Source organism: Lactuca serriola, chromosome 6, assembly GCF_051521515.1.
Source record: "Lactuca serriola cultivar US96UC23 chromosome 6, Lser_US96UC23_V15, whole genome shotgun sequence".
Taxonomy (NCBI): Eukaryota; Viridiplantae; Streptophyta; class Magnoliopsida; order Asterales; family Asteraceae; genus Lactuca; species Lactuca serriola.
The window spans coordinates 99,959,808-100,031,896 of record NC_136413.1 but is presented as its reverse complement, the minus strand read 5'-3'; the positions used below and the strand labels follow the sequence as shown (position 1 = coordinate 100,031,896).

Here is a 72,089-nt window from a genome sequence, read left to right as displayed (position 1 = left end):
TGGTAAATCGCTTAATAGGACACTATAAAAGTCAGAATATGATGTGTTTGGAACTAAGATATATCTTGTTCAATATCACCTGACTTATGACCACTATAGATGACTTATCATCACATCCTCTTTAAACCTTATAGAGAAAGATGTCACCACATAAATCAAACAGGCGTTTCAACAACACACCACCAACTCCACCACCTCAACAGTATGACCTTGTTGTTTTCCAAGCAGCAGTAACAGCCTTCGTGGCAGCCGCGATGACACAAATCAACACAAGTAGTACTAGTGGGGCCAATAATTCTAACCACGAAGAAAGTCACGGACACCCAAGGGAGTGTTCCTATAAAGACTTCACGAATGCCAAACCCAAATCCTTTGATGGCATCGGAGGTGTCAGTGCTCTAACACGCTAGTTCGAGAACACAGAATCGGTGTTTGCAATCTATGCGTGCCCTGAAACTAGCAAGGTGAAATTTGCAGCATGCACTTTCATGGACAAAGCCCTCTCCTGGTGGAATGGATATGCCAAATCGTTGACTCTCCCAGTAGCCAACGCCATGAACTGGGAAGACATAAAGATCCTGAAGGTAGTAGAATACTGCCCGAGGGGAAAAGTGAAAAAGTTAGAGCAAGAAATTTGGATTCTAACTATAAGGACTCCGACATTGCAGCTTACACTGCCAGATTTCGTGACTTAGCTATTCTATATCCCGGGATGGTCACCCCGGAAAGCAAGAAAGTGGAAAGGTACATCTGGGGACTATTTCCTCAGATCCAAGGAAATGTGATAGCTGCAAACCAACTTACTTTTGATAGTGCCAAACGTCTGGCACAAACACTTGTGGATCATGGAGTCCGCCAAGGCTTCATGATAGCCATTTTCGAGCAACCCAAAGAAGGGGGGAAACAAAAAGAAGTTTTGGAACAAAAGGAAGGGCCAATCGTCACAAGATTCCTCAAAGAAGCAACAAATTGTGGTTGTCCATGCTGCTACTGTTCCTGCTACTATCCCTGTCACTCCAGCACCCCCCAATCGATATGATGGGAATCTTCCAAAGTGTAACAAGTGCAACTTCCATCACACGAGAGTTTGTCAGGAAATGCACTGCAAAAACTGCAATAGGAAGGGGCACATCACCTGTTTCTGTAGGGCACCAGCACAACCAATCACCCAAGTCCCCGACATTGGAGTAAGCCCGGCTTGTTACAAGTGTGGTGAAACTGGACACTTCAAGACAGATTGTCCAAGAGCAAGGAATGCTGGTGGTGATGGAAGTGTTGGATTAATGTCTAAGTCCATAACTATAATTGGTAAGACTTGACCCGACCCGGCATGGTCCATTTGGGTTGCATACCATCATGCACTTGGATAGACTATAATGAGAGAAATAAGACACTTATGGTTATTAATATATTATAAGTTCTATTATATTAATAATAAGAATAATAAGATTATTTAATTAGTATTGATCAAGAATTAATCTAGGATTAATTAAGTGATCAAAAGAAGACTAATTAAATATATGGGTTGATTGTGTAAATCATCCATACTTGTATAAGGGGCTAATGCTCCATGGATAATCAAGTTGGGCTAAAACCCATAGGATGGTCCATGGATGCTCCATGGTGTATTTGTACCCATGGATCATGGAAATGAAAGTCCATGTCAATTAGGGTTTACATGGTGTAACCCTAACTATATAAGCATCTTATTCTTGACCAAAATCGGTGACTAGTATTATTCTAGAGAGGGTTAGCCGATTTCATGAGTTGTAGAATTCTCTCAAGTTATTCTAAGTGTTTTGGTGATTGTGATTCCATTTGAGGTGTCACACTTGGGGCACCAGGCACTCAAGCTTCATGAAGACTTTCTACACCAAAGAGGTATGTATTCTATCTTGCTATAGTTATTGTTTTGTATGCTAGATTAGGATAATACCTTGGATGTTCTTATTTGCATGTATAATAGAGAAAACATAGATCCAAGGTATTTAGGGTTGCATGTACACTTAGGAGTGTTAGAATGCTCAAAACCCAACAGTGGTATTAGAGCCTAGGCTTGTTTTCTTGTTATACCTGCAATAGAAGCTGAAAAAACGAATTTGGTGCTGTCTGATCATCAGACTCGGCGAATCCATCATAGGACTCGGCGAGTCCATGCCTAAAATGTGATCAATTCGATCCAACTCGCCGAGTTTGTTCATGCACTCGACGAGTTGGACCCCCAGACAGCATATTTTCGAGTTTTTTTGGCTAGAAATGGACTAGGAACATTACCCTAAGTTGTTTTTGAACTTATAAACTTGTTTTTGATGTGGTAATGTTCATGCTAATCCATTTTCAAAGATAATTGTCAATAGATTCATGTTTTGTATTAGTTTAAGGTTTAGACTAATTACATGAAAAAGTTTGATTTGAATTATCTTGTTCTTATGAGTTGCTTAGATTAACAGAAAAGTTAATTGAAATAGTTGTTTTCAATCCATTTTAATCTAAGAGTTGAGTATAAAATGTGTTTGTGTAACTTGTCCTCAAGTTACATGAAGAGTCACATTAAAGACTCATAAAATTCATAAAAGTTGGCAATGGTTACAAAATGAAGAGTCTTGTGTCATTGAATAATTTTTTATGACTCCATAACTTGTCCTCAAGTTATGGAAGTTCAGGAGTCACTTTATTAAAGAAAAATATGTAACCATAATTAAATCCATAAGTTATAAAATAAAGAAAAAGTTAGTTCTTTTATTAGTTTAAAGTCTTCCATAACTTGTCCTCAAGTTATGGAACTTGAAGAGTTTTTGGATTAAAACTACTTTAAACACATAAGTTATGGAATTAATTAGTTTTGAATAGTTTCAAAACTTGCCCTCAAGTTTTGGAATTTGAAAAGTTTTCACTTATGAATACTTTAATTCCAAGTTAGCCCTTAGAATTTTAAAAGTTAAAATTCAACCCTTATACTTTATAATATTATAAGTTAATATTATATATATATGTATAAGAGTAAAGTCAGTCTTACCGCTAGTACGCCTCATTCACGAAGCCGGTCTATAAGGTGGGTATAAGGTTGTTGCCTATAAAATGGCAACTTAATGGGTGTCCACTCTCACCCACCGCTTGCTTGACTGGTGGAGGGTCGTTAGCCGAACGGGTTTGACAGGACTTTAATCCTCCCTTCATTAAAAGTATTAATGATAAATACTAAGTAACTAAACTTTTAATAATACCAATCTTAGTTACTTAGGAAAATGTGAATAAGGTGCTAATCCATGAAATTACACTTTGCACTTTGTTTAAGTCGGTTAGTGGAGCGTGTGTGGTTAACCGGCACACTAACTCGTATTTAACAAGGTAGGCAATGGGTAACTTAATGTTTATCATAGTATCGATGGAGCGTGTGTGGTTAACCGGCACATCGATTGAGGGGTAATTTATTAAGGGTACCAAGTGATTTGCATGGTTACTTCACACCTTGTTTTGTGATCCTCAGCATCCCAGTCACAAAACCTGAAGGGCACACTCGAGATTGAAACATGCCTTTGAAAAGTTCAATGAATCTCAAAGATCTAGGAGTTTCAAAACCAATTAAAACCTAATAATACATTTCGTTTATCTTGGTGGAAATTGGTGAATCGTCATTCACCTACCTTCAAATATTTTATAGCTTGGATTACGGCATACCTCTTCTAAGTTATAAAATAGTTTGTTGGGTCCTAGCCTTAATATTTCATATTGGGTGTCATATTAAGGACTTTAAATCAACTATCTTGAATATCTCCCAAAAGATGTCTGGTTTAGACACCTATGATCTTCCCAAATCTCTTGAAACAAGGTTTCCTAGTGAGGATGATGTCCCATGGATATCATACTTCTTTCTCCTCCTCCAACTATTCTCCCTAACCCACATGTTCTCAAAAAAGTTTAAGGTCACTCAAGCCCTATTGGCAAGGCAAGGTCTATATGTGGTCACATCTTGGAGATGTTGTCACATATTGACAAGCCGGGAGAGTTGGGTGTCAAATTCTTGAGAAAGTTGGTGGTTCAATCACTTTCTAAGTCACATAGTGAGTTCCTTTGGGACACCTATGAAACAGACTATGACAAGACCCTTAATGATCTTATCTATTTGCTAAGATCAACTTCCTAAAACTTTATGGACATTGACAATGATGACATTGGATATCTAGTAAAGCTCTCTCTTCCCAGTGGATAGGGATCGGCCATAGTCAACTCGGTTGACCAAATGGTAAAGAGAAAAGCTAAGTCTGTGATAGTCCCTTGTACCATTATCAAAGGGTCCATATGTTTATATTGCCAAAGGAAGGGGCATTGGTTGCGAAGCTGCCAGATTTACCTAAGGATGTTAAAGTCAATAAGTTTGACTCTACTTCAGGTAAAGTCCACTATCTAACTCTATTTAGTTTCTATTCTGAGATTCTTGATACATGATGTGACTGGGTCACATGGTGATGTTTTAAGAATCAAAGAAGAGTGAAGAAATTTAAAGAAAGAATATGCTGAATCTGATCGCATAGATGGATTTCTATCGCATAGTTTGAAAAATCGGATTCTTGAGCTACTTCTTAGGAGTTATGAGATATTGCTTAAGGAATAGATAACAACAAGTTTTCATATGGATTGTAAGGATAAGTTTTTCCGCAAAGTTTTAAAATAAAAGAAAATTTTTTGATTTTATTTATTTTTAAAATATCCTTACAATGGCTTTTGAGGAAAAATTGTTGCTTATATGATTCCATTAAGAGCAAGAGTGGAAATATGAAATTGATTCTTTCATTTGTGGTAATGTCAAAATTTACCAAATAAGGAAAGATTCTCATCACCCAAGTTTCAATTGGACCGGAACTTGGAATCATGCAAGTTGTATAGCATGATGAATATGAACTTTCAAGTGTTGGAAAAATTAAGACTAATTACTTGTTCACATGGATGTGTGAGTCAAGTGAAGGACTAAGGGATCGAGTACACATTCTTGTGCACTGGTCAAGTCCACCACAAAAGATTGATTAAACTATTCGTCATAGTTTACTAAAGCTCAGTAAATATGATTATACTTACAAGCTTAAGTGTAACTCTGAGACATTGGAAATGGTTCCAATGTATGGCAGGGCGAATAAGAAGAATCAAAATGGCAGAAGGATAAAAGTTTCTCAAATCTGAAAAGATGGGAGAGTACTTTAGTATCAGTTTTGTGATCATCTTAATGATTAAGAAACCATAGCACAATTAGTTCTCTAAGGCAATCTTAGTGCATTCTTATGACTAAGAAGAGGAACTTGAATTGTTGAAGTGGTTAAATCAAGAAGATGAGTCATACTTCGTTCCAATACAATTCTTAGAGTCATACTCTAAGATTGTAACTTGAGTGACATGTCTCAAAAGAAGGTTAAAACACTTGTCAAATGTAAGAGTAAAAGTTTTCTACTCTTGTACATTTGAAATTAGTAAGTTGTGATGTTTTGGATAAAACAAAGACCAACTTAGGCCAATTATTTGAAGTGTTTGTCTTGATTAGAATCCGCACTATCTCTTGGATGTTTGACAAGGGAGTCTTATATGTCAAGAGGACAGTGGGAGTCTTAAAGGTCTTGAAAGTCTCAAGAAATAATCAAGAATAAAACCTGAAGTTCTTCACTAGCACACGACTTGAGGTTTATAACCTATCCTGTTGACATATTTGTGCCCATTCCAGTTAAAGTTGGCTTTGCATATGAGTCCTTAGAGTTCTCAGTTTGTTGCATAACAACTTGGAAGCAATGGCAGGCCCTTGAGCTGCCAGGTGGCAAGAAGTTAAGATTGAGTTCAATCCATATGGTTTTGGATTTGTCATTATCTTTGTCTTGTGATTATGGTTTTGACAAATTCATATGGGTAGGAACTCATACACCATATAAATCTAAGTGTCATAAGGTTTCTCTCCGATTCATGAAAATGATGGTGAGGAAACGCTTTCACTAAGTAGATTTTATCTAGATAGCAATTGTGATATTTGCATTCTCAAAGTTGTTAGTGGAGCGCGTGTGGTTAACCGGCACACTAATATGGACTTGTGAGAAGTGGCAAAAAAGGTCTAACCATTATGATTACGGCATACCTCTTCATAATTGTTTAGACTCACAAGTGTGCTATCTAAGGGAAGGTGTATGATTTTGATAAAGTCTTATCAAAACAATCTAGTATCAGAAATCTGAACTTTGGTAAGAAAGTCAATGAAGTATTGATTTCTAGAAGTCCAGCTGATTTCTGGGTACATGTCAAAGCTAGTGGGAGCATAAGTGTTATGCTAATAATCATCATGTTAGTGGGAGCATGATAATTATGATAAGTATTGCAAGTTAGCAATGTTAATTATAGAAAACAAAAGTTTCAATTGGGAAAAAGTTGTTTTGCTATAATTAAGGGAGAGGAAATTATACTTCATCTCAAATCTATATGCTAAGATCGTGAGGTTTTAATCATTTAGTCAAGGATATATATGAATTTCATGTTGGAATGGCTCAACATAAGGAAATTCTGTATATGGGTCCATTATTTGCGTTCTAAAATTCGATTATGATTATGGCATCCCTTTTCATAATCTGAATTATGAGAACTTGGCAAATTGAAATGGACATATTATAGCAAAAGACTGGTTTAGTCTTTATGTGAGACATCATGAATCGTGTCCCATATGCTTCGGATATAGGATCGATTACATGTGCTATATTCATCCGTTCTAAAATTTTCCAAATGCCAGGGGCATTAAGAAGGAAAAAGGTTTAGAACTGGATATGACTAAAAGGATTAAACAATTGTCGAGGACAATCTAAGGTTTACCAAAGATTGGTTACTCAATGACAATTGGAAGTATAGTGATAATTCTGGAAGGACCATATTGACATAATCTGTAAGGAGGCAACTCTTGTTCAGAAGTGATAGTCAAAATGGAATCTGGAAATGTTTCAAAGTTAGAATTTTCAATCTGTGTAAGATTAAGGAAACTTAATGCAAGAAGGATGTTTCCAAGGAGTTGATCTCCTTTGGAATGCTCTGTAATGTTTGTTGTCAAGTCTTTATGACTTTGTGCGTAATCATTACAAGAGGATTAATGCATATAAGTTTAGAATCTAACAGATTTCAGTAAATGGCATGAATTTGGAATTCTTGCATTGGCGGTAAGGATTTGGGAGTGTGAAAAGAGAATCATTGAAGTTATGTTCAATTGATCTAGTTCACAAAGTGAAGATCATAGACAAACATAGTATGCATACTTGGTGTGTGGCATGACTAGTGTTTAAGAAAACATAGTGTACATGCTTGGAGCATGGGACAACTATTGTTTTACATTCAAGAATAAAGTTGATAGCTAAAACAGTATACAATGAATAATGTGTAATCATATGGTGATAAATAAAAGGTGTTTTATTTATGTTCATAGGTTTTGGTACCATATTGGATTCAATTATTATTGTGTTTCATTTTGCATGTTTTGACTTCCCGAATAAACTGGGTTATTCTTCCGGAATGACTAAGTTATTCAAACCATCCACAGTCGGTCATATGTTGGAAGTAGATATGAATTAAGACTGTCATGGGTTGGCTTGTAGAGGTCTAAGGTGTTGGACAAAGGGCTACAACACTCATGAGTGCTCATAAGTTCTGAGTATTGGATTCAACCCGCGCTCATTGGAATCACTTCATGGATTTTATCATGAGTGATCATGAGACGATAATATCTTATATTCTTCAAACCTAGAGATATGAGTTGTTACTATGAGTTGATAGTACATTGATTGCACGAAACCGCATTTGGTAACTCGGTGCTATAAAACGTGCCTTTGTGTATGATTCAACAAGTAGTAGAACAAGCCATATGAGTCGAAGTTTATCCGTTCCTTTTACCTTCGGGATAAAAGCGATATCTGTGGGCCCCTCGATGATTTGATGATGACAAATGGAAGTGCTCGGCTGGGCCAGGACTGATTTGATTTGTTCAATTAGTCAGTCGTCATAAATAAGAAATCGGGAAACAACAAATGGACAGAGAGAATGATTATAATCCATGTCTCAGTCCATATGATATCTAGAATGGAGGAATATATGATCCCTTATCTAATGGACAAGTCATTGACAAAGGTCAGAGTTCATCTACAAGATCAGAGTTCGACAGAAGCTTTTGAGAGCTACGATTGCCGGTTGGTTCCTGAAGTCATACGCAATAATAGTTTTAGACTTATCCAAGTGGGAGACTGTTGGATTAATGTCTAAGTCCATAACTATAATTGGTAAGACTTGACCCGACCCGGCATGGTCCATTTGGGTTGCATACCATCATGCACTTGGATAGACTATAATGAGAGAAATAAGACACTTATGGTTATTAATATATTATAAGTTCTAGTATATTAATAATAAGAATAATAAGATTATTTAATTAGTATTGATCAAGAATTAATCTAGGATTAATTAAGTGATCAAAAGAAGACTAATTAAATATATGGGTTGATTGTGTAAATCATCCATACTTGTATAGTGGGCTAATGCTCCATGGATAATCAAGTTGGGCTAAAACCCATAGGATGGTCCATGGATGCTCCATGGTGTATTTGTACCCATGGATCATGGAAATGAAAGGCCATGTCAATTAGGGTTTACATGGTGTAACCCTAACTATATAAGCATCTTATTCTTGACCAAAATCGGTGACTAGTATTATTCTAGAGAGGGCTAGCCGATTTCATGAGTTGTAGAATTCTCTCAAGTTATTCTAAGTGTTTTGGTGATTGTGATTCCATTTGAGGTGTCACACTTGGGGCACTAGGCACTCAAGCTTCATGAAGACTTTCTACACCAAAGAGGTATGTATTTTATCTTGCTATAGTTATTGTTTTGTATGCTAGATTAGGATAATACCTTGGATGTTCTTATTTGCATGTATAATAGAGAAAACATAGATCCAAGGTATTTAGGGTTGCATGTACACTTAGGAGTGTTAGAATGCTCAAAACCCAACAGGAAGGGTCCTTATGATCGCTGCAGGAGAGACTCTCCCGGAACCACCTGTGAATATCGGTAGGTTTCCTAACATCAATGATTAGGCCTTAAACTTTTACTAAAACTAGTGCCAATTAAAGTTCATCAACCATAGATCCCGAAACGCGACAAATCATAGTTATAAATTGCCCCTTCACCCGAATAAATCACATCATTCATATAGAAACTAAGGATTCTTACAGGTGATCTACGGTGGCTGGTGTAAACATTAGGGTCATATATAATTAAGATTCTACAGACTTAGAATGTGTGATTCTGCCTTACTTCTTGTTCCTTGTTTGGTTGTAGGCTTAGGGCAAGGTCACTCATTCGACTGTCTTTTCAATCTTAATTATATACGACTAATTCACACCAAACGATTATAGAGGGATCTATTAGGGACCATACTACAAAATTTCATCACTATCTATCGAAGCACACGTACTGCTAGTACTCACTAATTATGGTACAAATTATGTGCATTAATAATAACAAGGATAAAAGTGGAAGCATTAAAGACATATACATAGAATACACTATCGTTCTAAACAATCATCCCTTCCAAATCGACTTAACACCTATTACAATAAGAAGTTTCAACGTCGTCATTTGACATGGATTGGTTGGGTCCTCACCATATCATGTTTCATGTGCTACGAAAAGACCATTCGCCTTAACCGGCCGACTAACAAAACCCTTTCAATCTATAACGACAAACCTCATAATCGTCTCTCGCTTCAAAACCCAGAAGTACCCACGCGAGGGGTATTGTGCTTTCCTAACCCATGCAGTAGATGAGAAACAAGAAGCGAAAAACATCGAGGATGTTCCGGAAGTCCGTAACCTTCCCGATGTGTTCCCAGAATATCTTTCGGAAATAGTACCCATATGCCAAGTTGAGTTCGGAATCGACTCGACTCTTGGAACTATTCCAGTAGTCAAATCCCGCATACCACTTAGCACCGACATAAATACAGAAATTGTCCAGCCGATGGAACAATTTAACAAGTAAGGAAATTTATCAGACCAAGCCTCTAACCCCAGAGAGCACCTGTTTGGATCGTAAAAAGGAAAGGCGAAGTATCCATATGACCAATGATTGCCAAAAGCCAAACAAAACCATCATCAAGGGTTAATATCCCCTATCCCAAATTGACGAACCGTTCAAACAACTTCAAGGAACGAGCCAAAGTCGGCATACCACTAGCTCAGAATTTCGTAGGAAGAAATTCCTGAGACAACCTAAGATTTATAAGGCCAAATGCACCATAAGCAATTTTAACCTTAGTGATAATAGTGTTCGTCCTAAAGTCTAGAGACACTACCTTTAGGGCGTCAAGAACACCATTTTCATCGACCATGACCATCCATTCACATCTGCCCCAAAGATCGAGGAGGCGCAAGTTCGAAACCTTAAAACCCTATATGGACGCAAATGCAGGTCACCCCTGAGCTAGACTGAAGTGGGTGACACACAGTTAGCAAGAGGGAAAGTACCCAACAGTAGCATCACAAACCCTAAAATCAGCAAAGAGACAACCGAAAGGATTGCTCAAATTCGAATGAATAAAGGCATCGAGGAACTGTCAAAAGAACTATGCGGATAAACGACGGAAAACCCTTAGATTTCCATGTTAGCGAACGTGTGGGGTTAAAGTCTCGGCCCGGAAGGGGATGACACGCTTGGGAAGTGCGGAAAATTAAATACGAGGTACATTGGACCATTCGGGATCCTCGCCAAGATCGGTCCAGTAACCTATAGACTTCGGTTACCACAAGAACTCAACGGCATACATCCCACATTCCACTTGTCCAACCTTAAGAAGTGTTGGTCCGCCGAAACTCTCGCAGTCCCACTCGACGAAGTCGAGCTAAACGATAACCTACACCCCTAAAGAAGAACATGTGGGGATCATGGAAAAGGAAATCAAAAGGACAAAAAAAAGTCAAAAACAATTACCGAAGGCCCACTGGGATACCAAGCGACGGCCTGAAACTCACCTTGGAGCAGAAAGACCAAATGAAACAGAGATACCCGCCACTTTTCTCCTAGTTGCAAGAGCCGTCCAAGATGCTAATTTCGAGACGAAATTCCCTCTAACGTGGGGATGATGTGACAACTAGAAAATTTTGGGTCAAACAAGGTTTAACAGGTCTTGTGTATAAGTGTACCCACAATGTATATCTTTGTAGCTATAATACAATAGAGCTTGAAAGCCAAAAGGACATCATTTGTGGGATTAAATATAAAGATATGTATATATGAACTTTGAAAACAAGGATGTAGTTAACCTTTAAAAACTAAATCGTTGGAACATAAAATTATGGAATTAAAACATTGTTTTATGATTTATGTCCTAGTACCCCACCAAGCAAGGGATTTCGGTTTGCCTAGGCCGAAATCACCTGTTAGTAGGAACCTACAAAACCAAAAACACACACTAGAATAAACCTAGGACCAAAATCTCCCACCTAGAACCCACTAAGGCCAAAAACACTACCTTGGAGCACCATTTGGACCGAAATCAACACCACCCAAAAAGCCTAGGCCGAAATCTCCTCCCCTAGGCCAAAATCACATGTGATTTCGGCCATGCTAAGGAGTTTCCAAGGAGTTTTCGACCAAATAAAGGGGACATGAAGTGTTGACTTATTGATTTGATGCCTAATTCATTTTCCATGCACAACTCGACAATATCCCAAGCAAACATCCAATGAATAAACATATTATCCAACAAATAACTAGGCATGAGTCCTATCACCTTTCCCTCTTAAAAATCCACAGGAAACACCCAAAATCCACCATTCTTCTATTCTACTTCCTGTTAATCTCTCCTTATTCTCTCAAGAACAAACCTAGGATCTTCCAAGTTCAACATTCCCCAAGCATCATCCTTAGATTTTTTATAACATTATTCTTAAGGAAGTTCATCAACTCCATTCAAGAGTTTAGTCTTGAAATATTCACTTTATCACTTCAAGCAACCCACAAATCCATTCAAGGTAAGTTCATACCCCCCCCCCCCCCCCATATTTTCAAGCTTTTTTTCATGTTTTTAGGGAGGGGGAGGGAATATAAGTAAAACTTAGTTTATCACACAAATATTTACATGTTTTCATCTTTGTGTTGAAGATAAGATATTATTTGCATAACATATGGTTAATACTAATTTTGTATAATCATATGTGATATAAATTAGTTTGAATTGCAAAACTAACAAAACAAACCTAATCTATGTTATAAAAATCATAAGAAAATTTTGATTTGTAAAACTACATGATTTTTGGAAACTTTTACTAAAAGACAGCCTTTCTAGCAAATATGGTTACATTATAGTCATTTACTACTTTGGTGGGTTTCAACCCAAAAATATTATGTTTTGATTTCATATTTTGACGCTAGACAAGATAACAACCTTATATTTATATAATAAAGTATATAAATAATCTCAACAAACACACAAGATAAACTATAATTGGTATAGTTTGGAAGTCACAAACCACACTTTCATTTCAGAAGAACCATATAATTATTAGAAGGTATAATTACTTCATTTTACAAGAAAAAGGAGTCATAGTTCATGTAAATCTGTTGATGCTCTTGTGAGACGCTCCTTCACTGTACCTACCTAGTATACACCTTAAGTTCTGCATTATAACCAGAGTCTCCTTGAGGGAGAGCGAGATAGTTGTGCATAGATCTATACGGGATTGACAACCGTGCACATCAGCTGTTCGCTACAGTTTGACCTGAAAGTCCAGGGTGACAAAAGTCTACCAATTCCGACGCCTGAAGAACGTCGTTCAGGCATATCAGTCGTATTAAGCATGGTTATAATAACTTACATAGGGATTGACAAAACATTTGGTTTACAGGGTAACTTACACTTTATTAGTTTTATAAAAAAGATATAACTACATACGATTGTTCAGTATAACAATACTTATACATTTTTGGTCTTAGGGTTTACGACTACAGTTCACATTTAAGAAAATGTTGGATTTTCTGGAAACATACATTATCATTTTACAAGGAAATATACAAAAGAAATGCATACATCTACAGTTCATATCTAAGAAAATATTGGATTTTCTGGAAACTCACATTATCATTTTACAAGGAAAAGATACAAAGAAAATACCTACGTTTATAGTTCATATTAAAGAAAATATCGGATTTTCTAGAAGTATACAAAATTTCATTTTACACGAAAACGTTACAAATTCTTCTCCCACAAAATGCTTATGAACTCACCTACTAAATTATTGACAATTTTCAAAATCACTTGTATTCGCAGGAAACTAGTAGACATGTATTCAACCCTTCTTGAGGACTAACGTCGTCATTTCCTGTTTTCTACTTTTCAGTTATTTAAATTAACTTTTGAGCAAACAAAGTTTGTAAACAATGTAAACTTAAATTCTTAATGTATGAATATTTGTGTTGCTATGTTTAATTTATATTCAATTGTTATGATATGGTACATGAAATCACTCCATCCGCCCCCAGCCGTTGCCGCCGTTTTGATTTGGGGGTGTGACATCAGCTACATAGGAGGAAATGATGACACAATTGGCACAATTGAATTCAACTTTGGAGAGACATATGGCTGAAACTGTCCAACTCACAGAATATTCGTTGCTAATGCAATATATGAGACACCTCGACCTTGAAGATCAAGAAGCGACTAAACCGGTGAAGCAATCGATTCGCAAAAAAATATAAGCTAAACCGCAAATGAAATTTCGATGTTATGGTTTTTTTTTCTATTTTATTTTTTATTTAATTTTTTAAAACTTTCAATTCATGTTTTTTTAGGCTTTTTAATATAATTTGTAATTTCATGTTATTTTTTATTTTTAGGATTTCTAAAATATAATTTTTAACTTTAGTATGGTTTTTACAAAAGTTCTTATTTTGCATTGAAATTTAAAAAAAAAAGTTTAAAAAAATCTAAAATGTAATTTTTAACTTTAATATGGTTTTTACAAAAGTTGTTATTTTTCATTGAAATAAAAAAAAAAAACAAAAACTCATAGATAAACCATTTACCATATTCTAATCCATATGTGGAAATTATAAAAAATGTAAAAGTTGGTGTGGCGCGACACCTTTTCACCATTGGTAGAAAAGATACCATACCTCTTAACCTTATTTTTTATTAAAATGTTAATTATTAGAAATAAAAGTGTGAAAGACTTGACCATTACTTATAAGCAAACATGAACTACATCCTTAAATATATGAATATAATATCAAATACATATCTTTTATTTTTGTCTAATCGATGACAATAAAACAAGGGGTTGGTTAAAAGACACTTTATTTTATTATGCAGACATCCTAATTTAATTTTATAATATTTTTATTGGTTGAAATTGCATTGTTTTTCGAAAAAGTTGATTATAAAGTAGTTAATTATAGGTTGACTTTTTATAAAGAGGTCAATGGGTTTAATCGTATTCTTAGTTTTGGTCTTTAAGTTTAAAATTTAATAGGTTATATCCCTATGGTTTGTCAAATTGTATCGTAGGTCCTTAGTCCATATAAAAAGACCAAACTATTATTTTTTTCTTTTTTATTTTTCTTTTAAGAATTTATTTATATATATATATATATATATATATATATATATATATATATATATTATTTTTTAACTTTATTTTAATAAAATTAATATATATTATTTATAAAATTATTTTTAATTTTAAATCAATTATCTAAATTATATAAAATTGTATTATTATTATTATTATTATTATTATTTTTATTTTTTCTATTATTATTATTATTATTATTATTATTATTGTTGTTGTTGTTGTTGTTATTGTTGTTGTTGTTGTTATTATTATTATTATTATTATTATTTGATTTATTGGTTTATCTTTGTTTTTGTGATTTAAAAATCTTTTAATACTTTTGACGTTTTATTTAAATATATTTTTTAATGTTGTTTTTTTTTTGACGTTTTTTTTGTTTAAATTATATAATGATTTTTTGTCCTTTTTTTCGAATAAACAAATTTAAATAATAATTTCAACATGAACAAAAATTATCATTCGTTTAGTTAAATGAACGAACATGAACAATGATCTAGTTCATTTATTTATATTTGTGAACATTCGTTTACATTCATTTATTCTCGTTTGTTTAGTTTATTTATATTTATTTATGTTCATTTTTTTATTATATTACCATATTATATGTTCGTTTGTTTTTATATATGTTCAATTGTTTTGCTTATCTTTGTTCGTTTATGTTCGTTCATTTATGTTAGTTTAGTATGTTCACAAACATAAACAAAATAATTTGTTAAACGAGTGAACAAGAACAAAATCATTCGTTTATATGTGAGTGCTTTTTCATTTATTGTCTAAATAATTATATTATTTCGTATAACTATTTTTGTAAAAAAAAAAAAAAGAACAAAGTAAACCCACAAAAACAAAGATGAATAAATAAACAAAAAATTAATAAATAATAATAATAATAATAATAATAATATAATTTTATATAATTTAATAATAATAGTAATAACAATAATAATAATATATATTTATATAATTTAGATAACTGATTTAAAAAAATAAAAATAATTTTATAAATAATCTATATTAATTCTATTAAAATAAAGATAAAAAACAATAATATATATATATATATATATATATATATATATATATATATATATATATATATAATAAATTGTTAAAAGAAAAAGAATATAAAAAGAAAGGGTAATTTGGTCATTTTATATAAACCAATGACCTACAATGTAGTTTTCAAAAACCACAGGATGTAACTTATCAAATTTTAAACTTAAGGATCAAAACTAAGAATTCGACCAAACCACATGACCATTTCTATAATTTATTTTTTATTTTTTATTGTAAAAAAGATATCATTTGACTTGGGACTGTCATATATCTAAACAAAATAATTAAAAATGTTATATATATATATATATATATATATATATATATATATATATATATATATATATATATATATATATATATATATATATATATATGGGTGGTTTTGAGTGAGGGTTAGGATTTGAAAACGAATTAAGATGGTGTTGAATAAGAGAAGTAATTCAGGAGTAGAAGTAGAAGAGGAGGGCCATGGCGGTGGACGAGGATACACAGAAGATGGAACAGTAGACCTCAGAGGAAACCCAGTCCTTCGATCGAAACGTGGTGGCTGGAGGGCTTGTTCCTTTGTCGTTGGTAATCCAAATATTTACTTTTTCCAACCTTTTTGGATCGCCTTTTTATGATTGATAACATTCCTTTAATGTCTAACCCATTTTTATTTTTCTTGTTACTATTAGTACTTCTAATGTAATATCACGAATGTCTTTTTTTGCTATAAATATTTTCAAATCTTTTACCTCCTTTCAGAATTTAAATATCCCGGAGCTCTAATCAACAATACATATTTGATATTTCTCCTGCACATCATCTTTCCATGAGCTATCTTGTTTTTTCAACATCCTCTAACCTAAGGATCAGTAGTCAGTAGTACTCAGATCTGGTTCCACAAAATTACATATTACTATGAAATTAATGCTGGAAAATTCATGGATAATAGTTAACTAGGAGATGTGATTATAGTTAATAATGAAAAAGTTTTGGGTTGGTTGCAGTGTACGAGGTGTTTGAAAGGATGGCATATTACGGAATATCATCGAATCTGGTAATATACCTAACGAAGAAGCTCCGACAAGGGACAGTAACCTCGTCAAACAACGTCACAAACTGGGTGGGTACCATTTGGATGACTCCTATTCTCGGAGCTTACTTTGCTGACGCCGTCCTTGGCCGTTACTGGACTTTCATTATCTGTGCAGCAATATATCTATCAGTAAGTATTTTCATTTTTTAACTATCTCTTATTTTTTTTTATTAAAATATTAATTATTAGAAATAAAAGTGTGAAAGAGTTGACCATTACTTACAGCCGAACATGGACTACATCCCCCGAATCTATGAATATAATATCAAATACTTATCTTTCATTTTTGTCTTTATTGGGTTGATGGATGGCAATAGAATAAGCCCAAAGAAACTGATATTCACTTCAACGTCAATAGTTTTGATGATATTTATATTTTATTGTAAAAAATATATCATTTAACTATATCATTTAACTATATATATATATATATATATATATATATATATATATATATATATATATATATATATATATATATATAAGAGTAGAATCAAATGAGAACACCAAAAAGGTTGAGAACGCGAGAACAAAGTATATTCATTTGTAATTCCATTTATTCATTTGTGGAGAAATGATAAATTTTTACGCCTTTAATTTCAATTGAAGAGAAAAAGTATATTCATATTGATTGCGCGTAAAAAATTATCATTTCTCCACAAATGAATACATGAAATCACAACTGAATGTACCTGTTCTCGCGTTCTCAACCTTTTAGGTATTCTCATTTGATCCTTTCCCTATATATATATATATATATATATATATATATATATATATATATATATATATATATATATATATATATATATATATATATATATATATATATATGTGTGTGTGTGTGTGTGTGTGTGTGTTTTAAAAGTACAAATATTTATTTTTACGTTTTTTAAGTATATACATACCTTTTTAGAAGTATAAATATTTATTTTTAAATTTTTTTTAAGTATAAATATATTTTTAGAAATATCGATACACATTAATATTTCTAAAAATATAAAAATATGTAGTTATACTTCTAAAAACTACATCTATAAAATACGTATTTATAATTCTAAAAACATTTTTTACGTTTTAGATGGTATAACCACACAAAAACACTCACACACACACATATAGTCCCTCCGTTCCAAATTAATTGTCCACTTTTGACTTTTGAAGTCTTTTTTCTTCAATTTTGACCTTAACTATTTTTATTTGTGTTATATATTACTTGATGAAACTTATAACAATAAAAAGACATTTAAAATGCAATCCATTCATATATTTTGCATCAAGTATTATTATCAAAAAGAAAAAATATTTAAGGTTAAAGTTGAAGAATAAATACTACAAAAATCAAATGTGGACAATTAATTTGGGATGGAGGTAGTATATATATATAACGTTTAAAAAGAACGTATATACAATATTTAATTAAACATTTTCTTATATATAAATATAATTTTTCTACATAAATACATATAATATGAAAAAAAATACTTAGGGTAAAAACATAAAAAATTATAAAATTAAAGGTAAAAAAAAAAAAAAAAAAAAAAAAAAAATTGAAGTTAAGAGTTTTTTGTTTTTTTTTTTTTTTTTTTTTTTGCAAAGTTAATATAATGATAACCTGGAAAGCCTATTGTAACTGGTAATAGGTAAAATTGAATATTTTTTGGAAAATATGAGGGCAAAAACGGACACAAAATCCAATTTTAAGCAAAACTGACAAAAACTTTAAAACCTAAGGGTTTTTTTGTCACTTACAGTGGCGGACGCAGGAAATATCTAACAGTAGTGGAATTAAAAAAAATTTGGTCAAATGTAACATAAACCTGGCAAACGGGTTTGTCAGGTCGGGTCGGGTTAGACGGAGACAAGGCGAAACCAAAATCTGTCAAACTTAAACGAACTAAAATAAAAAAAAAACATTTACTAAAAAATAGTTTGAGAAACATTAAACAAACCCAAACTTTAAACCAAGTATTTTAGGTTTGATAAAGTTTATAATTTGAACTTGCAAAAGACAGTCTCGAAAAAAAAAAAAAAAAAAAAACCATCGGCACATATTAACTTTTAATCAAGGCTATCAAGATCAAAATCTTATCTTGAATCGTTTTTCATTTTACAAAATTGTGATCGTAAAATCGAACTAAAATCATAAGATTCTACCTAATAAACAAACTTTCCACAATATATATATATATATATATATATATATATATATATATATATATATATATATATATATATATATATTAAAAGGGATATTTGAAAAATAATCCACAACAACACTACACCAAAAAAGTTACCATTTACTATAATAATATTTAATGTCATCCATTAATTTTTAACTAGTTATAAAAAATAAATAAAAACTTATTTTTATTATAGTCTATTATAATCATATTTATTTGCAGCCATTAATTCCAATACAACCTCCTCACAAAAACGTTTTTATTTTCATCTATACACTGTAAAGCCCATGTAAAAACTACATAGACTCTAAAGCCCATGTGAAAATTAAAATTACTGACCCTAAAAATGCTATTAACCTAGATATTCTTCAACGTTATCTCGGTCTATCTTCCTAAAAGTCAGCCGCAACATGGTCTCGCATACATCAATGATCAAACCACACAAAGCAAATGACCAAGATAAGGCAAACAATTGCAACATCCATTTTACATTTCTTTTTAATATTTTAGTGTTAACAAAAAAAGTACCTTCAAAATTGGTGGGATTAGATCGCTTACCTTTTTTTCACTTGTAACCCTAAATAGAGAAAACCCTTTTATCTTTCTATTGCTTCGGTATTATTATTCATCGGGACCCATATAGGTCCGCCATCGGTCATTAATATATATATATATATATATATATATATATATATATATATATATATATATATATATATATATATATATATATATATATATATATATATATATATATATATATATTAGAAATTGAGGTATACGCCCCTTGATTTACTTTCAAGATTTTCAAAATTTTATTATTATATTTCTCGTACATCACATTTTTTTGCTGAACACCTACTATGCTATATATATTATAGTTGAAAATAAAAATTATGTAAGAGAAAGATAAATGCGAAATTTATAAAAATTTTGGAAGTAAATCAAGTTATAAGATGAAATATAAGAACATTGGACAATTACAATGTATATATGATATAAAACGACGTAGTATGGTGAGTTTGGGTACCTAAGCTTATATACCCTTAAATATATATTCACTTTTCATATATATATATATATATATATATATATATATATATATATATATATATATATATATATATATATATATATCACTATTAGAAATTGAGGTATCAACGAACAATTCCGCCACTAAAGGCTATGTACGACGGATTAATTGTCTGTAGAAAAAACCATTGTCATTAATTGTTAGCAACATATTCTGCGACAAATTAGTGACATAATAACGATGCCACAAATTACTCTAGGAACCTCTAGATTCCGTCGCTGAATATTAATAAATAAACAATTTTTTTGTTTTAACAACGATCTGTAGGCGTCGAATCTGTTTTTCGATAATATGAATTGACAAATGTATGTAAAACTATATATGCCAAAATCAAAACTTTAACATTCAACTACCATAATAAATATTAATATTTGATAAGTAAAATAAAAATTCTTCAAAAGTATTGAAACCAAATTACAAAATCAAATTGTCAAAGTACTGAAACCAAATTACAAAATCAAAAGGGTCGAAGCAAAGCAGGTGAGTAATCTTGGCTATTTCATGTTTTTTGTCTCAAAATTTTTAAGTTTTTCCTTAAGCACTTCCTTCATCTCATCATGATTACAATCAACAATAACCTACAAAGAACCGATAGAAAATTTACACCTAATAAAACATCAAACCATATTATTCACTTAATAAGGACACACTTTCAGATTGAAATATATATATATATATATATATATATATATATATATATATATATATATAAACATTTTAAAGCAACAATAACCAAGTTACACCTACTTAAACATCAAGTCATATCATTCAATTAATAGCAACATATTTTCAACTTGTATAAAAGACCATCAATGATTAATAGCAAAGTATTTTCTACTTAAAAAAAATAGCAATAAATAATGAACTAATAGCAACTTATATTTTAACTTAGAAAATAATTTAATCATATAATTAAGTAAAATATTCCCTCATTAGATGTATCGACAATTCCGGAACACCTAACACAAAGTCCCTTGTGATATCTTTTTATAAGTCTTTAAAAATACACTAAATGTCAAATATTTTTATTAAAAAGAAGTTGTTGCATTTTTTTTTTGCTGATTTTCCCGATTTACAAATGACTTATCATCCGCAACATATAAACACAAATCTTCTAATGGTTAATGAAATATCTAATATTTGCAAAAGGGAAGTGATTCGTACAGAACAGTTTTTTGTCATACACAACAATTCATGCATTATATAGTTGTACAATACAACATTTTAAAGCACCAATTGTTATGTATGGAGAAAAATTGTTGTGTACGGATCAGCTCCCTTTGCAAAATTTAAAGAAGAGATCATTTACCTTAATCTTATCTTCTATTTCCCTACGATTTTGGGGAATAGACGAAGAGGTAGGAGGCGGGACAATTTTGTGAATTAGAGATAAAACCTAGCAAATATTTGGGGGCGGGAAGAAGCGGGTTAAATAAAAATTTAGATTTCAACTTCAATTTGGGAGACAATTTATTGAGAGGGAATTGAAAAGGCAAGCGAGAAATTATTATAGTGACTGATCTAGGGCTTATTTTCGAGAAGAGATCTTTTTTCTTGAAACGGTGAATGAAATATATATTTAAAAAAAAAAAAAAAAAACAATAGCAAGAAGCTATGGAAGATAGAACATGGAAGGATACGATTATTTCCATCTCAAATCACTAGTGAATCCCTCGTTGAACCGTCGGTAATACCTCCTTGAAAGTTGCATTTCATTATTTATCATTAAATATATTTTCCGTTGTTGATCCATCGGAAAACTATCGTTGATTTAGCTAGAGATTTAGTATGTCGTTGATTCTGCCGCCGAAAGTCCATATTTCGGTGTGTGTGTGTATATATATATATATATATATATATATATATATATATATATATATATATATATATATATATATATATAACTAGGGATTTAGTATGTCGTTGATTCTGCCGCCGAAAGTCCATATTTCGGTGTGTATATATATATATATATATATATATATATATATATATATATATATATATATATATATATATATATATATATATATGGCAAAACACCTTTACACCTATAACAAAAGATTTAAAATATAAATGTTCGCAAAAAAATGGTACTTGCACACTTTTCTAGTGATGTACTATATTACGATTAGCCACCTATAACAACAAAGTGTTTTAACAGGGAATGTGCTTACTCACACTATCAGTTTCACTACCCGGACTAAAGCCTCCAAGTTGTGATTCTGGGACCGACTGCAAGAAAGTTTCAACGTTGCAGCTAGCCGTATTCTTTGGGGCCCTTTATACACTTGCTGTCGGAACAGGTGGCACCAAGCCTAATATCTCCACCATTGGCGCTGATCAATTCGATGACTTTGACCCAAAAGAGAAGGCTCAAAAACTTTCCTTCTTTAATTGGTGGATGTTTAGCATCTTCTTCGGTACCCTCTTTGCTAACACAGTTCTCGTCTACATACAAGACAATGTCGGATGGTCCCTGGGTTATGGCCTCCCTACTCTTGGCCTTTTGATATCGATATTGATATTCTTGGCTGGAACACCTTTTTACAGGCACAAGGTTCCGACCGGCAGCCCCTTCACTAAGATGGGTAGGGTCATTCTTGTTGCTGTGAAGAAGTGGAAGGTACCTCTCCCCACTGACCCAAAACAACTTTATGAACTTGACCCGACTGAGTATTCTAAGAAAGGAAAATATAGGATCGATTCCACTCCCACACTCAGGTATGCACATCATCTTGTTTTAGCTTGGTAAACTCTTTATGTTTCTAAAAAATACTATTCCCTTACATGATTTTATTCAGGTTCTTAAACAAGGCATGCGTTAGAACAGAGGCCATCACAATTCCATGGATGCTATGTCCTGTAACCGAGGTTGAAGAAACCAAACAAATACTAAGAATGATCCCGATCTTGATAGCAACCATTATCCCAAGCACAATGATCGCACAGATCAGTACACTTTTTGTTAAGCAAGGAACAACTCTCGAGAGAAAAATCGGAAGCTTTGAAATCCCACCAGCCAGCTTAGCAGGATTTGTGACCCTTTCCATGCTTATATGCGTAGTGCTTTATGACCGCTTCTTTGTCAAAATAATGGCAAAATGGACCAAAAACCCACGAGGGATCACACTCCTCCAAAGAATGGGAACAGGCATGGTTATTCACATCATCATAATGGTAGTAGCATCTTTAACTGATAGATATAGGCTAAGTGTCGCCAAAGATCATGGTGTAGTGGAGAGTGGGAAGCAAGTTCCTTTGTCAATATTCGTCCTGCTACCTCAGTTCGTATTAATGGGAATGGCAGATTCATTTCTTGAGGTGGCCAAGATTGAGTTCTTCTATGATCAAGCACCCGAAAGCATGAAGAGTCTTGGGACATCATATTCCATGACAAGCCTTGGGCTTGGAAGTTTCTTTAGTAGTTTTCTCTTATCTACGGTTTCTCATATTACCATGAGGAATGGTCATAAGGGGTGGATCTTGAATAACCTCAATGCCTCTCATCTCGACTATTACTATGCTTTTTTTGCCGTGCTCAACCTTTTGAACTTCATTTTCTTTCTTGTAATGACCAAGTTTTATGTATACAAGGCTGAGGTCTCGGACTCTATGATCATTCTTCAAGAAGAGTTGAAGTCAAACATTGAACATACAGTTGCTAAACAAGAAGCGGCATCAAGATTCAACTTGACTTGAAGATCTAATCTTGAAAAAAGAAAATATTTATAATGAAATATAAAAGGATTGATTTTTGTACGTAAAACTTTATACGTACATGTGATGTTGGTGCATTGTTGTAAACATGTATGTGTAGTTGTTTCTCTGTTTTTGATCATGTTGCACCAATGATTTTGTATAACAATGCATTTAGAAGATGAAATTATTTACAGAAAATGAATATACATTGTACAATGAATGAAGAATAAAGTTCTTTGAAAAACCCGAAGTCCACCTCCCGAAAAACCAGAATTTACAAGATGTTGATATCCCGCTTCAATTGTATTTTCCCTCTAGAAATAGAATCCCTTAAATTTGAGATTATTAGAATTAGTCGATCCTTGTGCGATTTATCTATTTCATTTAAAGCATATTTAGGCCCGCTTGGCTAGCTGGAAAGTTCTCTTCAAGAATGAATTTGCAATACGATCTTTTCTATGGCACAAAACGCGTAACATAGTGTTAGGGTCACTGCTACACCACCTTCCGGTGGTGGGAGGCATAGGCAATGTTTGCCCTGAACTTACTCCAATACCGCTAGCCTCACAGGCTACCACAGTGAAGTCCTCAATCAATTCCTCGGTTGACTTCCCCATTAAGGCCACAACTCCTTCCACAGTCTCAGCCTCCTTTTCTACCACATCCTCCTGGAGTACAAGCCCTTCTCCATAAGTAGTAAATACCTTCTTCAAATGCCTTAAATCATCTTCAATCATCTCATGATCCACCCTGGTGAAACATCGCGTCCCTCCACCAGCTATTAAAACCATAAGGTAAGCTTCGAAAGAAGCCTTCATGACTTCTTTAATTGCCAAAGGTTGAGCTCGTTCTGTAACGATAGCACTTAATAGGGTCAGATTCTGTTTGAGAACTCTAAGAGCTGGGCTAATTCGGGCATTCACTACATGACCTACGTATAGGCTACCGTAAAGAACCGAGTTTGAATCAAGAAATATCAAGCGGTAGGCTGCGACCTCAGACACATGTTGAGTGGCGGCCATAATGGAGGATCGAGCATGCTCAAAGTGGGCCCCACCGGCTGCATGGCGTCGGCTACTGCTAGCACGGTTTTTATGTGAAGGAATAATTCTAGAGGAATGGGCGAAACACTTTTCAAGGGAAGTAAGTTGGGAAATAAGGTAGTGTAAGGTGTTGAGACGGATGTAGAGACGTTGTGTTCCACGACTGGTGGAAGGGCGTGGATGGTTGCCTTCCTCCAACCCCAAATGATACGGACTCATTCCTGATACTGCACAAGGTGTTGCCTTTTTCCAGAGTTTGGCTAATTTTGATCCTCGACTACATCTTGTTAGAGGAGGGAGTGCCGGAATATAGTTTTGTTTTGTACCTGAGAAGAATCAATAAGCACATACCATTTTTAAAAGTTAGAGAATATTCCAAATAAAACTGATACCATATGTTTGATGAGATCTTATTATATCCAATATATTAGATACATGGGAGTCCTAGCTTTTTTCAAACCAAAAAGCTTGTTAACATTAAAAATGAAAAAACAACATATGTGTACCGCATGAGGCAACGAAAGTAGTATAGTCTCGCAGAATTCTCTCAACTCCATCTGCAAAATCTTCAACCATAGTTTCAGCTATAGCAATTGGAATCTCAAAGAAGGAAACCAGAAGATCTCTAGCCTGCTTTAGTAGCTCTACGGCTGATTGTGCGTAAGGCTCAGTTTTCGACTTTGGATTCCATGTCTTGGTTAAAAAAAAATGAAGAAATTAATTGAGTTAACATAATTATTAAATTACTTAAATAGTTATTTTTAACTTTTTTACGTACTTCAGATTCTTTAGCTCGGTGAACAACCTCTCTGATTTTTTTCAGCCTGCCGCCAACGGACTGCTTCAAAAATTTTGCAATGATGGAATCGACTTCGTATGGGACCATCTCCCTTATAACATTCTTTCCACCATCTTCGCATTCTACAGAGTCTTCTACAATCATGTTAACCAGCACCTTTTCAAGCTTGTCTGCTCGATGTAAGACTGTGAGCATCTCGTGGCTGATGTCAGAGTTACATGACAAGAATTGCTTCAACAAGACACCGTAGCATGAGTGCAGTGTCAAGGCTCCAACTCCACCTGATATAGGGTTCCATCTCTTCAACACCACACAATAAGTTTCCTTCTCTTTAAACGCTAATTCCTCTGTTTCATTTGCTAATTGGACAAGTGTTTCACACACTTGTTGTGATGGCATGTTTCTGCTTATCAAATTTCGGTTCCCTACCATCTGTTACATGTATGATAGATAGATATATACTACCTCATCAAGTCCCAATATTAAATTATTTATGAAATCGTGTGTGAATTAATTACCTTGGCGAATGCTTTCTTTAAAGATGATCTGGTGTACTGGTCAACATTATTCCCTGTAGAATCTGAAGTTAGATCGCCTTTCAGTTCATATCCATATCCAGGTACGTCTTCTTCCAAGATTCTGGTGGCCGAGAAAACCAGAGGAAGAATATGCTCCATTACACCAATCGTTCCTTTGTTAAAACTTTCATGGTAATCCAATAATCGGTTCTCGCACCACTTAGTCATTGAAGTCAAGACAGAAGACAACATTTTTACATAGACGGGCTCTCTATCAACTTTCTTGGAGTCGTTTGCCACTTCTGTCAACATGGTCAAGGAGGCACTAAGAAGATCATTCTCCACGTGTCCTGTCGTAACATATTGCTCGAAAAGTACCCAAGTGAGACACAAGTCATGCATGGGCTTGTTGATTCCGAAAGTACTCCATGTTTTCTTCATAAGCTCGAGGAGATCATCCACCTCGTCAAGAATGCTAGTCTGGTCTTTTGAGTCGAAGATGGAATGAAGGAGGGCAGAATAGAGGTTGACGTTGAATGGGAAACCGTCAGCCCAGTGGCAAACATCAGTTGGGCACCCATCGGCACTCCTCCATGCCAGTGAAACCACACAATTACACACATTTCTCATGGTCTCAGAGTTTTTTCCGGTATCAATTGGCTTAACATCGCTGCTACGAACCACCTCTCGAAGACACATTGCAAAGGAGTCAGATTTGTCCAGGGGGTTTGAGGGGTGAAGGAGGAGTCCTGCCTCGAGGATCTTTAGTTGACGTTTTTGCCAGATGTGATACTCTTTTGAATCGTTGAATTCAGATGGCTTTAGATGCCGGAGGAGCTCTAATGGAAGAATGATCGTCTCTGCACGTCTTCCCATCTATATATTGTTTTATTCAATTTGTTAGCCCTAGTTATGAAATTAATTAAAGAAGCATGAATGCCAGATCGATCATTCAAAAATTTGATGTAATTAATGATCGATGTGAAACATTTAATTACTTGCCTGTCCAACGAGGGTTCTCATGAGTGTCTTTCGCAGCCTGTTATCACTTGCCTCCGGCACGTTCATCTGTTGTCGCATGATCTCTGCGGACGTCAATGGCCTCCTGGACCTCCCAGGTACAGTCGAAAATCCAATGCCGGGGCTCGCATTTCCATGGTGTCCTCCGGGAGACATGGGATTCGTCCCACATGAGTTGCTTCTCCGTGAAGAATGAGATTGTTTTAGCATCTTTAACCCAAGCGCCCTCTTGATTTTACTCGTTACTGCCATCCCCACCCCATGACCCCCTGCTTTTGCCGGAGATCCAGTACCACCAGACGCATGATCCCCTCCATTACTTTCCGACGAGTAAAATTGGATGGCATTACGACCTCCGAAACCTGGCGAAGATCTGCACGACGTGAAGAATATTTCATAAGCGGTCGTACGAATGTCATCATGGTCAAGGCCTTCGAGGGTTCCAAAAGGCCAACAAAGGTCGTGATCTAGGCGGATGGTGGTGGTGGTGGTGTTATCATATTGTGGCATGGTGGTAATTATTGGTTAAGATGGCAAGGGGTTGTCAAATTCCGTCCAAGAGATACGTCGTCAGATATCCGGCGGAAAAGACATACGAGAGCACCTCAACATCCTTTTTAATTTTTATTAATCTTTAAAATTTGGAAAACAACAAGGATGAGGAGAGAGACAAATAGGTCGTTAAGTTTCTCTGGACATAGATATACATGTTTTTTCAAAGGCCATCATTTTTTTATAGAAGCCAAGTGCATGGTTCAACAACCATAATAATTATTGTTGCCTTTGGTATTATATAACAAAGATATTTACTTATCCAAAAGAAAAAATCCAAGACAACGAGACTATCTTGAAATAAGGTCGTCCGGTATACCCAATATGAAAGTCTTCATTGTCTAGCTGACCATGAACCACGATCGTGCACATCATCTTGGTGCCTCGTTGTGGCTCGTGGTCGTGGTAGTTCATGTTGGGGAGGACAGAGGAGAACGACCAATCAAGTCTCTATTCTCCTCTCTTCCTTTCTTCTTCTCTCTTGCTGACCACGAGGAAGACGATGTTGAGCACCATCCGGCTATGTTAAGGAAGACGATGACGGTGACGTAGAGGTGGAAGGAGGTTGTGGTCATGAAGACCATACCGGATGGTCTAATTGATTACATGCACCGATGGTGCAATACAAGTAAACATATTGATATAAGATTTTTATGGAATTAATGGTCTTAGTATCGAAGAAATATGAACTTTAGTCGACAATTAAATACGAAAAAAAAAAAAAATCTAACCAACTAGTTTACTAAACAAAATAGATAGAAAATAATAACGAAAGTAAAATAAAGTGCTTAAACAATACCAACAAAAATATCTACTAGATCCATTATAGATGTGATCTCTATTTCAATAAATAATAATCTTTTGTGTTAAATGTCACGTTTAGATAGGTGGGTTGGTATTCCTCTCAACATAATTTTCTCTTGACACATTACCTGTTATGTTGTTCTTCATACCACTTTATTTTTATTAGAAATACCATCACACCACTTTAAAAAGGAAAAATAAAAAGTAAAAAGCTAATTGACATTGCTTCCTTTTTCTTCTTAACGATGCACTGAGTTATGTTGCCGTATCAATACCTCTTAACATAACATTGCTGGGGCTGTGTTCAGTGGTGGATCCAGAAAAAATGGTAACCGGGGTCCATTAAAATTTGTATTTATAAAAAATTATTTGCAGAATCACAGATGGAGCATTTTGATGCCTTTGTTTATTAAAATAGCATCATATACTTTTTTCATATATGTAAACCTTGAGTAAGATCACATTGATAAAGGTGGATTTTTTTTAAAATGTAATAGCTCCTTCTTGAGGTTTTTTTCACAAAAAAATAGGTAGTTTTGTATGTTTAAAGGGTGTAGAAAAACAAGTGGGGACCAGATGTAAAAAGATAGGCAGTTTTGTTAAGTTTTAGAACACAGAGAACAAAGAAACGAAGTTTTATATGTTTAAAGGGTGCAGAAAAACAAGTGGGGACTAGATGTAAAAACAACAAATGACTTTTTACGGAAAATATATAAGGTGGAAATTACAATCTAAGTGGGGTCCATGCACCCCACTTCTAATACTCTACATCTGCCACTGGCCGTGTTACAAAGCCCTTAAATGCGTTTAAAGGGTGTCACATAGGATCCTCCATGCAATGGATGACCCACACCAAGCCCTATAAATCACGTTTTGCAACGTGTCATCTTCGTATTTCTTCCTAAGAGATCCCCCATGCATACCAAACTATATTTACCAAATTGCCTTTCTATTTCTACATATATAGTAAGAGATCATGCATATCATTAACAAGAAAAATTAATATAAATTATGTGTCACTACAAGAAAAACGTAAACTAGTGACGGAAACAAAGTGGTCATTAACAATAGAAGAGTGGTCACGATTTAGTGACGAGAATATTGGTGGTCACATTTAAGCGATCACTAAATTACAGTGATCATGATATCTTTGACGAATTTTACCGTCACTAAAAAGTAGTCACTAATCAATGAAAGTCGTCACTCTTTTATCCAACTAGTGTCCATGAAAACTCGTCAATGATTTTGGTTGCTTTTTTTACAAATTGATATGTAAGGAAGAAGAATCCATGAATATTGATACAATAATATAATTTTGTTTATTTTTAACTCATTGGGTAACAAACTTATGCTAACAAGAACTTCAATTGTGTCAACAAATTTGATTGTTCTAGTGGAATTTTGATATGGGGTACAAACATTGTTAATATATTATATGTAGTTATCCAATATCGAGCATTAAAAAATATGTTATAATCTCTTTAGTTGAGGGTGCAATAACATGAAAAATGTTTACAAATAATATTTTATATATGTATAAAACAATTTTTTGGGGTATTGTAGTACCCCAACGCCCCATCTAGCTCCGCCACTGGATTGTTCCTCTACAAAGCTCGGGCATTTCATGAGCATCTCTTCGCCTACCATCTGGACCAAGATTGCATTGATAATAATGAGGAGTTTCATCTATGAAGCACGTAATGATTAAAGATAAGAATGATAAAGGAGGTAATAAAAAGAAAAATCAAAGGCACATTTGGTATAATATTTGTTTGGGTAAATGTCACTGTGACCCAACAAACTAACACATTATGTTTTAAAAGGTCCTTTATCTTATTTTTTTGCATTACAAGGGTGTATACTTGATTTTTATGTTTTAAAATGTCCTTATTTTTTAATTTCTTAACTTGTTACCGGTAAGAAGTCCAGTTAGCAAGTTTAATATCCATTTCATTAAATGATTTCACCACCACCATCTATAACCACTGAAGCCACTATATACAACCACCTGAAGCTAACACTACCAGAAGCTAATAACGACGAAGAAAACACTAATGGTAGCACAAACATTGCAACTTCGTAATTCCAACTATTCAGAATCAATCTGCAGCAAAGTTCTAAATCATAAATGATTCTATGGGAAGGATGTGAAAGATTTGTAGTGGAATTAATCTACATCTACATGAAAGATTTCGGGTCACCACCAACACCACCATCGGACACCTACCTCTCCCACCACCATCCACCAATCACTGTCAAACACATTGAAAATCTAATAAACCCAGAACACTAAAAAGCCTAGAAAAAAAAATTCAGATCATCTGCAATCAAACATTAATCCAAACCACCACCGCCTCTTACAAAAATCAAACCAATAAATTAGAAGTGAAGGGGTGAAACAAAAACCAATCTTTCAATACTTGTCCCATGAACATGAATAGGTTCTTAGCGACCACCATCTGTGGCGGATTAACAACCATCTTCACCATCGTTTGTAGCGGATCAAAAACCATCGTTGTTGTCTGTGGCAGATCAACAACCAACGTCGCCGTCGTTTCCGTATGTGGTGGATCACAACCATCGTCGTCTTCGTTTTGTAGCGAATCAACAACTATGATCGTCGTCTGTGGCAAATCAACAAGCATCACCGCCATCATTTCCGTCATTCAGATCTGGTAAAACTAGGGCTACAACTAAAATCTTTCCCGAATCATAAACGATTATTTGTAATGGTTGCATAATCAATGGTATTGATTTTTCAGTGATAAGTTGGTCGGGGGCAGAAGCATATTAGTTGTGGTGGGGGTTTGGTGGTTAAGGAGAGTGCTGGATATGAAGGTGAATAAAGGAGTACAGTAAACATAAATGATGGTTAAATTTTAAAGTGATTTACATTGTGGGTCCTAATGTAAGGCAAAGGGAATCCACGGTGGAATAAGTAAGCCATATTATTTGATATTATTTATATTTGGCATGAGAAACCGGTAGTAGGAGGTAAGTTACCTAGATTAATAGGTTAATATCAAGTTTACACCCCTCAAATGCAAAAAAAAATGATCAGGGACCTTTTAAAACAAAAGGTGTTAGTTTGTTGGGTCATAGTGACATTTACCGTATTTGTTTTTGGTCAAAAGTTCAGGTGTAATGGTTTATTGGAGTTGTACGACTAGTGTTGGACTAATAAAAAGAAGCAAAAAAAATATCATGTATTATTTTAATTATTTATCTTTCATTTTGTTAATGAACCAACTTGTTCACCCCGTGATAATGTTTTGCAAACTATAAAAAAAAACAGAAAGAGAGGCAAGAATCAAGTATTTGCATTAAAACAGAGATAGAAATGTTGAACTTGAGATTATTTAGAAGTATCTTGAGATTCGAAACTTTTATTCTGAACATGAAAAATAGCATAAACGCTCAAAATTTCTTTCTTTTCTTATCATTTTATTTCCGCCTTTCATTGTACTTGTTTCTAAGCAGTTGACCTGTCCGAGAGGGTAAAACAGTAATTCCACTACATATCTCTTCCCTGAAACACAATTCCAAAAGAACCCTGGCTTACCAGAGCCTATTGTCTTAAAGATAAAATGTAACCAAATATCATATAATCACACTAGTTTTTTTGAATTTTCTATAGTTTATTTCGCCAAACTTAATTAACTTAGTGGTAATCTGCATTACGATATTTACATGATTTTATCCATCCCTTATGACAAAAGTGAACTTTCATCAAACTCTTCCATTAATTTTCCTTGCTTTAAATTACTAAAATTCATTGGCATAGATTACATACATGTTCAGACATATATCACAACCCATATGCTAGTTATATTATCAGTAAAGTTATGTTTGCTCTCCTGAGTAAAATTTGATATAAAAATTATTGTTCTATATACATAACTAAAGTTAAAGATATATTGAAATACCTTATAAATGGTACTTTAGACCGATATCAGAATTTGAGTTAATAATGTTTGATTATTCAGGTCTGTACTATTAAACTCCAAAAATAACGTGGACCTCATAAGTTATTGATGCTGCAAAAACTGCATTAATAAGGCTTGTCCTCGGGTTGTTTCTTTGGTAGTTCGTGATGCAGTCAATCTCATGATGAACAAACTATATTAGTCTTGAAAAAGCAACCCAAAAAAGTAATTTTTTTTTTAAAAATATGTATATATGTTTTTTTTCCAGAGATGGAAGAGTCTCGATAGCATTGGAGAGTTGAACAATTATAGTCCATTTAGGTATTTTTGTCTACTTCCTTCGCCCTGGTTGATTAAGTTAATTACTAATCTTGAATTCATAAGGAAACATAAATCAATGTATATATGGACATAAATTTATGTTAAAAATTTAGTAAAGATGCATCTAAACTCATATCTTGGGTCCTTTGTGGCTTTGTCTTATGAACTATGTTCATCCAGGACGTGTCCATATGCTATGGTAGAAGAAAAATTGCTGAAAACGGTATAAATGAATAATCAACTAGGTGTGAGACCCATGTATTACATGAGTTTATTTAAAAAAAAAACTTAAATATAAAATTTTAACAAGTTGAAAAGTTTGAATTTATAAGAAAAATGATGAATCTTTTGAATTATTAAAATTAAGGAGACTTTAATGCATTAGATACATTACATATATAAACCATTTCTAATAAATACCTTACATATATATTACCTTACATATTAAATGTGGAATTTTAATTTAATAAAATGAAAAATACAATAAAATGACAAGTAGAAAATAGAAAATTTAAAAATGTTAGAAAATGTCATGCGTCCAAATGAAGGATAAGAGGACATGTGGCAAAAAAACCTTCATTTATTATAGTAGATCACAAGGATATAATATGTTAAAACCAAATACTCCATTTGTGTATTTTAATATCAGATGATAATGATATTAATGAGCAATTTTTGATGGGTGGAAGGGATTCAGTTTCATTCTTCATTTTTGTATTAAAAGACAAAAATACCCTCGTTACCGATATAAATAAAAACTAAACATTCAATTATAATTGAAAAATTATAGAGTTTTTCAATTTTATTATCGAATTCCACTTCATTTTCAATTAAGCAAATGTATGTTCAGATTCCAATTCCTTTGAGTGGGTGTTTACTGTTTAGTTTGCATACTGCTTTTACAACGAATGGAATCCATCAAAGGTTGATTTTTGGTATTTGAGATAATTGTACTTTGTCACATAAATATAATGGAATCCAATAAAATAATTCAATAGTTATAAATTTTTACTATTCTTAAAACTTTTAATTTTATTTGTTTCAATATGATGACGGGCATTTTGGTGAGAAGATCAAGATTCCCAAGGTTAAAATCGTCCAATCCATGGACCGGGTGAAATATGCAAATGGGAGTGGATTCTCAAGCAATTAACAGAACTAAAAAGAAAAAATAAGACACAGACAATGCCAAACACACACGTCTTTATTAGAGAAAGCTACACAAAAACTCTAATTATTTGTGATTCCTTTTTCTATCTGACATACCCAACATGGCATCTAAATATATATGTATACAACCCAACACGATTGTATATATCTAGGAATCTAGATTTAATTTAAATCATATAATTATCTAGAATGGACCCTCTATATATGGAATAGATAATTATCTCATATTTAAATTAAACTGATAACTTGGACTGCACTCCAAACTATTATGCTGAACCCGATCCACGCCTCAAGCCACAAACGGACTCAGATAATTCGCCAACAATTACCCCCTGAATTTCTGAGTAGAGAGTAATTCATGCACACCAAGTAACGGTCTCATTTCCAAAAACTTTATGCGCGCTAAGGCCTTCGTTAGGGGATCCGCCACTTGCTCATTTCCTTTCACATATTCAACTTCGACTTGCTCATTTTCCACATGCTCTCGTATGAAGTGGAAACGTGTGTGAATATGCTTGCTCCTTCCATGAAACATTGGGTTTTTAGACAATGCAATAGCCGACTTGTTATCTATGAGAATTAACACCTTTTGTTTCTCTAATCCCGTCACCTCTGCAAGCAACTCCCTTAACCAAACCACTTGACATGCAGCCGAGGTAGCTGCCATGAATTCGGCTTCACATGAAGATAGAGCAACCGTTTCTTGTTTTTGTGAACACCGTGTGATTGGATATTTTCCAAGAAAGAAGATATGACCGGTAGTGCTTCCACCATCATCCACGTCTACATTATGACTACTGTCGCTATAACCCAAAAGTTTCAACTCATCACTTCTCTCATATTTTATTCCAAGCGAGATTGTTCCACATAGGTAACGAAGAATTTGCTTGATTGCGCGCGCATGTGATTCTCTCGGACTTTGCATATAACGACTTACTACTCCGACCGAGTAAGATAAGTCTGGACGGGTATGTAGAAGGTAGCGCAAACAACCCACTATCCTTCTATAATGAGTGGCTTCAACTTCGGGTTCATTCTCGGCTTTTGATAATTTTAGTCCTGGTTCCAATGGACATTGTGTCGCATTACAATCTTCCATGCCCGCTTCTTTTAAGATCTTCATGGCATAGTTTTCTTTCTTGATCGTCACACAATCCCTTTCTTGAGATACTTCAATGCCCAAGTAATAAGTTAACAACCCAAGGTCTGACATTTCAAATTTTGACGACATCATTCTTTTGAATTGATTTGTAATTTCCTGACATGTTCCCGTTACGAATAAATCATCCACATACACGGCCACGATGATGAATTCGCCTTTAGACACCTTTTTATAAACTGCCGATTCTTGCAAACATTGTTTAAAACCCATTCCTCGTAAGATGCTATCAAGTTTTATGTTCCACACCCTTGGTGCTTGTCGTAAGCCATACAATGCTTTCGCTAACTTGTAAACTTTTCCTCTCTCTCCTGGCTTTTCGAAACCTTCTGGTTGACTCACGTAAACTTCTTCTTTCAAATCACCATGTAAGAAGGCCGTTTTCACGTCTAAGTGGTAAATCTTCCATCCCTTCTTGGCTGCGAGAGCAATTAAGAGTCGAATTGTCTCGAGACGAGCTACCGGCGCAAAGACTTCATCAAAATCAATGCCGGATTCTTGTACATAGCCTTTTGCAACTAGTCGCGCCTTGTACCTTGATATCGATCCGTCCGCATTTCTTTTGATTTTATATAACCACTTTAGGCCGATTGGTTTAACATTCTTGGGTAGAGGCACTAATTTCCATGTGTTATTCTTCTCAATTGATTCAATCTCGGTTTTCATTGCCTTATGCCATTCAGGTACCACAATGGCTTCGTTAAAGTTCCTTGGTTCCTCATCATAAGTTAACATTAATTCGTAAAAGTTTAACTCATAATCGTTTAAACGGATTGGTAAAACAGAGGCACGATTTGATCGACGTACCGGGGCTATTTCGTCTTCACTATGGTTGTCAAAGTTGTTGTGAACTTCGCTCCAATCATGCCCTCTGTTTTCTTCGTGGTTTTCTTGTCTTGGACTGCTCACATCAGCTTGTTGGGTCTGATTAGAGGGCTGATTAGGTCCAATAGCTGCTGGGTTTAATTGGTTGGATCTTGAGTTCTCGACCCAATGCACATTAAATGTTCCTGATTCCATATTTGATGCAACTGTGCACGAGGTGTTTTCTGAGTTCCACTTCCATGCTGATTTTTCATCATAAATTACATTGTAACTTATAATTATTTTATTTTCATAAGGGTTGTAAAGTCGTACACCTCCCGAACCTGGTTCTTTGCCGAAATAGACCAACGTTCTTGATCCATCATCGAGTTTTTTTAAGTACTTTGAAACAATTCTTTCATAAGCGATACACCCAAACACTTTTAAATCTTGGAGGTTTGGTTTATAACCATAGAATTTTTCAAATGGTGTGACTCCTACCAATGCTCGGGTAGGGGTTCGGTTTATAATAAAAGTTGCATGTCGCACGGCTTCTCCCCAAAATTGGTTTGGAACCTCTTTTGCTTTCATGAGGCAACGTGTCATCTCGATTAGGGTCCGGTTTCGACGTTCTACAATGCCGTTTTGTTGGGGTGAGTATGGAGCCGTTAACATTCTAGCAACACCTTCTTCGCTCCAAAAACGATTAAAATCGTTAAATGTAAATTCACCACCTCTATCTGTGTGAAATGTCTTAATCTCTTTACCCGTTCGATTTTCAATTGACTTTTTAAATCTCTTGATTACATCCAACGCATCGTTCTTGTGCTTCAACAAAAAGGACCACATGTATCTAGAAAAGTCATCAATAAGAACTAATATATAATTATTACCTGCTTGAGTTGGGGGTTCGATTGGTCCGCAAATGTCTCCATGTAACATCTCAAGAACATCTTTTGACTCATAATTAGACTTCTTTGGGAACGAGTGTTTGTTTTGCTTGCCTATCACACAAATTTCACATATATGATCTTGGTGCTTTATTGCTGGTACTCCGATGGCTAAGTTGTGCATCATATCCGCTGCACCAAAGTTAATATGGCCAAGATGCACGTGCCATAACCAAGACTCATCATCGATTTTTGCTTGCAAACAATAAGGCTTTCCAACTTTTAGTCGTGTTTTGTAGAGACGATTTTCACTTCGTGGGACCTTCATAAGCAACCTTCCATATCTGTCTTTCATTGTTAGATAATCACCATGGAGTCGTATGTCACATCCAAATAATGTTGTTTGGCCAAGACTTATTACATTGCTTCGAAGTGATGGAATGTAGTAAATGTCTTTCATCAATTTTTGTTCTCCATTTTTACCTTCAAACAAAATTGATCCCTTTCCTTCTATACGCACGCACGAGCCATCTCCAAACCTCACTCTACCAGTTATTCGCTTATTTAATTCAGAAAAATATGAGTATTTACCGGTCATGTGATTGCTTGCACCATTGTCGATGATACCAAACATCGTCTTCATCTTGGTTAGGCTCGAATTTGGGAGGAACATATTTGTCTTCGTTTAGAAAAATCGACTCTTCCTTCATCATAAAAAAATGTCCCTTCCTCATGGTTTACACCTCCTTCTCGTGCATCGTTTAGGTTTGATTCATGGTTCTTAATTCGATCCGGGCATTTCGAAACAAAAGTGACCGTATTTATCGCAACGATAACACTTAATGTTTGAGAGGTCTCTTTTCTCATTACTATTGCTCTTTTTCTTTTCATCTTCCCGGTATTTTGTTGAGTCCCTTTGGTCATAGTTTTGGGTGTTACCCCGACCACGACCACGTCCACGGCCTCGTCCCCCACGGTATGCTCCACGCCCTCTCCCACGGCCTGAGTCTTGGTTTCTTATTGTATTTTTAGTTCTAGAGTAAAGCAACTTTTCACCGGACTCAAGTGCTTTGTCGGAGTCTTTTATTCGTTCTTCGTATGCTTTCAACCTTCCAACAACGTCTTCAAAGGAAGTTGTTTTGAGGTCCAGAACTTGTTCGAGTGCTGCCACGATGTGAATGAAGTGTTTAGGAAGACTTGTGAGGAATTTCTTTACCAGCTTCTCCTGCGAAATTGTTTCTCCAAGTGTCGCTGAAACAGATGCAATACCAGATAACTTTGAAGAAAAGTCATTTATTGAACTCGTGTCCTTCATCCTCAAGCTTTCGAATTCCGAAGTCAATGTTTGTAAGCGTGCTTCCTTTACTCGTTCTGCCCCTAAGTTATGAGTTTTGATTGCTTCCCACATTTCCTTCCCAGTTTTCAGGTTACAGATTTGCAAGATTACATCCTCCGATACTGATTGAAACAACAATCCTTTCACGATGTTGTTCCTTTTGACATCCGTTGAGCCCGGATCAATCACGTCCCACACACCGTGAATACCAAGTAAAACCTCCATCCGCATGCGCCAAATTGTGTAGTTTATCGAGGTCAATTGAGGGAATTGAAACGATAAGGAATGTAATTCTTTTGGTTGTGGGTTTGAGGTCTCGCCCCCTGTCATATTTGATTGCTTTGATTGAATCAGCCACAACACCAATCAAATTCGTCTTCTTCTGATTCTGAAATTGCCTCCACGCTCTGATACCAATTCAAGCAATTAACAGAACTAAAAAGAAAAAATAAGACACAGACAATGCCAAACACGTAAGTCTTTATTAGAGAAAGCTACACAAAAACTCTAATTATTTGTGATTCCTTTTTCTATCTGACATACCCAACATGGCATCTAAATATATATGTATACAACCCAACACGATTGTATATATCTAGGAATCTAGATTTAATTTAAATCATATAATTATCTAGAATGGACCCTCTATATATGGAATAGATAATTATCTCATATTTAAATTAAACTGATAACTTGGACTGCACTCCAAACTATTATGTTGAACCCGATCCACGCCTCAAGAAAAAGACTAAAGATCCACTTCACTAATGGTTTTGTTGCATTTGAAGCAACTTTACATGACTTGTCTGAATTGGAGAATGATTCAGTTAGTTCACCAACGTTGAATGTTGGCCCTCATAATATATATTGATTGGCATATAAAGTTGTGATATTTGATTTCACTGGAGTTCCTAGTTCACTTCTGGTAACCTGTCATTGGAGAAAGTGATGATAGAATTTATTTCATTAGAGGGTGTTATTAAATTCGTACAAATGACAAGGAAAATCTCAAAGTCTTCAAACAAGGACAGAGTTGTACATGAAAATACTGATAACGCAAACAACGGAAAGGCATGCATGTTTGGATTTATGTTGTTGTCTGATTATTTTACTATTACAAGGCAATCACCAAAGACATATCCTGCTAGATTGTTGGTATGGCAGGAAGATGGTAGAAAAAACCTTAAGATGACATATGTTAAATTATATGGACGATTGAAAACAGAAATATTGGTTGGTGAGTTGTCTAAAGCATCACCATTGATAGGAATTTCAATTCCATTCTTAAATGTAAAAAATAATGTAATCAGGTAAACAAGAAATCCACAGTACCCGCTACACCCTAAAAGTTGAGCATAGAAATTGATAAAAGTAAAGCAAATTAGAAAGAATAAAACATAATCAAACCTAACAAAACCGGAATCATAGAAATAAACACTGTAATCACAACCCAGGACCAAACCATTGTGATTTTCACCTATGGTTTTAGATAGATAGATAGATAGATAGATAGGAGAGAGAGAAAGAGAGAAAAGGGATACCGGAGACATACCGACGTGAGCAGGTTGACGGGTGAGGATGGAGAGGTGCCGGTGGGCAGGGGAGAACCCAAGATTTTTCCAAAAAGGGGGCACAAAAAATTTATAACCTTTTTAAGGGGGGCGAATTTTTTTGATGAGTAAAAATATATACTTTTGAAGGGTTAAAAAATATATATTTTTTAATGATTTTTTTTGTGGGGGCAATTGCCCCCACTGCCCCCACTGTAGGACCGCCCCTGCCGGTGGGCCGACAAGAGGCGGTGCCAAACTGCCAGTGGATGGAGCTAAGCTGGTGGTGGTGCTGCGTATATTTCGATTTAGGGCAAATTGCGTATATGTTGACGAGAGTCTGGAGACTTTTACTTAACTTTTCACTAAAATTAATTTACTTTTCATTAAAATAAATTAAATAAATATATTTTTTAAACCTAATAAAATAAATATTATATATATATATATATATATATATATATATATATATATATATATATATATATATTATTAAAAGTCCCTATATTTTTATTAAACATAAAAATATTATATTTATCCAATTTAATTGTAGGGACTTTCAATTTTCCGGAAAGTAATCATAATCGTAAATTATCACTAACTACCACTTAATTATGAACCCAGTTATCTACAATCAACTTTAGTTTTGATAACTGACTTCATAATTTTCCGGAAAGTAATCATAATCTAAATTAAATCAAAAGACAATTCCTTTTAGAGATGTGTTTCCTGGATTTTATAACAAATTATTGAAATCGTCCTTGTGGTTTGTCGAAATTTTGTATTTGGTCCTTATCTTTACTTTTGCATTCGGATCATCCCTATAGTTTGTTTTTGTTGCGTTTTTCATCTCTGATAGAAGAAAAAATAATATATTGCCCTCAATATGTTTTTTTTTCAAAATTATTTATTTATATGATAGATTATTTAATAATTTAAAATTGGTCCCATTCTCACTGTTCCAAAACTCTACCGTTATCACCTATCCCACCCCATCACCCTCAACAATCGTCATTTATCTCCTTTCCTTTTCTTTTTCCTCCACCATTTCTCAACTCCATCACCTCCATTGAAATCGTTCCTTCTCTCTCCTCTACGTGCCATCGTAAGAACCATACTTTGAACAAGCCACCGTCTCCTTACTCTTCTCTATTTCTTATTGTAACGTCCCAAAAACTCAGGGTAAAAATTTCATTATTCATTATAGTCAAACAAAAATGTTACTTAATCCAACCATCCAAAAACATTGTTTAATTAAAACATTTATCAGAGTAACATCCCAAAATCACATAATGCAAAAAACACGGGTATATGCGTTGCGATCAAGCTAAGACCTTCATTTCTGAACCAATGATACCTGAAACCATAAACAAAACTATAAGCATGAAGCTTAGTGAGTTCCCCATCACATACCCCACATAATCCACATAACCAAATAAACCATATCAATCACATAAGTCATGCATATAAACATACAAGGATTTCGTGGACTCCCTCCAGGGTCTTACTCCAAGATGCCGTGGGCTCCCACCAGGGTCTTACACCTATGTGTCATGGGCTCCCCCATGGTCTTGCTTGGAACGTCATGGGCTCCCCTACATGTTTAGATAACCAAGTGTCATGGGCACGCCCCATGGTCTTTACCTAGAATGCCATGGTTACCCCCCACATGGTCTGACATCCAAGTGTCATGGGCTCCCCCTAGGGTCTTCGATGCAAGTATCACAAAGACGACTAGCATATCATGTACAACATAATCAACTAACACGTAATGGGCCGACCTTGGTGCCTTCGACCCATTGGTATGGTGAGGAGTCTCACCTCACACTGCTGAAGTCTCGCAAATAAATCTCTGGCTACTGGCTGACCGATCCCCGAACTATCATTCATCAAAACAAAACCCAATTAAACATTTGGGTTTCAATGCATAACCATAAATCCACACATGGGGTAAATAGACCATTCTACCCCTAACCTAGCTTGGTTCAAAACCAAGGCCCAAACTCACACTCTGAAGGCCCAAAAGCCAAATAATCAACCAAGGCCCAACATATGGCCCAATTTTCCAAATTGGGCCCAAACCTCTACATGGTCTTACCTTAAGGCCCAACCATTTATTCTAGTCCAAACACTTGGCGTTCCGATGGTCTAATATCTCTTAATCATCAATGCCCAATTATGGCCCACTTATGGCCCAATGTTTCAAATTGGGCCCATGCCTTTCCAATGGACCTTATCCTAAAGCCCAATAATTTCCTTAGTCCATAAACCTGTTTCCATTTGGGCCATTAATAAGCGAATCACCAAAGACCAAAAGAAGGCCCAACTTGAAGCCCAAACATAATTAGGGTTTTCACATAAAATGACGATTAGGAATACGTGTTCTTACTTAACCCATTAAGGACTTAATCCATTAAGTCCATCACTCCACCAGGCCGAACATACAATGTAATCGAGCATAAGTCATAACTTCAATCCACTGGTTCAAAACGCGGGTCCCGACAAATCCAAAACTTAACATCTCCAAAATTAGGGTTTTCTAAACCCTAATTAGGGTTTCCAACCCAATCGCAAGCCAATTAGTCCAAGGGTTAAGCTTTTTACATTAGTTAAAGTCTAATAAGTCGGGTACCACCCACTACCACCTCGAGTAATGGTGGTTGGCGGTGGTTCACGGTGGCTGCCACCACCTCTCAGTGGTGGTTATGATTCTAGGCCAAACAAGGATAAAAGTACTCCAAGCATCAATCCAATCACGCACATAAACACACAGCCACCGGAGATGGTGGCTAATGGCGGCAAAACGGTGGCAGCCACCACCTTACAGTGGTGGTGGTGGGTTTTCAGGCTAAAAATCGCACATACAACCCCCTGAATACAAAAAATAACATGTATACTCGAATACACCCCCACACATACACATAGCTACCTCCCACGGTGGTTGGTGGTGGCAAGAAATGGTACAAGGCAGCAGAAAGAAATAGAAGTGGCGGCAGCCACCATGGTTAGCTACCATGGTGGTCCACTAGTGTTCCAGCCAATAGCACCCGCCAAGCTACACTGAAACATATACACACTTGGGCGTAAACACTCACCAAGCAGATGTACTCCATTCTTAGAGTAGGGAGACAGTGGAGAGATAGCGAATGGTCGGTAAAATATCACCGCAACAGCAACGGTGCCAACAGACGGCACCAATGACTGCGAAGTTATCGCCCGGTGATGCCGGTGGCGTGGCAGATGGCGAGTCGGAGGGAGGAAGCGCTGCGCGACCGAGTACAATAGGAACAACAACAACGACATGTTCGCTGTCGGTCTGTCTTCGTTGGCAACAGTGCATCGGTGGCTTCCGACTTCACGATGGAGGGGCGGCGGCTGGAGGACTTTAATTGTCACTCCCCAAAACCACGAACGGCAGAAACGTTCTTGGAAGGGTTTAAGGCCTAAAAACACTCCCTAGAGGAGTTTATGGCCCCAAGGCCATTTCCTTTGGAGTTTACGGCCGTAAACCCCCTTGGAATGGTATTTTTGTTGTTTTCAAGTCTCTTGCACATGTGGTATAGGTTCTAGGCTTTTATTCCAAGCATATGAAGACATTAGGCACACTTTGGTGCCCTTCTTTCATGTTTACGGCCCAAGAACCATGTCTTGGCCGTAAGCTCACTTTGGTAGGTGATTTTGATGTGCTTTGGTCCTTGATTTAAGTGGGAACAATTCCTAGTAAATGTCCAATGCTTTAGGTGCCCTAAAAGCACCATTTGGAGCTTGAATTTGGAGTTTACGGCCTAAGAAACTCTTGGGCCGTGAACTCCCAAACTTGGGTGGTTTTTGCTTCATTTCATGTCCCTAACACACTTATAAATGAGTCTAAGGCAGTAGCATAACACAAGGGTCGGTCTAGGCTTCGTTTCGGGAGTTTACCGCCCAAGAACACCTTGGGGAGTAAACTCCTAAATCTAGTGATTTAGCCTTCTAAATCATGTTATTAACACATATAAAGCTTTCTAACACTACTAGAAAGAGGTACTCACGATTTGGGATAAAAACCCGAAGATCCGTGAGAGAGAAAATGGCTTTTCTCTAGTTGGAAATGCGAATAATGAATGAATTTGGTTCAGAATTCTATTTATAGTCCTGAGATATTTTTGACAGAACATATTTTTATTCCTGAAATGATCTCTAATATAATAGAGTGTTGGAATAACAGTGTTGCACAAAACCCTAGTGCAACCACTCTCCTGATATCTCCTTAAGTGTAATTCCTGAAAAACTGCCAAACTTATACCCGAAGTCTGTAATTTCCCTGAAACTGTTCTAAGCTCTATTGTCTTGATATGGGTTGTTCAGAATGGAAATTTCGGGTTGTCACATGATCCCCCTGTTAAAGGGAATTTCGTCCTGAAATTAGAATTTAGATAAGGAAGTAGGTATAAATGATCGAGTCGTTAGGTGAAAACTTCCTAGTCGATTTTCTCCTGCGCTTCCAAGTGAAATCGGGTTCTCAGTTGGTATTCCAACGAACCTTCACGAATGGGCGACGACGTTGCTTCGTCCGCTTGGCCACTCGGTTGAGGGTCACTACGGTTCTAATACGAAGGCAAGGATCTCGTAGATCTCGATCTCGTCGAGAGGGATTAAGAAAGTCCTAATGGAAGGGTACTGTTTCAAGTTCGAGACGCGAAGGGGAAAATGTACATTACTGAGTTTGCGGAGTAGGTCTAGCTTGTGAAATGCAGGACCGATTCTGGTAAGAATCTCGGAAGTCCTAACTAAATTGGATTTTAGCTTTCAACGCTTTATGAAGCGTATTAAGCCGTTCCTAGAGTGAGGTTTCCTAAAGAATTTGGTCTCTCACTTGGAATTACAAAGGTTCTTTCTCTCGCTTACTTCCCAGTCAAGGGCCATCCCTTGCTGGGTCAAAGTCGAAAGGCTTTCTGAAATTTGTGGGGAGTTCCGAATGGACTATGATAGTAGGTCTGTAAGACCTAGGATTTGGCGAATTTTCCGTCGGTGACTACGGTGCCGATAAATTCCTAACGGTTTCGGATAATTTGGCAGAGTACTCAAGAATTTCCACAACACTAATAGTGTGTCTTAGGAAATTTGACTCTAAATTCCAAAACTCTTGATTAGAGAACATTGCGAAAAGTATCTCCGAGGGTAATGTTTCTATGAGTTCTTTCTTACTACGAGGGTAAATAAGTAGTCATTATATGGAGAAATGACGAACTGATCCCAGTAAGAAAGGCATACTCTACTTATTCAGCTCATGAATACTACGGGCGTATTGGTCCTATCCGAGGGGTATCACTACGGACTCGAAGTGTCCGCATCGAGTTCGGAGGGTAGTCTTTAGGACATCTTTCCCTAACACTCGAACTGGTGATATTTGGATCTCAGGTCCATTTCTGAAGTAATTCTTTCCCTGTGTTTGCCCAATCAATTCGGTTATGCGGGGCAGAGACAACGATTTCTAAAGGAAATCTTAATGAAGTCTCCGGTCGTTGAGGTACATAAAATGCACTCCATCGACTTCTGGTAAGAATAAGACCGGGACTCTCAAGGGTGAGAAGCCTGGTCTTCTAATTCTGTTTTTGAGTAGTTCGTTGTGTTGTCCGGGTTGTTCTTGTATCTTCTGTAGGTGTTTAGACTGAAGGCGATCTGGTTATAAGAGTCATCCCGGGTTCTAGGTTTGTTCCTATGCCAATGCAATTACTCGTACTCCTGGACAGTCTCCGTCCTGAAGTTCATATTAGAATTCATACGTGATTCAATGGTCACAATTTCGTGTATACGAGTCGTATATAATTAAGACTGAAAAGGTAGTCGAATAACTGATTCTTCCTTAATCTCACATCCCATCGAGGGAAAAGAAGTTAAAGTGGAATCATCAATTCTAAACCTGTAGAACATTGATTATATATCACTCCCATGTATACATTCTTCAGTGATAGATCAACCGTATGAAGCCTGGAATTGATCTTGACGTACTGCACGATCAATATTGTGGGGATTCCTTCGGGAAGGAAAAGAACTAATAGGTACTTCATGCATGAGTACCTCGGAGTTCTGATATGACGGCTTCGCTAAAAGACGTTTACTGAGAAAGAGATGCACGTATGGATCTGGTATTGCGAGGATCGAATTAAATCGAGTCATATGATAATGTCAGAATCATACAGAAACTTAAAGAGATTAGATTTTGAGCATAAGACGTTTACAGACAAAAACAACGGTGCAACCATGATTAGAGTTACAGTACTTTAGATTTGCTACAAGACTATTGCTGCGAATCAGATATACTACAAAAGACAAGTATATGCAGCACGAGCATCCCCATACTGACAGGATCCCGCAAAAGATAAGACTCTAGTTGCACTAGTTTTAAACGTGTTTTTTTTAACATATAGAATACTGACAACTTGGAGGGAACCTATACTATATTAGGGTCCTTAACTGCCTCTTTGCATTATGAGGTCAAACTCCTCCGGATTCGTCGTTGCCCTTCCCTGTTGGACAGTCCCTCTTGAAGTGTCCCATAACGCCACATAGATGGCATAACTGAGAGGTTTGGACATTGGTGGTTGAAGAAATGTGTTGGATCTGGATCCTGCAGTAACTGGCAGTATGTCCATCCCTGTTGCACTTATAACAGTGTAACGGTCGGCAACTACCCAGATGATGAAAACTACACTCATAGCATTTCGGTAGGTTTCCGGCATATTGTCTGGCTGGTGTGGGGACCATTGGGACACCAGAAGGAATGGTCGTAGGAGGTGCAGATGTCGTAGCTGTGTTTTTATTCGCCCCTCGAAGCGATTTGTTCTTCCTTTTGGCCCAAAACTTGTGGATGTTACTCTTGGCCTCGGCACTCGGGGTACCGTGGTAGTTTGTTGGTCGTTGCGGGGCTGGATTGTTACCTGGATTGGAATGATTGATAACGATTCTGCTAACACTTGTGTTGTTAGCATTCAGGTGGGTCATAACAGCTAACACGGCAGCCGAGACTGCAGCTTGATAGGTAGTTGCATCAATCTGAAGAGTTGGTGTTTGGTTGATGGGCTGATCGTTTTTCTTGGGATTCATGATTCTGTTACACCGAAAGAAAAATGAATTTGTGAGCAAAAATGGTTGAATCTAAACGTAGTTTGATTGTTCATGTAAAGAATAGCAGTATGTTCTCTAAGGTTCGACCTACATCCCAAAGATGCAGTCCTAGTATGGAATGGAAGTATGTTCACGAAGGTTTGACCTACATCCATATGATGCAGTCCTAGCAAAGATCGGAATTAAGTTCATGCAATGGTCTCAAGATGTTTGCCGTTCTAGCCGAGGTATCGTTGGTTGGCGAATAACGTGATCCAACCATTACTAGAGACTTGGGGATGTCTCCGGAGTTAAATTGCTATAGTCCAATGACTTGACTAGAGCATGTTTCAAATAGTCTCTAATGAAAGTATGATAAGAGTATTCGAATAAAGAACGACACAGAAGTTAGCCGACTGTCAATATCTTTGATATTCCTGACGTACAAGTTCGGGAAAATGACCTTGTAAAAAGGTCTTACATCATATTCAGAGAAGATAGTTCTTGACAGCATAAAGACCTAACTAAAGTACTTACAATACAAGATAGTTTCATAGAAATTGCCACATCAGGCATAGACAAGAACACGATTCCTTTCTAACAAGGAATATAAAGTAAAGCATCTACTACTGGCGACGGTCATTCCTCTGGTGAACTCTCAGTTCAGCCAGTTGGCGTTCCACATCAAGTAGGTGTCTTTCGTAAACTCTCTGGCGTACCCGAAGTTCCATGACTTCGGCTCGTGATTCAGCCAGTGCTTGCAGCAGGGTTTCATGGTCTCTCTCAGACCTCTCACGAACATGTTCAAGGCGACTGATGCAAAGCATATGCATTCCTCCATTTGTATCAACTTCTGCGATACGTTGTAGAGCTGTCCTGCCCTGAATTTCGTTTCGGGCAACTCTTCGGATCAGAATTGGCATGCTTCTGTCTACTGAGCCCCCATTGCTCAGGTCATAGAAGCTTCGGTCACCATTAAATGGCATGGGCTGATCTTGTCCTTGGTTCCATGTTTCCAAACATTCCACCCACTCAAGCATCGGGTTATGAAAAGCCGAACGAGGGTTAGGAATCGGAAAGGGAGCTGCCTGGGGTAGGTTCTCAACCTCGGGTTCGGAGATGGCATCGTCTGAAAGGTCTTCAGCATGGTGATCATTCAGAGGGATTGGATGATCATTAACTGGTTCTTCTCCAAACCATCCAGCAATAACCGCGTTCGGAAGGAACAGGTTGTCGTGGGGATGGAATCCAGCCATGTTATCTACGCAAGAATTTGGGGATATAAGGAATAGTTACATAGACGAACTGACTAAGATAATTACAGTAAGACCAAATAACCTTATGGTATTTGTTTATGGTTATGTTGGTAAGTTTTTAGACTTGTTGCCATATCACAACCATTCTTGGGCATATGCTAATCACTCCTCGGACCAGCATAGTTGATCAGGCTATGCCATTTCCAATACTGACCATATATCCCCAGGCTTACTTGTGATATTCAAAAATCGTAATACTTTTGTTCTTGTCGTTGTGACACTGATTTTAGTATGAATGCATGCACGTATACTTTGTTAAATATTTTATTATTTAAAGGTATAAACTCTTAGACAGAGTGTTTTAATCCCAATGTGTTTATAGTTAGTATATCTTTTATGGGTTGATATACTTATTTCACTATAAACAATGCTCTGATACCAATCTGTCACACCACAAAACCACGAACGGCGGAAACGTTCAGGGGTGGAGGACGTCATGTACAGTATCACAACAGTGTAAAATAATAAACAAGCAACAACATCATCGACTACATTAAAAGTAAAGTTTTAATACATGTATGTTATTTCATAATGTACAACAATAATATGAATAATCAAAATAAGGCGAGTCTTGTCTGTGCTCCATCTTCTCAAAATCTGGCCATCGCACCTGTCTAACTGATGACCTGAGAATACAAGTTATTTTGAAAGCGAGTATCAACTTTAAAGCTGGTGAATTCATAAGTAATTAAGTGTCATTGTCTTGCTTATGAAAATCTGTTATGAAGGCCAGGTAAGCCTTTAAATGAAAATGTTGATGTAAGTGTCAAAACCCTAGAAAATCCCTTATTTCCTATAAGTATGAAATGTAGTCTTCTACCATGACCCGAATGTTTTGTTATGACAATGTAGTCTTCTACCAAGACCCGAATGTTTTGTTATGATAATGTAGTCTTCTACCAAGACCCGAATGTTTTGTTATGATAATGTAGTCTTCTACCAAGACCCGAATGTTTTGTTATGATAATGTAGTCTTCTACCAAGACCCGAATGTTTTGTAAGTAAAATGATAGCTTTTCCTTTCTATTGACTAGTACTAAAAGTACTTAGTCTAACTCTTCGTTTAGGTGAATGTATCACAAAATAAAGTAAAATAGGAAAATGATATGATAGTCTTCTACCAAGACTTAAATGTTCTGTAAGTAAAATGATAGCTTTTCCTTTCTATTGACTAGTACTAAAAGTACTTATTCTAACTCATCGTTTATGTGAAAGTATCACAAAATAAAGTAAATAGGAAAAATACTAATGTAAGTGTTATCCCGAGGTACTAGGGCTAACACGACGTATGTAAATGTTATCCCGAGGTACTAGGGCTAACATGACATATATAACCTAATGAACATCCGAAGATTGTCCAATTGTCCTCTGTAGCAGTAGCAGGGCGGAGGAAGGGTTAGTCCCGTAAAGGTACTCCTAGTATAAGTAATAACCATAGGCATCCGTAGATGTTCATCACCCACTGTTGCTAATAGATGGGTTCCGGAATGGTTAGTCCCGTCAAAATATCCTGAGGTACTAGGGATAGGGGCCCATCTAGGTATCCCGAGGTACTAGGGATATGGTCCTGTCTAGATATCCCGAGGTACTAGGGATATGCAGGAAGATTTACACAGAAGGTACTAATAAATCATCCTCGCAATTCGAGATACAAGTATTCATGTTAATATACGCAGGTAAATGTATCTACGCAAAGGTACTCATGTAATGTGTTCATGTAAGCGTGATCATGTATCATGTAAGTATATGTAAACATACTCAGGTATCATGTAATCAAAGGTAAATGTACTCATGTATCAGGTAATGTACTGGTATAGACTCATGAATGAACTGACTCTTGTGTGATTCCTTGTAATAGGAATTCTGTTTGATATCTCCAACTTATCCCTATGATAATTTACTGAAAGGTAATTGGTTGTTCAAGTAGGTTTATACACTCTTACTACTCAAGGGTGTGAGAAACTAAATGAAAGTCGTAAAATATAACCTCAATACATATATAAGAATATGAGTGTACATGCATAGTTTAGTTCAAGAATGTAAAATGGTTTTGTAAGACATCTTATGGGTTTTGAACAATAATTAACAATGACTTGATGCCATTTTAATAAACATTTCAAAGGTAAAACATTTGATGACAATGTATTTTTAAGATTTAAAACCATTTCATGCATCACATTTTGTAGTAAGTGAAATCTGTTAACTAACAAACACAGTTATAAAATACACAAGATTGATTTAATAACATGTTTGTTTCTACTTGTATTCCCCCCCCCCCCCATTAAAGCATTTAAAATCATTTAAAACATTTATTAGGGGTATGAACTCACCTATAGTTGGTGATTGGGATGAACTGAACGGTATAGGATTGCTAGATGTCAAGCGAGGACTTGTACACACACTACGATCCTAATGAACATATAATCACACATATATGCACTCAATTAGTCTCAAATCACTAATTGATAATGTTAAGACATCCTAGACATAATAAACACTTTATATAAGTGTTTTAAGCCCTAAGGATTGCATCTAAGCTAATATGGGACAAGGCACTTGTGTTTAGGATTCCAAAGGACCCTATATATGAGTTTACTCCTCATATACTAACACTCATGGAGTTTACGGTTGTAAACACTTGAGTTTACGGCCGTAAACTCCTAACCATGGGGGTATGGTGTGTTTTGAAGTACCAAATGATTCCTAGAATTATTCCAACTTGGTGGTTAAATTCTTGGAAGGGTTTAAGGCCTAGAAACACTCCCTAGAGGAGTTTACGGCCCCAAGGCCATTTCCTTTGGAGTTTACGGCCGTAAACCCCCTTGGAATGGTGTTTTTGTTGTTTTCAAGTCTCTTGCACATGTGGTATAGGTTCTAGGCTTTTATTCCAAGCATATGGAGACATTAGGCACACTTTGGTGCCCTTCTTTCATGTTTACGGCCCAAGAACCATGTCTTGGCCGTAAACTCACTTTGGTAGGTGATTTTGATGTGCTTTGGTCCTTGATTTAAGTGGGAACAATTCCTAGTAAATGTCCAATGCTTTAGGTGCCCTAAAAGCACCATTTGGATCTTGAATTTGGAGTTTACGGCCTAAGAAACTCTTGGGCCGTGAACTCCCAAACTTGGGTGGTTTTTGCTTCATTTCATGTCCCTAACACACTTATAAATGAGTCTAAGGCAATAACATAACACAAGGGTCGGTCTGGGCTTCGTTTTGGGAGTTTACCGTCCAAGAACACCTTGGGGAGTAAACTCCTAAATCTAGTGATTTAGCCTTCTAAATCATGTTATTAACACATATAAAGCTTTCTAACACTACTAGAAAGAGGTACTCACGATTTGGGATAAAAACCCGAAGATCCGTGAGAGAGAAAATGGCTTTTCTCTAGTTGGAAATGCGAATAATGAATGAATTTGGTTCATAATTCTATTTATAGTCCTGAGATATTTTTGGCAGAAAAAAATTTTATTCCTGAAATGATCTCTAATATAATAGAGTGTTGGAATAACAGTGTTGCACAAAACCCTAGTGCAACCACTCTCCTGATATCTCCTTAAGTGTAATTCCTGAAAAACTGCCAAACTTATACCCGAAGTCTGGAATTTCCCTGAAACTGTTCTAAGCTCTATTGTCTTGATATGGGTTGTTCAGAATGGAAATTTCGGGTTGTCACATGATCCCCCTGTTAAAGGGAATTTCGTCCTGAAATTAGAATTTAGATAAGGAAGTAGGTATAAATGATCGAGTCGTTAGGTGAAAACTTCCTAGTCGATTTGCTCCTGCGCTTCCAAGTGAAATCGGGTTCTCAGTTGGTATTCCAACGAACCTTCACGAATGGGCAACGACGTTGCTTCGTCCGCTTGGCCACTCGGTTGAGGGTCACTACGGTTCTAATACGAAGGCAAGGATCTCGTAGATCTCGATCTCATCGAGAAGGATTACGAAAGTCCTAATGGAAGGGTACTGTTTCAAGTTCGAGACGCGAAAGGGAAAATGTACATTACTGAGTTCGCGGAGTAGGTCTAGCTTGTGAAATGCAGGACCGATTCTGGTAAGAATCTCGGAGGTCCTAACTAAATTGGATTTTAGCTTTCCACGCTTTACGAAGCGTATTAAGCCGTTCCTAGAGTGAGGTTTCCTAAAGAATTTGGTCTCTCACTTGGAATTCCAAAGGTTCTTTCTCTCGCTTACTTCCCAGTCAAGGGCCATCCCTTTCTGGGTCAAAGTCGAAAGGCTTTCTGAAATTTGTGGGGAGTTCCGAATGGACTATGATAGTAGGTTTGTAAGACCTAGGATTTGGCGAATTTTCCGTCGGTGACTACGGTGCCGATAAATTCCCAACGGTTTCGGATAATTTGGCAGAGTACTCAAGAATTTCCACAACACTAATAGTGTGTCTCAGGAAATTTGACTCTAAATTCCAAAACTCTTGATTAGAGAACTTTGCAAAAAGTATCTCCGAGGGTAATGTTTCTATGAGTTCTTTCTTACTACGAGGGTAAATAAGTAGTAATTATATGGAGAAATGACGAACTGATCCGAGTAAGAAAGGCGTACTCTACTTATTCAGCTCATGAATACTACGGGCGTATTGGTCCTATCCGAGGGGTATCACTACGGACTCGAAGTGTCCGCATCGAGTTCGGAGGCTAGTCTTTAGGACATCCTTCCCTAACACTCGAACTGGTGATATTAGGATCTCAGGTCCATTTCTGAAGAAATTCTTTCCCTGTGTTTGCCCAATCAATTCAGTTATGCGGGGCAGAGACAACGATTTCTAAAGGAAATCTTAATGAAGTCTCCGGTCGTTGAGGTACATAAAATGCACTCCATCGACTTCTGTAAGAATAAGACCGGGCTCTCAAGGGTGAGAAGCCTGGTCTTCTAATTCTGTTTTTGAGTAGTTCGTTGTGTTGTCCGGGTTGTTCTTGTATCTTCTGTAGGTGTTTAGACTGAAGGCGATCTGGTTATAAGAGTCATCCCGGGTTCTAGGTTTGTTCCTATGCCAATGCAATTACTCGTACTCCTGGACAGTCTCCGTCCTGAAGTTCATATTAGAATTCATACGTGATTCAATGGTCACAATTTCGTGTATACAAGTCGTATATAATTAAGACTGAAAAGGTAGTCGAATAACTGATTCTTCCTTAATCTCACATCCCATCGAGGGAAAAGAAGTTAAAGTGGAATCATCAATTCTAAACCTGTAGAACATTGATTATATATCACTCCCATGTATACATTCTTCAGTGATAGATCAACCGTATGAAGCCTGGAATTGATCTTGACGTACTGCACGAGCAATACTGTGGGGATTCCTTCGGGAAGGAAAAGAACTAATAGGTACTTCATGCATGAGTACCTCGGAGTTCTGATATGACGGCTTCGCTAAAAGACGTTTACTGAGAAAGAAATGCACGTATGGATCTGGTATTGCGAGGATCGAATTAAATCGAGTCATATGATAATGTCAGAATCATACAGAAACTTAAAGACATTAGATTTTGAGCATAAGACTTTTACAGACAAAAACAACCGTGCAACCATGATTAGAGTTACAGTACTTTAGATTTGCTACAAGACTATTGCTGCGAATCAGATATACTACAAAAGACAAGTATATGCAGCACGAGCATCCCCATACTGACAGGATCCCGCAAAAGATAAGACTCTAGTTGCACTAGTTTTAAACGTGTTTTTTTTAACATATAGAATACTGACAACTTGGAGGGAACCTATACTATATTAGGGTCCTTAACTGCCTCTTTGCATTATGAGGTCAAACTCCTCCGGATTCGTCGTTGCCCTTCCCTGTTGGACAGTCCCTCTTGAACTGTCCCATGACGCCACATAGATGGCATAACTGAGAGGTTTGGACATTGGTGGTTGAAGAAATGTGTTGGATCTGGATCCTGCAGTAACTGGCAGTATGTCCATCCCTGTTGCACTTATAACAGTGTAACGGTCGGCAACTACCCAGATGATGAAAACTACACTCATAGCATTTCGGTAGGTTTCCAGCATATTGTATGGCTGGTGTGGGGACCATTGGGACACCAGGAGGAATGGTCGTAGGAGGTGCAGATGTCGTAGCTGTGTTCTTATTCGCCCCTCGAAGCGATTTGTTCTTCCTTTTGGCCCAAAACTTCTGGGTGTTACTCTTGGCCTCGGCACTCGGGGTACCGTGGTAGTTTGTTGGTCGTTGCGGGGCTGGATTATTACCTGGATTGGAATGATTGATAGCGATCCTGCTAACACTTGCGTTGTTAGCATTCAGGTGGGTCATAACAGCTAACACGGCAGCCGAGACTGCAGCTTGAAAGGTAGCTGCATCAATCTGAAGAGTTGGTGTTTGGTTGATGGGCTGATCGTTTTTCTTGGGATTCATGATTCTGTTACACCGAAAGAAAAATGAATTTGTGAGAGAAAATGGTTGAATCTAAACGTAGTTTGATTGTTCATGTAAAGAATAGCAGTATGTTCTCTAAGGTTCGACCTACATCCCAAAGATGCAGTCCTAGTATGGAATGGAAGTATGTTCACGAAGGTTTGACCTACATCCCTATGATGCAGTCCTAGCAAAGATCGGAAGTAAGTTCATGCAATGGTCTCAAGATGTTTATCGTTCTAGCCGAGCTATCGTTGGTTGGTGAATAACGTGATCCAACCATTACCAGAGACTTGGGGATGTCTCCGGAGTTAAATTGCTATAGTCCAATGACTTGACTAGAGCATGTTTCAAATAGTCTCTAATGAAAGTTTGATAAGAGTATTCGAATAAAGAACGACACAGAAGTTAGCCGACTGTCAATATCTTTGATATTCCTGATGTACAAGTTCGGGAAAATGACCTTGTAAAAAGGTCTTACATAATATTCAGAGAAGAATGTTCTTGACAGCATAAAGACCTAACTAAAGTACTTACAGTACAAGATAGTTTCATAGAAATTGCCACATCAGGCATAGACAGGAACACGATTCCTTTCTAACAAGGAATATAAAGTAAAGCATCTACTACTGGCGATGGTCATTCCTCTGGTGAACTCTCAGTTCAGCCAGTTGGCGTTCCACATCAAGTAGGTGTCTTTCGTAAACTCTCTGGTTTACCCGAAGTTCCATGACTTCGGCTCATGATTCAGCCAGTGCTTGCAGCAGGGTTTCATGGTCTCTCTCAGACCTCTCATGAGCATGTTCAAGGCGACTGATGCGAAGCATATGCATTCCTCCATTTGTATCAACTTCTGCGATACGTTGTAGAGCTGTCCTGCCCTGAATTTCGTTTCGGGCAACTCTTTGGATCAGAATTGGCATGCTTCTGTCTGCTGAGCCCCCATTACTCAAGTCATAGAAGCTTCGGTCACCATTAAATGGCATGGGCTTATCTTGTCCTTGGTTCCATGTTTCCAAACATTCCACCCACTCAGGCGTCGGGCCATGAAAAGCCGAACGAGGGTTAGGAATCGGAAAGGGAGCTGCCTGGGGTAGGTTCTCAACCTCGGGTTCGGAGATGGCATTGTCTGAAAGGTCTTCAGCATGGTGATCATTCAGAGGGATTGGATGATCATTAACTGGTTCTTCTCCAAACCATCCGGCAATAACCGCGTTCGGAAGGAACAGGTTGTCGTGGGGATGGAATCCAGCCATGTTATCTACGCGAGAATTTGGGGATATAAGGAATAGTTACATAGACAAACTGACTAAGATAATTACAGTAAGACCAAATACCCTTATGGTATTTCTTTATGGTTGTGTTGGTAAGTTTTTAGACTTGTTGCCATATCACAACCATTCTTGGGCATATGCTAATCACTCCTCGGACCATCATAGTTGATCAGGCTATGCCATTCCCAAGACTGACCATATATCCCCAGGCTTACTTGTGATATTCAACAATCGTAATACTTTTGTTCTTGTCTTTGTGACACTGATTATAGTATGAATGCAGGCACGTATACTTTGTTAAATATTTTATTATTTAAAGGTATAAACTCTTAGACAGAGTGTTTTAATCCTAATGTGTTTATAGTTAGTATATCTTTTATGGGTTGATATACTTATTTCAGCTATCAAATTTATTCTTGAATTTAAAACAATAGTTGTCCCATGCTCCAAGCATGTACACTATGTTCTCTAAACACTAGTCATGCCATACACCAAGTATGCATACTATGTTTGTCTATGATCTTTACTTTGTGAACTAGATCCATTGAACATAACTTCAATGATTCTCTTTTCACACTCCCAAATCCTTACTGCAAATACAAGAATTCCAAATTCATGTCATTTACTGAAATCTGTTAGATTCTAAACTTATATGCATTGATCCTCTTGTAATGATTATGCACAAAGTCAGAAAGACTTGACAACAATCATTACAGAGTATTCCAAAGGAGATCAGCTCCTTGGAAACATCCTTCTTGCATTAAGTTTCCTAATCTTAAACGAATTGAAAATTCTAACTTTGAAACATTTCCAGATTCCATTTTGACTATCACTATTGAACAAGAGTTTCCTCCTTACAGACTATGTCAATATGGTCCTTCCAGAATTATCACTATACTTCCAACTATCCTTGAGCACCCAATCGTTGGTAAACCTTAGATTTTCCTCGACAACTGTTTAATCCTTTTTAGTCATATCCAATTCTAGAGCTTTTCCCTTCTTAATGCCCCAGGCATTAGGGAAATTTTAGAATGGATGAATATAGCACATGTAATCGATCCTATATCCGAAGCATATGGGACACGATTCATGATGTCTCACATAAAGACTACAGCAGTCTTTTGCTATAACATTTCCATTTCAATTTGCCAAGTTCTCATAATTCAGATTATGAAAAGGGATGACGTAATCATAATAGAATTTTAGAACGCAAATAATGGACCCATATACAAAATTTCCTTATGTTGAGCCATTCCAACATGAAATTCATATATATATATATATATATATATATATATATATATATATATATATATATATATATATATATATATATCCTTGAATAAATGATTAAAACCTCATGATCTAAGCTTATAGATTTGAGATGAAGATATATATCCTTGACTAAATGATTAAAACCTCACGATCTAAGCTTATAGATTTGAGATGAAGTATAATTTCCTCTCCATTAATTATAGCAAAACAACTTTTCCCAATTGAAACTTTTGTTTTCTATAATTAACATTGCTAGCTTGCAATAATTATCATAATTATCATGCTCCCACTAACATGATGATTATTAGCATAACTCTTATGCTCCCACTAGCTTTGACATGTACTCAGAAATCAGCTGACTTTCTGACCAAATTTCAGATTTCTGATACTAGATTGTTTTGATAAGACTTTATCAAAATCATACACCTTCCCTTAGATAGCACACTTGTGTGTCTAAACAATTATGAAGAGGGATGCCGTAATCATAATGGTTAGACCTTTTTGCCACTTCTCACAAGTCCAGGTTAGTGTGCCGGTAAACCACACACGCTCCACTAACGACTTTGAGAATGCAAATATCACAATTGCTATCTAGCTAAAATCTACTTAGTGAAAGTGTTTCCTCACCATCATTTTCATGAATTGAAGAGAAACCTTATGACACTTAGATTTTTATGGTGTATGAGTTCCTACCCATATAAATTTGTCAAAACCATAGTCACAATACAGGGATTATGACAAATCCAAACTCATATGGATTGAACTCAATCTTAACTTCCTGCCACCTAGCAGCTCAAGGGCCTGCCATTGCTTCCAAGTTGTTGTGCAACAAATTGAGAACTCTAAGAACTCATATGCAAAGCCAACTTTAACTAGAATGGGCACAGAATATGTCAACACGATAGGTTATAAACCTCAAGTCGTGTGCTAGTGAAGAACTTCAGGTTTTATTCTTGATTAGTTCTTGAGACTTTCAAGACCTTTAAGACTCCCACTGTCCTCTTGACATATAAGACTCCCTTGTCAAACATCCAAGAGATAGTGCGGATTCTAATCAAGACAAAAACTTCACACAATTGGCCTTAGTTGGTCTTTGTTTTATCCAAAACATCACAACTTACCAATTTCAAATGTACAAGAGTAGAAAACTTTTACTCTGACATTTAACAAGTGTTTTAAACCTTCTTTGAGACATGTCACTCAAGTTACAATCTTGGAGTATGACTCTAAGACTTGTATTGGAACGAAGTATGACTCATCTTCTTGATTTAACCATTTCAACAATTCAAGATCCCTCTTCTTAGTCATAAGAATGCACTAAGATTTCCTTAGAGAACTAATTATGCTATGGTTTCTTAATCATTAAGATGATCACAAATTGATACTAAAGTACTCTCCCATCTTTTCAGATTTGAGAAACTTTTATCCTTCTGCCTAATTTGATTCTTCTTATGCGCTCTGTCATACATTGGAACCTTTTTCCATTGTCTCAGAGTTACACTTAAGCTTATAAGTATAATCATATTTATTGAGCTTTAGTAAACTATGACAAATAGTCTTACCAATCTTTTGTGGTGGACTTAATTAGTGCACAAGAATGTGTACTCGTTCCCTTAGTCCTTTACTTGACTCACACATCCATGTGAACGACTAATTAGTCTTAATTTTTCCAATACTTGAAAGTTCTCATTCATCATGCTATACAAATTGCATGATTCCAAGTTCCAGTCCAATTGAAACTTGGGTGATGAGAATCTTTCCTTATTTGGTAAATTTAGACATTACCACAAATGAAAGAATCAGTTTCATATTTCCACTCTTGCTATTAATGGAATCATATAAGAAACAATTTTTCCTCAAATGCCATTGTAAGGATATTTTAAAATAAATAAAATCAAAAATTTTCTTTTATTTTAAAACTATGCGGAAAAACTTATCCTTACAATCCATATGAAAACTTGTTGTTATCTATTCCTAAGCAATATCTCATAACTCCTAAGAAGTAGCTCAAGAATCCGATCTTCAAACTAAGCGATAGAAATCCATCTACGCCATCAGATTCAGCATATTCTTTCTTTAAGTTTCTTCACTTTTCTTTGATTCTTAAAACATCACCATGTGACCCAGTCACATCATGTATCAAGAATCTCAGAATAGAAACTTAACAGAGTTAGATAGTGGACTTTACCTGAAGTAGAGTCAAACTTATTGACTTTAACATCCTTAGGTAAATTTGGCAGCTTCGCAACCAATGCCCCTTTCTTTGGCAATATAAACATATGGACCCTTTGATAATGGTACACGGGACTATCACATACTTAGCTTTTCTCTTTACCATTTGGTCAACCGAGTTGACTATGGCCGATCCCTTTCCATTGGGAAGAGAATGCTTTTCTGGATTTCCTGTGTCACTATTGTCAATGTCCATCAAGTTTTAAGGAAGTTGATCTTCACAAATAGATAAGATCATTAAGGGTCTTGTCATAGTCTGTTTCATAGGTGTCCCAAAGGAACTCACTATGTGACTTAGAAAGTGATTGAACCACCAACTTTCTCAAGACTTTGACACCCAACTCTCCCGGCTTGTCAATATGTGGCTACACCTCTAAGATGTGACCACACCTAGACCTTGCCTTGCCAATAGGGCTTGAGTGACCTTCAACTTTTCAAGAACTTGTGGGTTAGGGAGAATAATTGGAGGAGGTGAAAGAAGTATGATTTCCAAGGGACATCATCTTCATTTAGGAAAGCTTGTTTCAAGAGATTTGGGAAGATCATAACTGTCTAAACCAGACATCTTTTGGGAGATATTCAAGATAATTGATCTTAAGTCCTTACTATGACACGCAATATGAAATATTAAGGCTAGGACCCAACAAACTATTTTATAACTTAGAAGAGGTATGCCGTAATCCAAGCTATAAAATATTTGAAGGTAGGTGAATGACGATTCACCAATTTCCACCAAGATAAACGAAATGTATTATTAGGTTTTAATTGGTTTTGAAACTCCTATATCTTTGAGATTCATTGAACTGTTCAATGGCATGTTTCAATCTCGAGTGTGCCCTTCAGGTTTTGTGACTGGGATGCCGAGGATCACAAAACAAGGTGTGAAGTAACCATGCAAATTACTTGGTACCCTTAAGTGTTTACCCCTCAATCGATGTGCCGGTTAACTACACACGCTCCATCGATACTAAGATAAACATTAAGTTACCCTTCGTCTACCTTGTTAAATACGAGTTAGTGTGCCGGTTAACCACACACGCTCCACTAACCGACTTAAACAAAGTGCAAAGTGTAATTTCATGGATTAGCACCTTATTCACATTTTCCTAAGTAACTAAGATCGGGTATTATTAAGAGTTTAGTTACTTAGTATTTATCATTAATACTTTTAATGAAGGGAGAATTCTAGTCCTGTCAAACCCGTTCGGCTAACGACCCTCCACCAGTCAAGCAAGCAGTGGGTGAGAGTGGACACCCATTAAGTTGCCATTTTATAGGCAACAACCTTATACCCACCTTATAGACCGGCTTCGTGAATGAGGCGTACTAGCGGTAAGACTGACTTTACTCTTATACATATATATATATATATATATATATATATATATATATATATATATATATATATATATATATATTAACTTATAATATTATAAAGTATAAGGGTTGAATTTTAACTCTTTAAAATTCTAAGGGCTAACTTGGAATTAAAGTATTCATAAGTGAAAACTTTTCAAATTCCAAAACTTGAGGGCAAGTTTTGAAACTATTCAAAACTAATTAATTCCATAACTTATGTGTTTAAAGTAGTTTTAATCCAAAAACTCTTCAAGTTCCATAACTTGAGGACAAGTTATGGAAGACTTTAAACTAATAAAAGAATTAACTTTTTCTTTATTTTATAACTTATGGAATTAATTAAGGTTACACTTTTTTTAATTTATTATTTAATGAAGAGACTCTTGGTCCTCCATAACTTGAGGACAAGTTATGGAGTCATAAAACCATTTAATTAGAACTAGACTCTTCATTTTTGTAACCTTTGCCAACTTTTATGAGTTTTATGAAACTTTAATGTGACTTTTCATATAACTTGAGGACAAGTTACAAAAACACATTTTAGAATCAACTCTTAGATTAATTTGGATTGAAAACAACTATTTCACTCAACTTTTCTATTAATCTAAGCAACTCATAAGAACAAGATAATTCAAATCAAACTTTTTCATGTAATTAGTCTAAACCTTAAACTAATACAAAACATGAATCTATTGACAATTATCTTTGAAATTGGATTAGCATGAACATTACCACATCAAAAACAAGTTTATAAGTTCAAAAACATCTTAGGGTAATGTTCCTAGTCTAATTCCAGCCAAAAAAGTCGAATTTATGCTGTCTGGGGGTCCAACTCGTCGAGTGCACGAACCAACTTGGCGAGTTGGATGCTTTTTGCCTTGGACTCGGCGATTCCATTCATGGACTCGGCGAGTCTGCTGGGCAGACAACATCAAAACTCGATTTTTCAGCTTCTTTTGCAAGTATAACAAGAAAACAAGCCTAGGCTCTGATACCACTGTTGGGTTATGAGCATTCTAACACTCCTAAGTGTACATGCAACCCTAAATACCTTGGATCTATGTTTTCTCTATTATACATGCGAATAAGAACTTCCAAGGTATTATCCTAATCTAGCATACAAAATAATGAGTGTAACAAGATAGAATACATACCTCTTTGATGTAGAAAGTCTTCATGAAGCTTGAGTGCCTAGTGCCCCAAGTGTGACACCTCAAATGGTTCACACAACACCAAATACACTTGGAATAACTTGAGAGAAATCTACATTTCATGAAAATCGGCTAGCCCTTTCTTTTCTCACTCTAGTCATACTAGTCGCCAATTTTGTCAAGAATAAGATCTTTATATAGTGTTACAATTAGGGTAAACCCTAATTGTCATGACTTTCCATTTCCTTGGATCCATGGGTTCAAATACACCATGGAGCATCCATGGACCATCCTATGGGTTTTAGCCCAACTTGATTATCCATGGAGCATTAGCCCACTATACAAGTATGGATGATTTACACAATCAACCCATATATTTCATTAGTCTTCTTTTGATCACTTAATTAATCCTAGATTAATTCTTGATCAATACTAATTAAATAATCTTATTATTCTTATTATTAATATACTAGAACTTATAATATATTAATAACCATAAGTGTCTTATTTCTCTCATTATAGTCTATCCAAGTGCATGATGCCATGCAACCCAAATGGACCATGGCGGGTCGGGTCAAGTCTTACCAATTATAGTTATGGACTTAGACATTAATCCAACAGCTTTTAACACCCAAATGTGTATGTCCCGTTAATTAGTATGACTTAAGGCTAAAATACAATACATAAAAATACGTCTCGGGGTTCTAGGGTTTATTAGGATAAGTTCATGTTATATTTTGTAGTTTAGAATCGTAACATCCCAAAAACAGTGATAAAATTTTTCATTTTATAAATCATTAATACCATACATCATATGCATCGAAATCAACCACGATATAGGATATCAAAAATCATTAGAGTAAATATAACCATAAACGCGGAATCACAAAGGAGATGTTGTGTGATCACGTCGGGCCCTTTCTTTTCGAACCGAAAGTACCTTAAACCATAAACATAAAATTTTAAGCACAAAGCTTAGGGAGTTCCTAAAAGTACCACATACCATACATACAGTTGGTCCCATCCCTGGGTTGTATTCCAAACCAACATACAATCATGGTCCTTGCCCTAGGGCCTAACCTTAGGGTATGTTTCAACTCAAACATGCAATAATGGGCCCAACCTTGGGGTTTCTTTAAACCCAAGCATGTAGTTATGGGCCCAACCCTAGGGTCTATTTCAACCCAAGCATACAATTATGGGCCTAGCTTTGGGTCTATTTCAAACCAATATACAAACATGCAACGATCACAAAGATGGCTAGCATCATACATAACACAATCCAATGGCTCAGTATTGGTGCCTTCGACCCACAAGCATAGAGAGAAGACTCACCTCACAAAGGATACTCAACTGCTACTACTCTCAGTTCTAGAAATACCAATGATACGTACCAACTATATAGTAATACTAGATATGTAACACCCCGTTCTAAAAGTAATTATTTATGGATTCCCGAGATCAAGAGTAAGGGCATTTCAGTCTTTTATGGGAAATGGGTTTCATTCGAGAAGGTTTCGGACCGGGGTGTGTTGCTAGAAGCATAGGGCTTCTCGCCACCTTTACGTGGATATAAAGTTCGTCGGGAATGGACTTAGGATAAAGGAGATATTGTAATTTGAAGTTATTGGCATCGATGGTCCCTATGGGAAAAGTTTGGCAAAGAGGTCCCATGCATGCTAAGCATGCATGCACGTGTTTGGCTGGGTACGCCCAGCATATGAAGGAAATTGAACGTGGAGCCTCAAAGCGTACGCCCAGCGTACATGATGTACGCCTAACATCCAGAAACCCTGATTGTTTGAGTATGAAGGTTATTTAAACAACTTTAGGAGCTTATAATCCTTCTTTACCTTAGCCTCCACTGTTTAGAGCCGTTTTCCCCAAACCCTAGCCAACTTCTTGAGTGTGTGAGCTATTGAAGTGAATTTGGAGTGTTTTGAGAAGAAGGTGTTGCATCTAGTGAGTGGAGGAAGAAGGCCAACGTTAGATCTGAAGTTTTCTGGTGGTTCAAGAGCTCCTAAAGGTATAAAGCTTCTTGCTTGACATTTATTTTGTGTAGATCTAACTGTTGTGAAGTTTTAACACCATTCTTGTCCCAAAACCCCCCAATATGATGCATGATGTGTTTTGGTTAAAATAAGTTGTCCTTTCTGACCATAAGAGAGGTCTTGAGTGAGAAAAATGAGGTCCCAATGGCTTTGGTTGTACCATGTATGAAGTATGAAGGTCTTAATGGGTTAAGACCTTGAGTTAAGAGCTTTATGGACGTCAAACAGGATAAAGTTTGAGACTTTATGAGTCCTAGGCCCATTTTGTCACTAGATCTGGCATATGGGCTTAAGTACTTAAGCCATTAAGCACATGGAAGGATTTTGGTACATCCGAGCGTACGCCCAGCGTAACTTATAAAACGCTCAGCGTAGTGGGTCAGTGACCCGCTTTCCAGTCAACGAACGACGTACGCCCCGCGTACCAAAGGAGTACGCCCTCTGTTGGGTTTTCGAATTAGGGCCTTGAAGTATTGGACTGTTTATGGGCTAGCTGGGCTTGGGCCGTGACTGAACTGTATAGATGGAGAATTTTGGGCACAATAATTATTATGGACCTTGGATCTAGGTCCAATTAGAAAGATGGGCCCAATTTAGTAAATTGGGCCAATATTGGGCTTTGCATAAGGACTTGGTTTTGGGTCTTAGCCCAATAAAAGGATAATGGATTTAATGAGTGGTGTGGGCACTTGGCCTAGAAAGTCATGTTGGATTCTAACTTGGTGATTATCATGTGATAGTTGGGATTTGCGGTGAGTCAGCCGTCAGAGATTTGCAGGATTTCGACACTACGCGCGAGGTGAGTTATCCTCACTATACCAAGGGTCTAAGGCACCAAGGCCGGCCCTTTGAATTGTTATTTGAGTAATTGCTGTTGTGATATGTTAGTTTGGAATTCTGCTAGAATGGATGATTATATGCTAATATGGCTGGTTAGATCGGCATCCTGGTATACTGGATGTGGCTATGCTTAGTGACCTGTAGTTGGTCGGACTGTCTATATTGTCACAATCAAGAATTTGAGGACTTGTGAACATTGAACAATGATAACAAATGTAAACCAACAATGGGAAAGCATGTAAGATGCTTATTCATTAACAACAAAATTACAATCAAACACTTCATACATGCACTACAAATAGCCAACAAACAATTGGAAACCTTAGAAATCCTTGTTTGAGTCCATTTTGGACTAGGATTTCCTTATTGGGCTCAATGGACCATTAAGCTTCCAATTGGACTATCTTGGGCTTAGAACTCTTGAATGGGCTCTAATTGGACCCACTTTCAATTATTATAACATTTTGGGCCATATTGGGCCTAGAATGAAATAAAATACCCAAATGGACTGTGTTGGGCCATAATTAACCTAATTTAGCCCTAATAGGTCATAAAAATCACATTTATATCTATTTGGACCAAAAATCACTCAACATAACCATGAAATTGGGCTTAAGCATTTGAGGCCCAAACATTCTCTTTTCCCTCTCCATTCTCGGCCCAAGACTAGCCCAAGAAGAAGGATTGACTTTTTCTAGCTACCTCATTGTTATTTTGTGGGTAACTAGGCCATTATTCATCATGCATCCAAGCCTTACTCATGTTTCCATGCACTCTCTCCCCTCTCTCTTTTCCTTCGGCCGAGAGCCTCCCAAACATACACACTTCATCCAATTTTCTTAAACAAACTCTCTCAAGAACATCCTCAATCTTCTTCATCAAAATTTTGAGATTTAAGAGCTTTTTAAAGAGATTTTTCCACAAAAATCATCATCCAAGGTAAGTTTATATTTAGATCTATGATCTAGATTCTTTGTTTTATCAAAAATCTCCTCCTAACCCATGCAAAATCATGATCACTCTCTTCGAATCCCTCTAAGTTCGAAATCAACAAAGGAAAGCTTGCTAGGGCCAAAAGTAACATTAAACTTCTTCCAATCTTCTTCAAAACCAAAATCACAACTCAAGGTGAGTTTCATACCCCTTCCTTTTCGGTTTTCATGAGTTTTTATGGGGGAGAATACAAGAAAATGTGTAGATCTATGTGTAAATGTATGCTATGTGTGATTTGATGCATGTATGTGTGTGATATCATGTGTTTTGGTGATGATTTTGTTAGCAAAAAGTGTGGAAAAATCGAGATATAAGGCATGAGGTTAGGATGATCATATCCTAACATAAAACACATTTTAGGGCTTAAAATGTCAAAAATACAAAAGTTAGGGTACAAACCGACAAATTTATAGTTTTCGGAGGGTCAAAAGTGTCCAAACAGTTTCTATAATAAATTTTCTGAACAAAAACATTTTTAAGGGACTTAAAATGTAAATTTTGAACCTAATGGGCTAATTTTGGGCTTTTCGGCCCAATAAGCCTCAAAATGCGAAATTTACAAGTTTGAGGGGCTGGAAATGTAACTTTCTGTAAAACAGGGGATTTGAAGTGTAATAAAACTATTTCAAAGGTCAAAAATGCTTTTCAAATTCAAAAAGGATAAAAAATGTAAACATTTTTCTATTTTGGGCCAAAACTGTAAAAGTTGCGAAATTAGGGGTTTTAACCGAGAAAACATCATTCTGGAAGGGCTAAAGCTGTTTACAAAATAAATTTTGGTTTAAAAATGCCTTTTCAACAAGTTTATGATACAAAAGTGTCAAAAAAATGTTTTAAGGACTAAAAATGAAATACTTTTATATAAAAGGACCAAAGGCGTTATTTTTATAAAAGGAAGGAAATGAAAAGGACCAAACTACATTTTCAAACAAAATAGATCAATAATACAAAATACAAACCCGCGACTATCGACAAAACGGAAAACAATTACACTTTCAACAATAAATATCGGTACAAAACAAATTGATTCTGTCTCGAATCAACAACAAAACAAATTCGTCAAACCAAAACAATTCGTTAAACACGTGCTAACCATGATAAGTCAATATACAAACTTTCGGCTTGGAAGTTTCAAATCATGTTTGTTGGGCCTTGCTAGCCCAATAACATGATCTTTGGGCCCGAAGGGAACGCGCTTACGTGTTAATGGGCCTCTTATGACCCAATTCCATGTAAAAGGACTTTCAATAGCTCTATTGTGCTATTGGGCCCTAGTGGTCCATTAGTACTGCTAGCGAGGTCGAGAAGTCAAATGCGAGTGGGACTAAGTGCTTTTTGCATTCCTGATAGCCTGGAATAACTCATGGAAGTAAAAAGGGGGCTTCGTACCCTCCTTTCTCCTCGGTTGACCGGCTTATGAGAAATCGAGTAAACAGATTCGTGGCATTAATCAAGAGAAGTCAGGGTGGTTGGATTAGGTGACTAGTACGGGCGACGCCTTAAGGGTCGTTCGTAACCTATGGTTATAAACTAGTCATTTTCAATAATGCGTGATTGTAACAACTCACAAACCCTAATTAATCCAATGTCACCTGGGTAATCAAAAACATTCATCGTATCGGTATAACAATAAACAAGTCATGTAGTTTACGTATTGGGAAAACATCGGGTTTTCCTGGGGAGTTCAACATTTTCACTTGTGTGATGTATACAAAGTTCAACAATGATACATGTTTTAAAAATCAACAAGCATATTTACGGATCTTCACACTTTTTATAAACAAACATTTTTTTTACAGAAAATATTGGATTTTCTGGGTTTTTCAAACTTCACCAAATCATTTTACCATAACATTACTTATGAACTCACCAACATTTCATATGTTGACGTTTTCCAAAATAACTTGTATTCTCAGGTAACAGGTAAGCCGAAGAATAAGTATCAAGACATGTCATGGTGTTTTGTTTAAATTATCTGTCAAACAGTTTATGTTATGGATTTGTAATGTCTAAAACAATGTACTAAATGTAAACAATATCAGTTGTAATATTCCAATGCATGGTGATGATTTGTGTTATGATTCATGTATATTCATTGTGATTGTATTCAATTTGAGTCACAATAGCCCTCGGACGTTTCCGCCGTCTGGTTCGGGGGTGTGATAGGTTGGTATCAGAGCCAGGTTTATAGTGAACTAGCATATCTAACCACACATTGATATGCAACTATAAAACAAAAAGAGGGACTAACACAACTCTGAACAAAACAAGTAAAACATAACAATAAAAACACCCTTGCTTGTATTAGGAAAAAGAACATAATACCGAACCAAACAAGATAATGCTAGTATCTCGGTTAAGCCAGGACTGTTCTTAGTCGTATCAAGGAGTGGATGTAGCCTGATCAACTACATTCCCTCCAAGGTACAACTATCACATGTCCTGAGAAAATTGTGATAGCTAGGGAACCTAAAAACATACCCCTTTATTCCCAAGAAGAGAACACCAATTCAGTATATTTAACAACTAAAGCGGCATAGGTATGATAGTAGCATAATTATACACTCTCGCAGACAACATGGCTGGTTTCCATCACCCCGGGGATCCTTATTTCCCAGACCATGGAAATAACGTATGGTTGGACGAAGAACCTGAAGAAGAGCCCGAGGAAGAATCTAACGGGGAACCGGAGGCAGAAGCCGAGGGCGAACCTGCCGAACCAGTAGAAGAGCAGGAGGAGGAAGAAGATGAAGGAAGCCTCGAGGAGGAACCCAGCAATAACGAAGGGGGTGATTCGGACGCGGAGTCCGAAGTCATCAACCCCCCTTACCCGATTAGGGTGCCCGCTTACCGGGTGGGCCCCACTGGTCCTACACCCCCTGGGGTATCGATCTTTGGAGATGGAGGAGGCAACAAGGACAGCGACCCCCATTCAAATGGACGGACAAACAAGAAATTGCATTCCGAACTCTGAAGCGAGCACTCTGCCGTACCCTCGTACTATCTCTACCAGAGGGAAGGGAAGATTTCGTGGTCTACTGTGACGCGTCAAATCAGGGTTTGGGTTGCGTTCTCATGCAGCGTGGAAAAGTGATAGCTTACACATCCCGCCAACTAAAGACACACGAAGTGAATTCTACAACCCACAATCTAGAATTGGGAGCTTTGGTCTTCGCTCTGAAAATTTGGAGGCATTACCTCTATGGTACGAAGTGCACCATCTTCACAGACCACAAGAGTCTCCAACACATCCTGAATCAAAAAGAGCTGAACATGAGGCAAAGAAGATGGTTTGAACTATTAAACGATTATGAGTGTGAAATCAAGTACCACCCAGGCAAGGCCAACGTGGTAGCTGATGCCTTGAGCCGGAAAGAGTACTCTAATCGTCGTGTGAAAACTCTCTCAATATCCATCCAATCTCACCTAACCACTCAGATCAGGGCAGCCCAGTCAGAGGCCATGAAGGCGGAAAACAAAACAAGCGAAGCATTACGCGGGATGGAGAAGAATCTTGAGGTGAAAGAGGACGGAGTATACTATTTCATGAACCGTATTTGGGTCCCTAAACTTGGAGGATTTTGGGAGGTAGTCATGAATGAAGCTCACAAGACGCGATACTCCATCCATCCAGGTTCGGACAAAATGTACTTGGATATTAAACAACATTATTGGTGGCCTAACATGAAGGCAAAAATTGCCACCTATGTCAGCAAATGCCTTACTTGCGCCAAAGTAAAGGTGGAATACCAGAAGCCCTCGGGGTTATTACAGCAACCAGTAATTCCCAAGTGGAAATGGGAAGGGATTTCTATGGACTTTGTGACCAAGCTACCCAAGACGTCAGATGGATTGGACACTATATGGGTAATAGTTGACCGACTGACGACATCCGCTCATTTCCTGCCAATAAAAGAATCCTACAAGATGGAGAGACTGACCAAGAATATACATTCGAGAAATCGTGAGGCTTCACGGAGTGCTAGTGTCTATCATCTCAGATAGAGATAGTAGGTTCACTTCACGTTTTTGGCAATCACTTCAGAAAGCACTGGGATCCCATCTCGACATGAGCATTGCTTATCACCCACAAACGGATGGTCAAAGCGAACGAACCATCCAGACGCTCGAAGACATGTTTCGCGCATGTGTGATAGACTTTGGGAAGTCCTGGGATACCAACTTACCCTTAGTTGAATTCACGTACAACAACAGTTACCATTCGAGCATCAAAGTCGCTCCCTTCGAAGCGCTATATGGACGTAAGTGTAGATCCCCGTTGTGTTGGGCTGAGGTGGGCGACACCCAGCTAGCGAGGGAACTAGCATCAGACAAGACGTTAACGGGACCGGAGATCATACGTGAAACCACGGAAAAGATAGTTCAAATCAGAGCTCAACTACAAGCATCGCGCGACCGACAAAAGAGCTATGCTGATAGACGGCGAAAGCCCCTGGAGTTTCAGGTCGGGGATAGAGTGTTGTTAAAAGTTTCTCCCTGGAAAGGGGTCATTCGTTTTGGAAAACGGGGAAAACTGAACCCACGATACATTGGACCTTTCGAGATCTTTTCCCGAATAGGTCTAGTGGCGTACAGACTGCAGCTACCCGCTGAGCTCAGCAGCGTACACCCCGTGTTCCATGTTTCAAATCTAAACAAGTGTTTATCCGACGAAACTCTCGTCATTACCCTTGACGAACTTGAAATCAACGAGCATCTCCTGTTCGTTGAAGAACCAGTCGAAATCATGGACAAGGAGGTGAAGCGTACTAAGCAAAGTCGCATTCCGATTGTGAAAGTACGGTGGAAAGCGAAGCGTGGCCCAGAATTCACGTGGGAACGCGGAGATCAAATGAAGCATAAGTATCCTCATGTATTCTAGCATTCTCAAATCTAGCTTTCAATAGAATTTCGGGATGGAATTCCCTCTAACGAGGGGATGATGTCACAATCAGGAATTTGAGGATTTGTGAACATTGAACAATGATAACAAATGTAAACCAACAATGGGAAAGCATGTAAGATGCTTATTCATTAACAACAAAATTACAATCAAACACTTCATACATGCACTACAAATAGCCAACAAACAATTGGAAACCTTAGAAATCCTTGTTTGAGTCCATTTTGGACTAGGATTTCCTTATTGGGCCCAATGGACCATTAAGCTTCCAATTGGACTATCTTGGGCTTAGAACTCTTGAATGGGCTCTAATTGGACCCACTTTCATTTATTTTAACATTTTGGGCCATATTGGGCCTAGAATGAAATAAAATACCCAAATGGACCGTGTTGGGCCATAATTAACCTAATTTAGCCCTAATAGGTTATAAAAATCACATTTATATCTATTTGGATCAAAATCACTCAACATAACCATGAAATTGGGCTTAAGCATTTGAGGCCCAAACATTCTTTTTTCCCTCTCCATTCTCGGCCCAAGACTAGCCCAAGAAGAAGGGTTGACTTTTGCTAGCCACCTCATTGTTATTTTGTGGGTAACTAGGCCATTATTCATCATGCATCCAAGCCTTACTCATGTTTCCATGCACTCTCTCCCATCTCTCTTTTCCTTCGGCCGAGAGCCTCCCAAACATACACACTTCATCCAATTTTCTTAAACAAACTCTCTCAAGAACATCCTCACTCTTCTTCATCAAATTTTCGAGATTTAGGAGCTTTTCAAAGAGATTTTTCCACAAAAATCATCATCCAAGGTAAGTTTATATTTAGATCTATGATCTAGATTCTTTGTTTTATCAAAAATCTCCTCCTAACCCATGCAAAATCATGATCACTCTCTTCGAATCCCTCTAAGTTCGAAATCAACAAAGGAAAGCTTGCTAGGGCCAAAAGTAACATCAAACTTCTTCCAATCTTCTTCAAAACCGAAATCACAACTCAAGGTGAGTTTCATACCCCTTCCTTTTTGGTTTTCATAAGTTTTTATGGGGGAGAATACAAGAAAATGTGTAGATCTATGTGTAAATGTATGCTATGTGTGATTTGATGCATGTATGTGTGTGATATCATGTGTTTTGGTGATGATTTGGTAGCAAAAAGTGTGTAAAAAACCGAGATCTAAGGCATGAGAAAGGAAATAAACTTAACTTAAGTTATTATACACTAATCAAGTCAACAAAAATGGTTTATGAGGTTACGATGATCATATCCTAACATAAAACACATTTTAGGGCTTAAAATGTCAAAAATACAAAAGTTAGGGTACAAACCGACAAATTTATAGTTTCCGGAGGCTCAAAAGTGTCCAAACAGTTTCTATAATAAATTTTCTGAACAACAACATTTTTAAGGGACTTAAAATGTAAATTTTGAACCTAATGGGCTAATTTTGGGCTTTTCGGCCCAATAAGCCTCAAAATGCGAAATTTACAAGTTTGAGGGGCTGGAAATGTAACTTTCTGTAAAACAGGGGATTTGAAGTGTAATAAAACTATTACAAAGCTCAAAAATGCTTTTC

General features: G+C 36.6%; 3 protein-coding genes across 3 annotated transcripts; 1 reads left to right on the top strand and 2 right to left on the bottom strand.

The window, feature by feature from the left end:
• Window positions 1-16,069: 16,069 nt before the first annotated feature.
• Window positions 16,070-23,944, top strand: LOC145056576 (protein NRT1/ PTR FAMILY 5.2-like). The gene is made up of 4 exons (XM_079004269.1): window positions 16,070-16,260; window positions 16,680-16,897; window positions 22,209-22,768; window positions 22,849-23,944. Exons 1-4 carry the CDS (start codon window positions 16,104-16,106, stop codon window positions 23,744-23,746), a joined length of 1,833 nt encoding a protein of 610 aa, XP_078860395.1. The 5' UTR covers window positions 16,070-16,103; the 3' UTR covers window positions 23,747-23,944.
• Window positions 23,945-24,068: 124 nt separating this feature from the next.
• On the bottom strand, window positions 24,069-27,800 carry LOC145056578 (protein unc-13 homolog). Its single transcript, XM_079004270.1, has 5 exons — window positions 27,109-27,800; window positions 26,107-26,982; window positions 25,568-26,020; window positions 25,296-25,482; window positions 24,069-25,115 (listed from the first exon to the last, which is right to left on the bottom strand). The coding sequence occupies exons 1-5, from the start codon at window positions 27,634-27,636 to the stop codon at window positions 24,142-24,144; spliced, it is 3,018 nt and encodes a 1,005-aa protein (XP_078860396.1). The 5' UTR covers window positions 27,637-27,800; the 3' UTR covers window positions 24,069-24,141.
• Window positions 27,801-37,533: 9,733 nt separating this feature from the next.
• LOC145060032 (uncharacterized) lies at window positions 37,534-38,313 on the bottom strand. Its single transcript, XM_079007770.1, has one exon. The coding sequence runs from the start codon at window positions 38,311-38,313 to the stop codon at window positions 37,534-37,536; it is 780 nt and encodes a 259-aa protein (XP_078863896.1).
• Between the last annotated feature and the right edge of the window lie 33,776 nt (window positions 38,314-72,089).

Bases quoted from the DNA above. Each gene is read 5' to 3' on its own strand.
- LOC145056576 (XM_079004269.1), top strand. From the start codon at position 16,104: ATGGTGTTGAATAAGAGAAGTAATTCAGGAGTAGAAGTAGAAGAGGAG. The intron at 16,261-16,679 runs GTAATCCAAATA...GGTTGGTTGCAG, and splicing joins GGCTTGTTCCTTTGTCGTTG to TGTACGAGGTGTTTGAAAGG. The intron at 22,769-22,848 runs GTATGCACATCA...GATTTTATTCAG, and splicing joins GATTCCACTCCCACACTCAG to GTTCTTAAACAAGGCATGCG.
- LOC145056578 (XM_079004270.1), bottom strand. From the start codon at position 27,636: ATGCCACAATATGATAACACCACCACCACCACCATCCGCCTAGATCAC. The intron at 26,983-27,108 runs GCAAGTAATTAA...AACAATATATAG, and splicing joins TGAGAACCCTCGTTGGACAG to ATGGGAAGACGTGCAGAGAC. The intron at 26,021-26,106 runs GTAATTAATTCA...TACATGTAACAG, and splicing joins TAAAGAAAGCATTCGCCAAG to ATGGTAGGGAACCGAAATTT.
- LOC145060032 (XM_079007770.1), bottom strand. From the start codon at position 38,313: ATGGAGGTTTTACTTGGTATTCACGGTGTGTGGGACGTGATTGATCCG.